General features: G+C 50.8%; 4 protein-coding genes across 4 annotated transcripts; 2 read left to right on the top strand and 2 right to left on the bottom strand.

Moving 5' to 3' along the window:
• The first annotated feature begins 71 nt into the window (after positions 1 to 71).
• Positions 72 to 2,329, top strand: LOC123127843 (probable ascorbate-specific transmembrane electron transporter 1). The gene is made up of 4 exons (XM_044547700.1): positions 72 to 361; positions 1,131 to 1,179; positions 1,255 to 1,457; positions 1,800 to 2,329. The coding sequence occupies exons 1-4, from the start codon at positions 218 to 220 to the stop codon at positions 2,106 to 2,108; spliced, it is 705 nt and encodes a 234-aa protein (XP_044403635.1). The 5' UTR covers positions 72 to 217; the 3' UTR covers positions 2,109 to 2,329.
• A 5,759-nt stretch (positions 2,330 to 8,088) lies between these two features.
• On the top strand, positions 8,089 to 10,279 carry LOC123127842 (remorin). The gene is made up of 5 exons (XM_044547699.1): positions 8,089 to 8,334; positions 8,533 to 8,589; positions 8,685 to 8,772; positions 9,078 to 9,159; positions 9,855 to 10,279. Exons 1-5 carry the CDS (start codon positions 8,181 to 8,183, stop codon positions 10,053 to 10,055), a joined length of 582 nt encoding a protein of 193 aa, XP_044403634.1. The 5' UTR covers positions 8,089 to 8,180; the 3' UTR covers positions 10,056 to 10,279.
• A 377-nt stretch (positions 10,280 to 10,656) lies between these two features.
• On the bottom strand, positions 10,657 to 13,056 carry LOC123127840 (2-methyl-6-phytyl-1,4-hydroquinone methyltransferase 1, chloroplastic). Its single transcript, XM_044547696.1, has 3 exons — positions 11,986 to 13,056; positions 11,120 to 11,426; positions 10,657 to 11,021 (listed from the first exon to the last, which is right to left on the bottom strand). The coding sequence occupies exons 1-3, from the start codon at positions 12,504 to 12,506 to the stop codon at positions 10,866 to 10,868; spliced, it is 984 nt and encodes a 327-aa protein (XP_044403631.1). The 5' UTR covers positions 12,507 to 13,056; the 3' UTR covers positions 10,657 to 10,865.
• Positions 13,057 to 13,344: 288 nt separating this feature from the next.
• Positions 13,345 to 15,778, bottom strand: LOC123127841 (phosphopantetheine adenylyltransferase 1). The gene is made up of 6 exons (XM_044547698.1): positions 15,542 to 15,778; positions 15,363 to 15,434; positions 15,194 to 15,253; positions 14,240 to 14,334; positions 13,880 to 13,949; positions 13,345 to 13,793 (listed from the first exon to the last, which is right to left on the bottom strand). Exons 1-6 carry the CDS (start codon positions 15,761 to 15,763, stop codon positions 13,665 to 13,667), a joined length of 648 nt encoding a protein of 215 aa, XP_044403633.1. The 5' UTR covers positions 15,764 to 15,778; the 3' UTR covers positions 13,345 to 13,664.
• Between the last annotated feature and the right edge of the window lie 52,698 nt (positions 15,779 to 68,476).

The following is a 68,476-nucleotide window of genomic DNA, read 5'->3' as shown; positions in this document are numbered from 1 at the left end:
CAATCGACAACTACCAGGCGTGTCGCCCTTATCGCGATTTTTATGGAGAGAAATCAACAGACAATACACGAGAAAAAAATATCATTTATAAATTATAAAGAGGCGCGGGGACGCCACGCTCCCGCATTGTCTCCACTCGCTCCGTCCGCCGGGGAAAGAAACCAGCAGCAGCGCCGGCGAGAGAGGAGCAGGGGAGAGGGGCAGAGGGCCGGAGGCGATGGGGCTGGGCGTGAGGGCGGCGCCGTTCACGTACGTGGCGCACGCGCTGGCCGTGGTGGCCGCCGCCATGGTGCTGTACTGGTGCATCCACTTCCGCGGCGGCCTCGCCTTCGAAGCCGACAACAAGAACCTCATCTTCAACGTGAGAACCACCTGTTCCTTCTTCTCTGGCTGCAGACAATTTTAGATTCCGCCTTTTTGTTTTGCTCCCTAGAGGAAAAGAAAAGGCGAAATCGCATCGAGTGGGGCTGTGGGGGATGGGTAGGTACGCTAGCATCGTGGAAGAGGAAGTGAGCGCCAAGATTTGATTTGACCGTCGTGTCCGTGCGATTTAGAAAAGCGTCTGCTTGAATTTCTGCTGCGAGCGTTGGCTTGGTGATTTTCTGTTATTGGCTCCATGGTCCATGGAGATTAGATTAGATGATGCTTGGCTCTAGCCATATGAACTTGTGATAAGAACAACTTCTGTTTGCGTTATATATGCACCGATAGTTGAGCAATTTTTTAAGTCAATCTGAACAAAATGGATACACACGTCATTGCGTCCGTGTGCTGATGCACATCAATTGTACTCCAAATCTCAACTGCACATTTCTGTTAGCGTCATTAGCTAACTGCTCTCTAACGCATCTGAAAATGTCTAGTAAGTGTTAGTGTCTGCCGTACTATATGTCCGTTTCAGTTAAAAAACATCCAGGTCTCTGAGTTAATTGCAGATGGAGATGTCTAATAAACCAATAATCGTTGTCCTTTGTTTCCCCCAATTCCTGACATGGATTTCCAAAGACTCCCTCGGTGAGAGCTGGAGCTTCAGAATTACTTGTGCTCCCTGCTGTTTGTAACAGTTTTTAGGATAATAACTTGTTTACATTTAGCAATTTCGAGAATGTTACTAATGTTAAACATTACAGGTTCATCCTGTTCTTATGTTGATTGGCTTTATTATTCTTGGCAGTGAAGGTAATGCTGAAAATTCCTCAACTTTTCTGGCTTGTGATTTTTCTTTTGTTTGTAAGACTTTGTCCATTTTGGCAGCTATAATGATATACAAGGTACTACCTACGGTGAACCATGATACAACTAAGTTGATCCATCTAGTGCTCCATGCTATTGCGCTTGTGCTCGGTGCGGTCGGGATATACTGTGCTTTTAAGAATCACAATGAAACTGGAATTGCGAACCTTTACAGTCTGCATTCTTGGCTTGGAATAGGAACAATTTCTCTATATGGTATTCAGGTATGACTTTTCGACTTCCGATATCGTGGCAATTCTCTGTTCCATTTATCAATCTGGTTCATTTGATCACATTGGTTTTACGTATTTGTAGATGACTGTAGTTTTTTAACCTTTTATGAGTCCGCTGACACAGTTCACTTACAGTAGAACAGGCAGACAATATTTAAAGCATTTACTAAAGTATGAGTACTGGATTACTCTAAAAAGAAAAATGGATTGGTTTAGAGCTGATGCATGCCACAATTGTTGAACTAGGAAGTTGCATTATAGTTGAAGTCAAAAGAATTGTAGATTTTTTTAATTGAGTTTTGACCAGTGCTCTTTAATTTGCGTTCGTGACAGTGGATATTTGGATTCTTGGCCTTCTTCTTCCCCAAGGCTGCGCCAAATGTGAGGAAGGGTGCTCTTCCTTGGCACGTACTACTTGGGATCTTCGTTTACATTTTAGCCCTGGCAACGGCAGAACTTGGGTTTCTGGAGAAGCTCACCTTCCTCCAAAGCTCGGGCATCGACAAATATGGACCAGAGTCATTTCTGGTGAACTTCACGGCATTGGTTGTTGTGCTATTTGGTGCCTCAGTTGTTGTAGCTGCTGTTGCCCCAGCTCGCCTTGAAGAGCCACAGGATTATGCTCCAATCCCAGAAAACTAGTACAGTATGTGTGAAGTGTACTACGTAAACAGAAATTCACTAAGTTTGTTGTCACCATAGTGCTGTGATACCAGTATCTCTCCGATTTGAAAAATGAATGATCTGATAAGAAATGTTGTGCATCCTCCTTGTGTATATGTAAATACATACAAGTACATATTGTTCTTCCATGTATCAATGTATAATTGAAACATCTATGTAAGCAGCTATTTTACAAATTACATATCTGTCTTGATCTGATGAGTTCTATTGTGTTCTACTATTATTTGTTTGTTGCTGCTGTTCTATAAATATAGCTGAGTTTAGTGCTTCAGAAGCAAGTACATAAACTGCTGAACAGAAAGGGCTACTTAGTTTCCTGGACAGATTGAAGTACTTGTTTTTTTCCAACCGGGCTTGCACCCCTTTCCATTAATTTTGCAATCAACGGAAATATAATGTTCCAGTAGTTTTCCAAGACAACAACCCAAAATAAGACTGAAAGGGGAGGAGCGAGCTGGAGCATCGACAGGAAACCCACCGCAAGAGGACCCTAAAACGGATCAACCGCCATGGGACGAAAACCTGACGACACTGACTAGCCACTACCCTAACCACAAAGACATAGTGCGAAACCTGAGAGGTTACATAGCCTACTCAGGGCATAAAGAGATAATCCTCCAAAAACACAGATCACTCCAGGCCGGGCATCAAACCCCAGTGGACTGGAAAACGAGCAGGTTAGCCGATCTGGATCCCATCTCCATCCTTCAAAAGCATCACACCTCGCGAGTGAGACCTGTCCGCCAGAGCTGCTGCCGCATACACCAACCTCTTCACGCCCGCCTGAAACTTCGACCTATCTTCTTCTTTCAGCAGTCCTGTCCAATACAACATAAAAGAGCATGCACTGAAAACAGCCTCCGATGGAGAACGAGCATTATATTTATCGAAAGTGACTTTATTTCGAAGACACCAGATCCCCCAACACAAAGCAACAATAATCATCATGTAGAACTTTTTTCCACCTGGGAAGAATTTATATAACCACGCCCAGCTTTGCCATAGAGACCGTGGGCAACAGGATGCTCCAGCCGTGATACCCGGGGTTCCCCAGACCATTCGAGCAACAGAACATGTAAAGAATAGATGGTTTGCGGTTTCTATGTTAGTGCAGAAAGAGCAAACAGGATTCCCGGGCCAATTCCTCTTCCGCAAATTATCCCGAGTAAGCACAACATTTGAAATAGCTGCCACAGAAATATTTTGATTTTCAATGAGATACTAGCTTTCCAGATCCACTTGTAGTTAGGACCAGCTAAATCCCTCTCCAACCATTCATACACAGATTTAGTGGTAAATCTTTTGTTCTTACTGAGACTCCAAAACACAGTATCAGGGATAGTGTTTAAAGCATATTTTTTTGCCTCGGATACCACCCACTCCCACTGATCATTAACCTCCCCAAACAGCCTGCGCCTAAAGCCCATCTTGTAATTTTTTGCCACAAAATCAGCAATGGTCCCATCCTAATCCTGACATATGCTGAACATGATAGGGAATTTTTCACACAAGGGGGCAACATCTAACCATGGGTCATGCCAAACCCTAGCCAAGTTACCACTATTAATCTTGACAGCCCTTCCTGCCATATAAGTCTCCTTAACTTTCATAATCGCTTTCCAGCAAGAGGAATCCGAAAAACGACTACGAATATTAGCCACAGTTTTGTTTTGAAATATCTGGCACGAATAATTTGCTGCCACAACCCATCGTTAGTTTCAAGCTTCCACCACCATTTAGTTAACAGACTAATGTTCTGCTTGTGGAGGTCCTTGATCCCCAGTCCACCTATTCTTTTGGACCGGCAAACCTTAGCCCATTTTACCATATGATATGCACGTTTTTTTGTAACAAATGGTAATGTTGTTCACCACATAGCTACAGATTAGGAAACAGTCCAATCAAGAAAACAGCTACACCGAGTGGTACGGGGCAAATTTCACAAAGCAAAGTCAGCAAAGGGGATCAACAACATCTCAGAAATCTCAGCATTTTACAGTGAAAACAAACCACAAGTCGCCGCAAGCACCAATTGACGGCCCTTAGTCGATGGTCACTGTTGAACCCACCGAGCCCATTGCAGATCACCACTTTTTCTAGTGCTTCAGTCTCACCCAATCAATTGAACACAAAAAACTGCAACAAATATTACTATTTTGAACTTCTGCAACAACCTATGGGCCAAAAGAATCGCAAGAAAAGCCAACAAGACAAATAAAACAACACAACCTATGGGCCAAAAGAATCGCAAGAAAAGCCCAACAAGACAAATAAAACAACAACCCACGAAGACACGAACAATCTGGCCACTCAAACGAACAACGAATATTTCTCAGGAAAAAAACATCCACAAATGATGCAGCCGGAGCTAATATTAGCAGAAAAAACAACGCTTAACTCCCTGGCTGAGATTTAACTACTTCTCAGTCGACTAAGGTTAACTAAACTATTTCTCAGTTGACTCGGAACTAGAAAATGTAGAAAATGTTTCAAAGTTTTCAAGCAACAATGAAACCTGCAGTCTTTTCGGCTTCTATTCATGGTCCCTTGTTCTTCTTTGTGACTCCCTTCGCATCCCGCCTCCAGCGGTCTGTTTGCGAACTTTCTCCCATGTACAAGCTAGCTTGGTTTTGGAGTAACTTTGTCGTAGTGAGATGATTGGTGTCTGATGGTTGTTGTTGTAGTATTCCACAAAGCAAAAGTTACAGTAGTTGTTTTGTTCGCTTTGGTTTTTTTCTCTTTGTCTAGCCATATTTTGGTCCTGTGTTAGTTTTTTTTTTCAAAAAATGTATTTGGCAACCGTGTGGCAGATTGCGAAACTGCCACACGCATCCAGCGCCGTCAGTTCCCTCCCGATCTCCTTCCTTCCCCGCATGTCCTCTTGATTTCTTTCCTTTCCCGCGCGCCTCCCGATCTCCTTCCTTTCCTGCACGCCTCCCGATATTCTTCCTTTCCCGCACGACCTCCCCTGATTTCTTTCCTTTCCCGCACGCCCTCCCCGATTGCACGACCTCCCCCGATTTCTTTCCTTTCCCGCACGCCCTCCCCGATTTTAGCGGGCACACTTGCTCGTGCCTTCCTAATTTTCGTAATCGTCAATTATGGCTCACGCGCCTTCCCGATTTTCAGCAAAAATAATGCTTGGACTAGGATTTGATCTCTGTTCTGCAGGTTATCAACAAAGGGAGCTAACCACCTCACCTATGATACTCGTTATTGAGCAAGCTAAGGGAAATACTGTTTTTGACATGTTCGTGGTAACTTTGATCATTGGGAATAAATTTGTTGAACCCGACCCCCGGTAATTTCTGTAAATAGCAGGATAACATTCACGCCATAGACCTGATATTTTAGATACAAACATCATGGTAACTTTAACCATTGGGGAAGACAAATGTGAAAAGATACCCGATAATTTATGTGTAAATAGATGGTAATATACGCAGCGCACATCTGATAACTGAGGTAGAAATACCATGGTAACTTTGACCGTAGGAATTTTTTTTGAAAAGATACTCCGGCATCTTCTGTGTAAATAGCACGATAGTATACCTCCCTCTCCTGCATTTTTATGTGTAAATAGCATGAAAATATATGCACTGCGATAACTAAACACCATCATAAGTTTTTGACCCGTGGGGGGAGGGGGATTTGCTAAAACATACCCCTGATAAATTTTGTGTAAATAGTATGATATTTTAAGCACTACAGGCTTGATAGGTTACCTAGAATCACCATGATAACTTTTTGTCTGGGGAAAAAGTTGTTCAAAACATCCTCAATATTTTTTGTGTAAATAACATGATAATATAAGCACCGCATAACCGATAACTTGCAATATAAACATGATGGTAACTTTTTTATCAAAGGAAACTAAGTTGTTAAAAACATACACTCGCCTCGCGCGTGGGCCTCTTGGATGAACAGAACGCATGGCGTGCCACGAGAAAGTCACATAATGTTTAGTGTCATGAGGGGCACACGTGCTATAGGCGTGATAAGTTACGCAAAAACTTCATGGTAATTTTTGACCTATGGAAAAAGCTACCGAAACACACCCAGGTTTTTAGGTGCAAGTACCATGATAGTATACGAACTGTAGACCCGGTAACTCATGTACAATCCCTCATGATAACTTTGACCGGGGGGAGGTTGATATACATATACTCTGATAACTTATGTGTAAGTAGCACGGTATTTTACACATCAAAGACCTTATAACTTGTGTACAAAACACAGTGGTACCTTTGAAGGGATGTAGTTGTTGAAGCATAGATACCTGGTACATTCTATGTAAATAGCACGGTAAGTTATGCAACACAGGCCTGATAACTTGCATACAAATACCATGGTAACTTTGTCCTGAGGAGAAATGATGGGGTAGACGTGAAGAAGTGACAGTTTTCTCAGGGGTGGGCGCCCGAGATGTGCGGGTGAAGCAGATTTCTCGGGCGAGCCTACAGGGTCGTTTGGGAGGAGGCGAGGTCAAAGGACGAGTAATCGTGTGGTACTTTAAAATGAAAAAAGTAGAGGTGTGACAGTTTTGCTTATATGGCACACGTGTGCCAAATATCACAATCCTTTTTTTTTCTCTCTCTCTCTCTGTCTAGCGGGGTTCGTCCAAGTTGGCAGGCCACCAAATCTTACTTGCTTTCCAGACCTACTGGCGATCCTTTTTTTTTTTGCGAATAGACCTACTGGCGATCCAAGAAAGCAGGCAGGAAGCAATAATCAAAGCGCCGGCGACAGCTCATGTCACTACATGAGCGAGCAGCCAGATGGTTTCCACATCACAACTGATGTGAAGACTGCGTCTTTATCAAAAAATGAGATATAGTAATCGAGTAGGTACGCCAAAATGCCTTGAAACGCACTCCACTAGCGCCATTGTTTCCTTGTATTTTTGCATGGCGACGGTATTTGCGTTTGCATTCTGAATATCACGGTTCTGGAAAGGTTTCTTCTTGGAAAAAGAAGAGACCAGCGGCTGCCTGAACTGAAAGTCTGAAAGTGTCGATACAGGCTGGTCCGGCACGACGCGGGACGGGAAAGAGACGAGCTGGTGAGACCGGAGACACGAAAACAGGTGGGCTCGTGGTGGGCTTTAATGCGCAAAATACAGCCCAGAGATTGGAGGATCGCGCTGTAGTAGCAGTTTAGTGTGGCTTACAACCGTCTGTTTACGTAGGGACGAAGATAATTAAAGTGGAGACATGATGCAGGAGCGAATCAGTGGGATGAGAAAAAGAAGGCGGCTTAGGAATGATCATTAGCATCGACGTCGATTGTATTGTACCAACACAAGGCAAAGGCAACAGCCCTTGCTTGTGCTGTTTTCCAGCTGTGGATCGATCGTTTTTAAGCCGCGTCCGCAGCTTGACGGCGAATATATCCCTAGGATTCGATAGTCCGGTTTGTACCGTACTGTGCTCCCACCTACTTGGACCTGTGAGAATTATACTCCCCGAACGTGCCAATTCAACGCTGCACTGTCCCTGTCCGGCTGTCCCTGCCCGCCCGGGTCCTTCCGCCTTCGGGCACAACGGCCGCGCGATGTCCGATGCGTCGGAGGAGGCGGACGCCCGGAGGCCGGACGGCACGGCCCGCGCGTGTGCGCCATGAAAACCACCGATGGACGGCCTCCGTTCCGTTGGCAGACCAAGGCCGAGGCGCGCGTCATTTCATTGAATTTTCCCGTGGGTGTGTCAACACCCACGCACACGTACACGCCCACGCACGCACCTGCTAAAAGCAGCCCCACTAAATAAGCTCCCGGATATATAGCCTACTAATTATTTATTTCCTCCTCCTTCCACCTCCCCGCTGGCCAACCTTTCCTCCAGGCCCCTGTCAAAAAAATATAGAAAAAAAACTTTTCCTCTAGGCCAGGCTAACGGCAGCGGAGCCACTTAAACCCGTTCTATATATTGCTCCGCGTCAAGCCGCGGTTGAGTATCGCTAGCGTGACAGACAGTGAAGCAGCTGCGGAAGTTTCTCGCCGCAACAAGCACCTGTGCGCGTGCGTGCGTGATGGCCGGGGAGGAAGCCAAGAAGGCGGTGCCGGCTGCTGCGGCGCCGGAGGCGGCCGCAGAGAAGGACGTGCCGGTGGTCATCCCGCCTCCCCCGGGGGCCAAGCCACCGGCCGTGGCCGATGACTCCAAGGCCCTCGTCGTCGTCGACAGCAGTGAGTATACTAACCTACTTGTTGTCCAAGGATCTATTCCGAGACATGCTAACCATTCTCAACTGTGAAGAGGGTTCATATGTGGAAGGATCAACTATTGCCTGTCCTGTTCGCCATGTTTTCTATCTGTTCCACAAGGTTCAGTCAGTCAAGTCACCGCACCTGATTTCTGACACTTTGCTCCGGTTTCTTGTGCAGAAGCTGCCGAAAAACCTCGCCCTGAGAAGAACATCCACAGGGGCTCACATGAAAGAGGTGACTGAATGATGATTCAACTCCGTTCCTTCTTCTCGTCTCTGCTGAATACAGCCGACTAAGCTGACAGCATACATAATATAACCTGCTTTCAGACGTCGCTCTTGCAAAGGTGGAGACGGAGAAGATGAGCTCTTTGATCAAAGCATGGGTGGAGAACGAGAAGGCCAAGGCTGAGAACAAGTAAGTTCTGAACAATAGATCCATTGTCACCCCTTCATTCTGCACTGGGACTGTCAGTTAGCTGGATCAAGCATCCATCCTTTTTTAGCACCCCTCCCTGTTCAGTAATCTGAATGTTTCACTGGCCAGCCCTGGAAAACTCTGTCACAGACTTAAAACCGGAAAGTTGTCACTGGAAGCTTTGCTATTCACTGCCCCCATTGCGTCACAACATCCTATATATATCGAGGAAATAAGTTGCAAATCATAACTCCAAATAAATTGAAAACAATAAATTTAATCCCTTGCTGTCTATGTCACAACAGGGCTGCTAAGAAGCTATCGTCCATTCTTTCATGGGAGAACACAAAGAAGGCAGCCATAGATGCTCAACTCAAAAGGAAGGAAGTAAGTCCTCCATTCCAATTTCATGTTTCTCAAGTTATGATTCTGGTATATTTTATTCTTACCAAGTTCGTTATTCCCTTTCTTTATTGCTGGGGATTTTGAATGACCTGCCTTTTTTTTCAAACCATGAGTGGTCTGCATATTTACCGGTACATTTACAATACTTCCATTGAACTTCATATTTTCACACTTTAGTGATATGTTCGAGTAGGATGCAAACAAGGAAGTTCTTCTTTCCTTCGAGAAAAAGAATCTATCGACTCTTGCCACATCAAGGCAATACAACCATAAGAGTTTACTCCCAGCCTATGCATAAGTAGAATCCCACAGACACAACATTACAGGCCAACAATAAAGTTCAGCCATAACATGTAACGACATAGTTTAAACACAAAAGGAAACAGCTTAAGGTCTTGGAAGACCGATCCGAAAGACTAAAACGTTGTCCATGCTGGGTAAACATCTCCTTGGCCACCTGCTCCACCTTGGCACATAATATGAACAGTGCATATATAAAAATTCACTATTTCTTTCTCTAGAAAAAAAAGAGAGAACTCGTTTATGTCTTCTGGTGACCTTGACTAGCTGAGAAGTTATTGTCTATCTATTCAATATGCTATGTAGCCACTTCTCCTAGAGGAATTTTATGTGCGTCCACTGATCGGCTAATGTTCTGGAATTTTACGAGCGTTCAGGAAGAGTTGGAAAAGAAGAAGGCCAAATACGCTGAGAAGATGAAGAACAGAAAGGCAATCGCCCACAGGGAAGCTGAAGAGAAGAGAGCAATGGTAGTGGCCCGGCGTGGTGAAGAAGTTCTCAAGGCCGAGGAGATGGCAGCAAAGTACCGTGCAACCGGGCTGGCTCCCAAGAAACTTCTCGGATGTTTCGGGGCATAAGAAGCACCTCAATCTTATGGCGTTGGAGGTGATCTGTTCTGTGTAGTTGTTTTTTTCATTATGTTCTGAAAATGTGTCCTGTTTTCTGTGAGTTAAGTTTGCGACTCTTCATGTTATCTTTTTTTTGCTGGGAGCTACTCTTCATGTTGCATACATGTAACTGCAAAGACAGATTTTTGGTGGTACATATATAGCATGCATTGTTCGCGTTGTCTGATATCAAACAATTACTTGCAGTAATATTCTCTCCATGATATCATACATGTTGAATCATATAGCTGCTCTACTTTTCTTTTGTAATGTCTGTTGGGTCTGATGTAGCGACTTCATGGCTTTCTGCATGACATGTTCAGAGCATATGATCTCTTCTTGACTCATGGTCTGATGTAGCGACTTCATGCCTGTTTCCTCTTCCAGTGTGTGGTCTTGGTAATGTGGGCATATGTAGGTATGGAATACAGGAATACAGGATATATGAAAGACAACAAGGAGACTTACCGAATTTGAACCTAACAAGTTCGCCACCGAATTTTCAGTTCAAAATTTGGTCTCAGAGCTCTTATTTATTTCGATGGCAATTTTCACCATGTTAGAGGATGCATTTTGACGCTTCATCAAGCTCCTTTGCATTTCATCCGATAAATGGGAATATTACATCCCTAGCCTCTACAATTCTGCTAGTGAACAAAGTCCCTTTGCATAAACAAGATTTTGACGGAAAGAAAAGCACAAACATACATGAGTAGGGAACTGCAAGCACTACAGGTCGCTAACATACAGAAGCCAAAATTGGATCTTCACTACCATTGCTTAAATCGGCTGGCCTTTGGGAACAACCTGATCCTTGATCCACATGTAGATAGGCACTAGCACGTAGTACGACGCGCATATCGTCCCGATGGCGAAGCGGAAGAGGAAGGCGAGAAGATTCACCTGTTCCTCAACATCCTCAGCCTTGGGACCAAGCTGCAGCAACAACATACCAATGATAAGTGATATCAACACACTTGGAACATTGAGATGGAGAAAACAAAGTCTGGCAGCTACGGATGCATGGAATGTACCTGCAAAGGGGAGTCGCCAGAAGCTCTCTTCACGCCTGTCACGGAGCATCCCATGATCAAGCCATGCCGACGAACACCACGGTACCACTTAGGCCCGATCCTTTTGAGCTTGACATCCTCGAACCCTGCCTTGGTGAACCACTCTATGTACTCTTCTTCTGTGGGGAAGAGCATCCACATGTCGGCGAAGAAGCGAGATAGCCAGAATGTTGGGTGAACTGGACCAATCAAACAGGCAAGCCCGCCAGGCTTCACGACCCTGTAAGCTTCCTTGATTCCTCGCTGCGGGTCAGGCCAATACTCAATGCTGGAGAATAACACCATCTATAAGCATGGCTGATGAAACGGAGGCATAAGAGATATGGCATTCGACTCACAATAATAAAATCTAAGCCAGGTCGCAAATATACACTCCTTTCAATGTTCAAGCAGCAGCTTAACATATAGGAAAGGATTAACCAAAGGTATCTGTACATGTCTACAGATCTGAAGATAGTTAGATCATTTCTTCCAGCAGAGTATCAGGACTTCAATAACAATTCTCGAATCATGGACAGCTGGAAACAAGAGCATTATCATTTGCTTCAAATTGCACCAGTACCAATATATCCTGGCAGGCAACTGAACCATTGTGTTTATAATGTTTATACTGCGGTCAGATGGATTTTGTCAACTAAAACTGGATTGGCTACAAATCTAGATATATTAAGACAGGAAATAACAAGGTATTGACATTAATAGTAGTAAGTAGCAGCAGGAAAGGATGAAGGTCAAGAAAATACTAGCCTACTCAAGCTGGCATAAGATCAGTATATACAAAGAGGTACTATAAGATAAGATATCCATACAATTGATAAGAGCATCACCTTCCAGCAGAGACATAGCGGTCAAATGTGTCAGTCGGAAAGGGGAGGTCCTCAGCATCACCCTCCATGATGGTCACCCCCTTCAGTGCCTCCTTCTGCCGAGCTTTCTCAATCTGGTGTGGTGACTGGTCCAGCAGAGTCACATTGTCGTTGTCCACATGCTTGACAATCCCCAATGTAGTGAACCCAGTTCCACCGCCAACATCAACAACCTTAAACTCATTGTCGTATAGTTCAGCAGGTTCCAATGCATCATCCCTCATGTCCTCAGTCCAATGCCCTGGGTTTATAACATGATCATATACTACGGAAAGAAACCTGTAGAACCAGAAGGCCTCCTTCTTGTGCTGTATGAACCTAGGCTGTGACGCTGGCCTAGCAGAGGAGACTGCACACGTTGGTACCACATACTTTGCTCCTGACCGGACACCACCTTTGTTTTTCAAAGGATTCCGACCAATCTTGGAAGGCCCCAAGAATCCTAACCCACTGGGAACTCTATATGTGGATGAACAAGCCATTTCTTGATCTCTGTATGCAATGTTAGATCAAATTGTGAACGGGTTAGTTCCTAGGGGCAAGAAAATGCTGTGGATATAATAAACAAAAACCCAGCAAAAGGGGAAATAACTATGTAACTCCTACACAAATCTTTGCGAGTTCTTCCATATACTTGTAAGGAAAATAAATAGAGGTCAAGTACCAGTGCTCCTGTGAGTTGTGAGGTGGCCATGGAGACAAGTTCTTGGCCTTTGTCAACTCATTTCTAAGTCCGGGATAACTTCAGGCCATAGAAACATGAGAACTACCAGCAGACATGTGTGCAAGATTTGTGTGTGTTGTGTGTGAGAACTTGTGTGCTGCAGCAAAAGGCTTTGACGTTTCTATTCCTTCAGAATTTTGATGGTTTTTGTCTGTTCTGCTTCTACTGATGTGGACATGGGGGTTGTAAATTTATGGTTGTGGATTTGCCACTTCATATCTTGAACTTGCTATTCAAATATTACACCTTATTTGCTGGATATATTCTATATAAGCAATTAATCTTCTGTTTTGCAAGTCTTACCAGCATTTTTTATTGCATAAATTTATACTACAACAAAAACAGCATACAAAGGCATTGTTACAATTTGCATCAGATAATTACTGGTCCTTACCCTAGAAATAATTCAATGGCCCTAAATTATAAGTGGGTACCTCTTAACTGCAATGACTCATGAGGACAATTACTCTTGTTAACTCGTAATCAACCAAAGTAAATCGTGCGTACCTGGTTTCTGCCAAGAGACCCAAGAACAACAGTTGATCGGAATGGAGCAAATGCTACAGTTATATTGCATGACTTATATGATGTACACATCACAGAAGAGGCACCGGATTCATTTAGTTGGTTACCATTATTCCAAACGACCTCAAGGTGACTTTACAACTAGATGGCAATGCCAGGACAAAATATGTGTACATTTGGTTAGTCTAGCTTACCAACATTGACTTTGTAAGTTTATACCCTTCAGAGTAGAGCAATATAGTGTTACAGGGCCATAGGTCGACGTTTGAAGACCATTCTCATTCAAATAGGAAGGCAAAATGCCATTTCTAATTACTTTTTGTTGATAACAAGCTTCAGCGGACCACTTCAAATTTATGTATGCAGCTCAAGATTCCAGTATGTTTCCTCTCTAAACACCTTTCTGATTAGCTATGGTTGCTTTCTGTTGTTGAGCTTGTGCAGCCTCAAGCTTCCTTAAAGCAGATGAACTCATTTTTTCTCCCTCGGTATCTCCAGATAAAAGATCAACAACCTCAACCTGCAATGAAGCTCATCAGTTCGGCTATGTGCTCCATACACTTGCAAGTTGCAACTTCATAGGAAATATAGAATACATGAGCACACCTTCAATAATGGCAGTTCTTTCCCTTCTCTTTTCTGATTTACAGCAAGTCCACCACTTAGTGTCTCCTTGCTAAATATAAATAACATTTTCACATCAATGAGGCACAGCAAGCAAAGCTTAAAGTAAACAAGGACATGCATGATTAGGATGGCCCATATTGGAACATCATACTTTCAAGTCCAAAATGGAACTGTAATATGCAAGTTCAACATCAATATATTTCAGATGCTTATAGTACAGAGTTGAAATTAGTGGAAGGATGACTTTTAGCTTTTGGTAAGATCGCATGCATGAAAGAACAAAATGGCATATTTATCAATAGCTAAATGCCAGAAAAGCTATAATGCAAATGTACATACCTGACAATAATGGCATCCAGCTTATCATCAATAATGGATGGGCCATATGGATCCTCAATAGGCTCCACTTGTACTATCAGTTCTGGTTTAATAGACTGCGATTTACAACAGACCAGTCATGAGCTTTTGCAATATGTTGTAATGGTCACTAGACAAACAACAAACACATGGGCATTTTTTTCTTTTTGGTAGCTCCTTCTGGTACCCCACACATAGCTAACGATTCAATACAGAACTGACAAGCACTTAAAAGTTCAGAGTCCATAAGCACTTGTTCCCAACGATAAAAAGTCGCCTGTATCTGAAATCGGAGTACAGGCTAATTTCATCTCCAGAAACTCTTTACAAATGTAGCATTGCAATGCTAAAGAAACAAAAAAAGTCAACAAGGAAGAGCTCTTTGGTACAAGGAGATTCTCTATCAAGCGTAAAAACAAAAGAACATTCACAAGTACTCCCTCCGTTCCATATTACTTGTCACTGAAACAGATGTATCTATCTAGACGTATTTCAGTGCTAGATACATCCGTTTGAGCGACAACTAATATGGAACGGAGGGAGTAGAACAGCATGCACAGATAGTAATAAGTCAGTCCTCAAATGCCACAAACTTCATTTCGAAGTCACTCACTACTGAAATTCTAAATTCTCACTGAAAGCATCAAGATGCACAAAAGCAAATACTTGTCTGCCAGAAACTAAATTCTCAACATGACTGCAGAATTTCCACCCCTCAGACCAAAACAACCAATAATTACTGGTACCTTGCACCAGTTCAGCAACCTAATCACATCCACAGCTTCGTTGCATACAGGACCACACAAACGTCAAACAAAAGCAACACGCCGATCTAGTTACCCAACCAAATCGACCTCATCACTAGCTATCCGCCCAATCATTATTAAGTCTCTGCTACCAGAAATCGCAGAAAACAAGGAGGCAAGACAGACAAACCTTGATGTAATCCTCCACGGCCTTGATGCGCTTCTCCACGGGTTCGATAAGCTCAGCGTACTAGGTATGGGAACAAGAACACGACCAAGAAGCATCATGACTCCAGGAACTGATGAACATGGGTGGAAATAAAAAGCACCTTTTGGGGGAAAAAGGCGAGATTTCTCACCTCCTTCTTGGCGAGCATGGGGCCCGTGCAGACGCCCACCACGATCCGATCCCTCACCAAATCTGCCGAGGCCTACCACCCAACACCCAAACAATACAACGAAGCAAGATTTAATCGGAAGGAAGGCAAAAAAGAAAAGAGAAACAATCCTGCTCATTTCTATGTTCTGGAGCAGTCACCTTGAGGAGGCGACGGTGGCCGTCGTGGAGGCGGTCGAAGGTGCCTCCTAGGACCACGGAGCCGTACGGCGGAGAGTCCTCCGCCGCCGGAGCTGGCGACGGCGGCGCTCCGGTCGGGATGTCGCCAGAGACGGGGGCAGCGATCATTTCTTTTCTTGTTGTTTTCCCCCTTTCCTCCTCCTCTTGTGGTTGTAGATTGAGGGCCCAGATTGACTCATACATGTGCTTAGATCTTTCTGTCTTTGTTAAAAAAAAACTTTCAATCTATTCATTATCAATCATCACAACAGTAAAACGAATAGCAGCCATAATAATAATTATATCCAGATTGGTCAACCATCTAGCGATGACTACAAGTACGGAGCGAGCCCACCGTCATCGCCCCTTCTTCATTGGAGCTCGGGGAAACTTGTTATAGTAGACAGTCGGGAAGTCCTCGTGCTAATGCCCTATAGGACCAGCGCACCAGAATAGCAACCACCGCCGTTGAAGAGAAGCGTAGATCGAAAGGATCCAACCCGACGAAACACGAACAAAGACCGGATCCATCAAAAACAAACGTCGACCGAATCCCGCAAGATCCGTCGGAGACAAACCTCCGTGCGCCCTCCAACGACGCTAGAAGCACTATCGAAAACGGGGGCTAGACGGGGAGAACTTTATTCCATCTTTAGAGAGTCGGTGCTGCCTCGTCTCTTCAAGCAAGACACAAACCCTAAGAGAAGTCGGAAAATCATCCAAAAACGAAATCCCTCTTCTGCATCTTGTCCTTTTCTCGACTTTTGGTGGGACGCAAACTGATTCTTCTTTAAAAAATTCATGTAGCAACATTAACTGCAATAAGAGCATCTCCAATAGCGATCGAATCCCACCGGCCTCACCGATGCACATGCCTGCACTGTTGGTTGTTGCAACGATAATAAGGTTCTACTTTGCAGAAGAAAGATTGAACCACTTTATGGTTTTGGTAAGTACCTTTTGATGTTTTTCATTCAGATATTGGTGGTGATTTTAGTCCACGCTATTATAGTTAATTGCATATATGGCTGTTATCACAAAGGATTTAAAGTGTTTTGCCGTATGAATAAAAACCGATATGAAGGCTTTCCCTAAAATGCATATATGTACTAAGTTCTCACAGGCAACAACTTTTGAACTATGTACAACAGATGCAGATTTATAGAATATTCAACCAAAACACTTTTCCAGCACTATTCAGAATATGAAGCTATATTATTATAATATAATATACTTTATTACATTGTTTTTATTGTCTTCATCATGTTAGGAAGAGCCCTTTTTGTTTTCAGAAGATACCTAGCTGATAGGTTTGCGATGCTAAAAAAAAGCTGATAGGGTTGCAGTTCTCTTTTGTTTTAATTAAAGCACCATGCATGTTTTTCAAGTTTTTCCTTTCAAAATAAATACTTACTCGTGTGCGTCATAAAAAATCACCGCAAACCTAACAACATACATTTTTTTGGCATTTGCAAAGATGATTTGGCTGAAAGCGCGTTTTTTCTTTATTTTCGGAATAATCAATGTGGGTCATAAATCAAATGAAGAGTAATGTTTTTTGCCACGGTTACTAGGCTAGGGGAGTGCATTGAATTTTTTGATATAAATATATATTTGGGTTATAAATGTGTTTTTTGTTGATAATCTCCAGTGTAAGCACTTTTCTTTTTTCTTGATGGCCATATTATGCACTTTTATCATTGTAATAGGAAACGAAATCCTTTTTGTTATCTTTTGATTATGATTTGGAGTATTTGCACCACTATCAGGGATCTCAAGGAGTTGGGATGTTAACTTACTTTAATTGCGTTGCTAGATATGTGCACTCGGAGAATTTTGATTTGAGCCCTGCTATACACATGACGATTTCCAGACGATTTGAAGACGATGCAGAAGATCATACCATGCAGTGCCCAGCGGCAGGATAGGTCCACCGTTCGATACAGTGTCGGCTGGATGTCGTGTATGAATTGTCGTCTACAAAGCAGTTTCGTTTTGATTTCTCATGTCAGAAAATTGGGATGATCCCGATTGGTGATATGCGTTGTTTTCTTTCGGTAGGTGTATGAATTCCTTCTCCCGTTGCAACGCACGGGCAATTTTCCTAGTCACTCCTATATTCTTAAATACAATGATCGCCTGAGCTATCTTACATGATTATGATCCATATGATGTAATTTTAGTGGTGTGTTTGTTGCGATGTCATCAATTATCACTTTTACATGTTTTATTCATGGATTCATAAGAGTTCTTTGCTCCATAATTTATAAACATATATCTCTCGGATCTACAAGTCTTGCATTGGGCATGTTTGTATGAATGATCTCCACCAAGAGGGAGTTGTATATGTTAGATGGGTTCAATCTTGCAAGTGATCTACTGTACAGATAGAATGTGGAAAGGCTTTGTATTATATTGCTACCAGTAAGGATAAAATATAGTTGAACAGTTGTCCTGCTGATGAATGATAGGTAAATAATATCTACAACATGTCATCATGCTTAATGCAATGCTTTGTTTTACTTAATACCTTTAATTCCATGATGGATAGAGGTCTTCGGGTGGAGTATTAGCTATAGATGTAGTTGGATTATGGTCTATAGATGCACAAACATGATGCATATATGCAATTATACCATGTATGATCATAGTTATAAAAACTGCAATTTAATCGACACACAATTGTAACTTCTTCATCATGCCATGTTATGTTTTATGGAGACATGTCACTAGTAAAATTATGGATCCTAGCCCATTCATTCTTATTGTTGTCCACCTCGATCTCACTACTTATTTCTCGTTTACAACCTGAACCGTTTAATTTTTCCGTTCCAATTATCACTTCCAACCACAAGTTACATTAATCCTTATAACTAGTAAGGCTAGTAGGACTGACAATCTCACTGGTTTCATTGGAACCAAACAAGTAATGTAGTTGTGTGCAGACGCTGATCATTGACTGTCGTTCAAGCGCTCATACTCCATTTGAGGAAAATTCTTACTTACTTATAAACTTTGCACTTGGGGGTCCAACAACTCCCTATATTAGAGGAAGGACCCACCTTCTTTGAGTAACATTGTAGCCTACTTACAGGTACTAGAGGGGGCTTGTGTGTAGGTCTACTTGTGTGTGAGTATAGTAATATAATTGGATGGGAATACCCTACGGACGTGCACGTATCAAGTCTATCTACGAGTATTTAGGGACCTCTCAGACTTGCACCCAGGCGTGCCTGAGTAGGCACTTGAAACGGATAATAATGTGCGCGCTAAGTCCCGAACACGTTACAAGAGATATCGTTTCTGTAACCGTGGGATCACATAATTATATCACATCTCCACGAAGATCGCCACCTAACTACCAACACTGGTCAATGTATATGTAGGGTTGACCGCCCTCCATCAAAGATGTCAAATGTCATGTTGTTCCATGAGGCATACACATGTAAATTAGCTCTCTCGTAAATTGGATCCACACCACTGCAATCCTCCCTTTGTTTAATACACGCTAGAGGCAATAACTAGGGCTAGTACCCATCCGCTGGCTAGAACTTGTGTGAAACTATTGTATCGCCATCATTGCCGATGGGATCCCTTCAGGGACTACATTTCTCTATGCTATCTTCCATGAACCCTAGTAGATCATGAGATCAACAGTGCATTGATCATCCATTATATTCGAGCATTTCTACAAAGTCTTAATTTTGTGGGGTTTTAATCATGCTAAGATGACATCAAATGATATGCATTATATCACACCATGGCCACAAAATCCTAATAACAAGATTTTACAACTTAGGGTACTACAACCATTTCCCAATGTGATGTCTTTTATAGGCTTTTGGTTCAAAGCATAGTAGTATATTGTTGGGGAACACAGTATTTCAAAAAAATTCCTATGATCACGCAAGATCTATCTAGGGATCCATAGCAACGAGAGGGGAGAGTGTCGTGGTGGGCGCATGACAGATGCCATGGGATGGCTAAAGAGAGGAGGAGGCTTGAGGGCACTGGTGGGCTCCAGAGGCGAGGTCGGCATGAGCGAGCGCGGGACGCAAGACATACCCAGGTTTGGGGCTCTCCGGAGAGATAACGCCCCTAGTCCTGTCGAGTGTGGTTTATGTGTTGCAGTACAGAGTTGCTCCTTGAGCTGTATCAGGGAGGAAGAAAGGCAGGCCGAGGCTTGGGCTGCTCTCTCCTTGTATGTGGGTGTTCTACTACTGCGTTCTTCACCCCCGTGCATGGAGGCCTCCTGGGGGGTTTTATAGGTCAACCCCTAGGGGTACAATGGTAATGTTACAGGGCCGCGGGGCCGGGTTGTCAGCGTCTGGGGACCCGATGTTGGGACCCGCCGGGTACCAGGTCTCGCCGGGTTCCCCGGGCGCGGGGCCCGCCGGGTACGGTGGCACTGTTGGTCGTCTTGTCGATCGTCAGGGCGTGGTCGAGTCGAGTTGGCTACAGTGGCGCTCCGTCAGGTCGCCGCTTGCTGGCATCATGGGTGACGACGGGTGCACTATCGCCATGCCGAGCCTGGACAGCGGGTAGGTGGGGGGCACTGTTGCCTCGTCCGGCTGACCAAAGGCATGGGCAGGACACTGTGGCTTCGGTCATCAGTTGGTGGCGACTCGTCCCATTGTACGGCTGGGATGGGACGGCCACTGACCCTTGGCCGGGTTGGAGTACACACCAAGGGGTGTTGGCTTGTTGGGTAAGTCTTGGTGCACCGGGCTCGGCCGCCCTGGGCTAGCTTGTTGGAGAAGTCTCGCGGATTAGGCCGGGTTGAGGGGGCTTGGCCTGGTCGAGCGACGTGGCCGAGCGTGAGCCGTCTTGAGGGGCGATGTCGGCTTCATTGTTTTTTTCAAAGGATCCGGGTTCCATTTCCTGCCCGGGGTCCATCCCCCCGATAGTATTCCCCGAAGATGTGAAGGTCCGCCGTCTCCGGGTGGAAGGGCCTTCACAATTTCCCACTTGATGGAGGTGAATCTTGAGGCCGCCGGGTCCGGCAACACCCACTGTGTGCCGGCTTCCGGAAGCTGGATCGCATCATCTTGATAGTGGCGGGAAACCGAAGAGTCCGCCGAATCTTGGAGGCAATCTTTCGGGCCTCGCGCGGGTGCCACATGGCATCCGGGAGCCGGAGGGGCCTGACAAGCCACACGCGCGATAGGACAGGGCGACGCACAGTGGCCCGGGGCCGCGCGCCCACGGCCCACGCGCACGGATTTATTGTGGCATCTGCGAGTTGGTTGCCATTATCGAGGCAGTTATTGCACGTGTACGTGCGCAGTTATTGCGGGGAAGTGGGGGAGGCGAGCGCAAACGATCCCACTTCCCCATGTTTTGAACCGTGGCTTATAAATTGGGGTGAGGAGGGGGCGGTGGAAACCATTCGCACCCGTGACCTCCTGCCTTCGCCTTCCTTCTTCTGTTGCTTGCGAACGTCGCGCGCTGCGACACCCGCTGCCTCGAGCAGGGCCTTGCGGTCGCCTTCTTCTTCTTCTCTTGCTTCTTCATCGATGGCGCTGCCGTCTGGCTCGTGGATGGGTTCGACCGTCACCCTTGAGGACATCGCCCAGCTCCGTGCCACCAGGTGCCTGCTGTCGGAGACGGAGGTCGCCGCGCGCCTGCCGCGGGGCGAGCGGGAGCCGCGGCCCGAGGGCATGGAGCGGGTCGTCTTCCTCCCGCACTTCGAGCGCGGGTTCGGGCTTCCTGCGAGCGGCTTCTTCCGCGACTTCCTGGAGTTCTTCGGGCTCCAGCCTCATCATCTGGGCGCCGACGCCATTGTGCAGATGTCCGGCTTCGTAACCCTCTGCGAGGGGTACCTGGGGGTCGAACCTTCGATCGACCTCTGGGTACGCTTCTTCTCCTTGAAGCAACAGGGGCCGAGGGCCGGGGAGATGTCGGAGTGCGGGGCTGCCGTCATCTCAAAACGGTCGGGCCCTGACTTCCCGAAGATGCCGCTGGAGGATTCTACCAAGAAATGGCAGAACTCTTTCTTCTACGTCCGCAACCTTGGCGCGGACCGCATCAACCTGCCTCCCTTCGTCAACTTGTCGCCGAAGGAGAAGCAGAACTGGGGGTACTACCCCAAACGCCCATCGCTGGAGGTGCTCAACCTGTGCGATGGGTATCGGTGATGAAGGAGCGAGAGGGGCTCACCGGCACCGACCTCATCACTGCCTTCATCGTTCGCCGGGTGTCACCGCTGCAGCAGCGCAGCCATCTCATCGGGGAGATGACCGGCCTCCAGGATCCCAACCGCATGGCGAACACGCGGCTGGGCGCGGACCTAGTCGTGCGCCGGGTCAACGACATCTCCAAGGCCAATCTCTAAGGCGACTGTGTTACGCCCTCGATGCGGCTATATCTCCCACGTGTCGAAGCACGACTTAGAGGCATAACCGCATTGAAAGCAATGTCGCAAGTGAGGTAATCTTCACACAACCCATGTAATACATAAGAGAAAGAGATACATAGTTGGCTTACAATCGCCACTTCACACAATACATGAATATAACATTACAACATCCATATACAATCAAGGTCCGACTACGGAACCAAAATAAAAGAAGACTACCCCAAATGCTACACAGATCCCCGATCGTCCCAACTGGGCTCCACTACACCAACTGGAAACGGAACAACATAACGAACACGATCTTCATCGAGCTCCTCCTTGAGCTCGGTTGCGTCACCTGCACGGTTTCATCGGCACCTACAAACTGGTTTTGGAAGGAATCTGTGAGTCACGGGGACTCAGCAATCTCACACCTCGCGATCAAGACTATTTAAGCTTATAGGTACGGTAAAAGGTATGAGGTGGAGCTGCAGCAAGCGACTAGCATATATGGTGGCTAACATACGCAAAAGAGAGCGAGAAGAGAAGGCAAAGCGCGGTCGAGAAACTATGATCAAGAAGTGATCCTAGAACAACCTACGTCAAACATAACTCCAACACCGTGTTCACTTCCTGGACTCCGCCGAGAAGAGACCATCACGGTTACACACGCGGTTGATGCATTTTAATTAAGATAAGTTTCAGGTTCTCTACAACCGGACATTAACAAATTCAAATCTTCCCATAACCGCGGGCACGGCTTTCAAAAGTTCAAAACCCTGCAGGGGAGTCCCAACTTAGCCCATCACAAGCTCTCACGGTCAACAAAGGATATTCCTTCTCCCAAGACAATCCGATCAGACTCGGCATCCCGGTTACAAGACATCCTCGACAATGGTAAAACAAGTCCAGCAAAGCCGCCCGAATGTGCCGACAAATCCCGATAGGAGCTGCACATATCTCGTTCTCAGGGCACACTCAGATGAGACATCCTACGAGTAAAACCAACCCTCAAGTTGCCCCGAGGTGGCCCCGCAGTCTACTCAGTTCGGACCAACACTTAGAGAAGCACTGGCCCAGGGGGGGGGGTTAAAATAAAGATGACCCTTGAGTCCGCGAAACCCAAGGGAAAAGGCTAGGTTGTTAGTGCAAATGGTAAAACCAAGGTTGGGCCTTGCTGGAGGAGTTTTATTCAAAGCAAACTGTCAAGGGGTTCCCATTATAACCCAACCGTGTAAGGAACGCAAAATCCGGGAACATAACACCGATATGACGGAAACTAGGGTGGCAAGAGTGGAACAAAGCACTAGGCATAAGGCCGAGCCTTCCACCCTTTACCAAGTATATAGATGCATTAATTAAATAAGAGATATTGTGATATCCCAACAAAATATCCATGTTCCAACAAGGAACAAACTCCAATCTTCACCTGCAACTAACAACGCTATAAGAAGGGCTGAGCAAAGCGGTAACATAGCCAAACAACGGTTTGCTAGGACAAGGTGGGTTAGAGGCTTGGCTCAACAATATGGGAGACATGATAAGCAAGTGGTAGGTATTGCGGCATAGACATAGCAAAAGAGCGAGCAACTAGCAAGCAAAGATAGAAGTGATTTCGAGGGTATGGTCATCTTGCCTGAAATCCCGCAAGGAAGAAGAACGAGTCCATGAAGAAGGCAAACGGACGTAGTCCAATGGATCCTCACAAACGTAACATTATCGGAACCAACCCGAAGAAGCAACACCAAAAAGAAGCACACAACATAGTAAACAACCAACACATAACCAAGGCATGATGCACAATCAAGTATGATGCATGTCCGGTTTAATGAGGCATGGCATGGCAAAGTGCACAAGCAATCCTACAAATTAAGTGGAGCTCAATATGCAACGAGTTGCATATTGACGAAACACCACATGACTTATTTAGTTCTCTCTTGGTTATGTACCCAACAATATTAAATGTTGTTAAACATGGCAAGAGGTGAGGCATAACAAAACTACACCATCTAAAACAATTTAAATGGGGCCGGATATAACAAATAACGAATCCGGTAAATCCCCATATGCCTTAGTAATTTAATGCAACAACAATTTTAAACATTTTAATTGTTGTTATCATGATGCGGATGACATGAGCAAGTTTTATGCAATATTTATAAAAAAGTTGGCATGATAAGATATGAGGCATTTGTCATCGTGGCGGAAACGAAAGGGGTGCGACGACAACAACAACGGAAATGGTGCCACGACAACATTCCGGTTCTGGTAACTCGATCGAGATACCGATGCAAACGAGAAGTGTGCGGATGCGTGCAAAAGATGGTGGGGCACTCCCGGATACCGGGTGTCCCATGAGTCAATGATGGTGACAAGGCAAAAGAGGGGCAACGTGCACCGACAATTCGAGCACGGAGCAAGCACGAGCATCTCATACAAGATGCATTCATTCGTTCACGGGCGTCGTTCTCGGTGGTTATACCTTTGAAGCATGCGTTCGGGACGGTTCGGGTTCGACGAGGGAAGTAGAGGAAGTAGTCGTTCCGCGACGGTAGTCGAAGTAGTGGTTCTATCGGTCTTCGGCAGTAGTGGTAACCGTTCGTTTTTAAAGAGGTACTTGACGCATTCGAGGTTTCCGGAGGCGGCGGTAGTCGAACTTGCTGATCCGAGGGGGGGGGGGGTATTTGGCTGTCTTGTTCTTGCGACAGTAGTCGTTCACGTTCGTTCGGAGAGGTACTTGATGACTCCAACATCTTCGGGGCGACGGTAGTTGTACACGGTCCACGAGACTTCGATCATTCGGGGTCCGACTTGCGGGTCTTGCCGACATGAGGCATTTTTGTGTAGACGAACTTGGCGCATCCGAAGGGTCACACTTGTCGTCGTGGGAACTTGGTGAATCCAAGGTCTTCGAGGTCGACGGTAGTTGTTCTCGTATCATCGTGGTACTTGGCGATTTCGGAGACGGGGGAGGACGAACTTGGCGGTCCTCGTAAAACTAGTACTTGGCGTATCCTTGGTCCTTCGGGTTCGGTCTTGACGATTTCGTAGATGGTAGAAGGGGTACTGGATAGTTCGGGCACTTGGCAAAATCCTGTGATGGTGTAACATGATCTAGGTTTGGGATTTGGCGTCGTTCAACAGGGTACTTCTCGGGACAACCGACAAAAACAGAGAAGCACGAGGGGCACCGGTCAGGATGGAGCTCAGATCCTTAGCAAAGAAGAGACGCAGGGGTTCGAACGGAGCCGAGGCTAGGCCTGTCGAAGTAGGGAATGATGAGTGAGAAACCGACAGAGGAGCTGCAAGAGTGGCGCTCATGGGAGAAGGCAAGGCGGTGCGGCGCTGGACGAACAGGAGCGTCGAGGAGGGCAGGGTGGCACAGGTGCAAAGGAGGGAGGCAGCCATGGCGCATAGGGGCCCGGCTTCCTGGTGATACCCCAGCGAAAACGACCGGAGCGGGGGTGGACGACGTGCGCGACGACGCTGGAGGGCGCCACGGAGCACGCGGGAACGGGGTAGCCGAGGACGCGGGCGAGGCAGAGGAAGGTGGGTGCCGGTGCTCCTGCTCTGCTGTTGCGGGCATGGGGACGAGGAGGTGGAGCTCGGGCGGTGAGGTCGCTAGGTGGAAGGAGGGGAAGGGAGACGAGCGAGAGGAGGAGGATCAAGCGCTTCCCCTGTGAGTGATGTGGGAGAAGGGATCGAGCGAGGCAGGCGCTCTGCCTCCTGGCGGCGCGAGGGGAAGATGAGAGAGAGCGTGGCGCGGCGTGCGAGAGAGATAGGATCGAGGGAAGGGAGTGGCTGCGAGGGAGAGATGGGATCGAGGCCCCTGGCGGCGCGAGGGGAGAGGAACGAAGGAAGAGGGATCAGGCCAGGGGTTCTAGGGTTAGGTTAGGTGGGCCTGGAGGCCGGCCCAGTGGGGAGGGCACCGGCTGGGCCTTAGAAGGCTGTGGGTTTGCTGGGCTGCGCGCTGCTGGGCCTGCTCTCTGCTGCGCTGAGCTGCTGCTCTCTTTTTTCTGAATTCCTTCAGACAGGAAAAAGATACAGAAAAGCACAGAGAGCATGGAGAAGGTAGAAGCAAGGATGAGAATTAAAATGAGCTCCTGGAGATATGCACTATTTGAATAAATTGCTTTGGCCATTTTTAGAGGTAGAAAAATAAACCAAGTTTGAATTAACTTCAAACTTGAGTCATTTTTGAACCGAACAAAATCATCTTCAAAAGAGCTGAAACTTGACAGAAAGGTTAAATGAAACGTGTTGGATTTACAGGGAAAGAGTGAACATTATTTGAGGCAGGAAAAATGTCACTCGAGTAAATGGCTAGAATTTAGAAGAAAGGAAGAAGGAGATGGGGTTTGCTTGGAGATGGACTAACTTGAAGGGGTGAAGATGCCAAAAGCAATGGAGAAGAAGAGAAAGAGATCACACCGAGACATACACAAATAAAATGCACATGCAACAACAAGCAAGAAGATCATGATACAATGCAAAATATGACAAAGGCATTCGACATGATCATGGCAAGACATACAAGAATGAAATATGCAAAAATAAATATGATAATGCAACAAACATAAACAAACACACATCAACAACTAAAATAAAAGGAAGGGCAACTGAGTGTCGGTCTTGGGGTGTCACAGACAGGGAGTTCGGGAAGGCCCCGTATAGTCGCGTGAACCCAGCACCCACGGTGAGTCCTTGGTCTCCATTCTTTGTTGGCGCTTATCTTCTTGTTCGTCCCGACGCAACGCGAGAAGTGCTTCTGAATGCCATCCGGCATCCTTATGACCGGGCCCGGGCGCAGGTGGTGCGCGCTGCCTTGGAGGAGCCCGAGGCCCCCGGCGGAGAGGAGGAGGCGGCATCCGACGCGGGCGCGGGGCGCCAAGCTGGTAAGCCTTGAGCGTTCTTGTGTTTTCTTTTCGAATCACCGGGTTGCCGGGTCGAGGTGCTGACATGAGCCGTTGATGCAGCGGCGCCGAGTGGAGGAGGTGGCGGCGTGGTTGGGGCCGGGTTGCCTCGGGGAGCGTCGGCGGCGAGGCGGCCGCATGGGAAGGACAATGTTGCGCCGTGAGCCCCTGTCGGGGTGGCGAAGCCGGTCGCCAAGAGGAGGCGCGCCGCACCGCAGGAGAGGGCGGCGAGACCCGCCGTCCTGGTGGTGCCGGGGTAAGCTTTTCTTCTAGCTCAGACCGAGTCGTCGAGCAGCTTTGCTTGTCTTGTATTTACTTCATCTTGCGTTTTAGGTCGCCGAACTCGCTGGCGGCGGCGGCGGCGGACGCGGCGTCTGCCGAGGGCGCCGCGTTCCGGAGGAGCCGGTCCGGCACCGTCGACCGGGACGAGGAGGAGGAGGTGTGGGCGGATCCGGACCTTGGTATGGACCCGTCCGACGCCGAAGGCGTGGCCTGGCGGGACCGGTAACGGGCCGAGGCGGAGCTAGAGGCGGCGGCGACCCAGGCCTGGGTTAGCACGGCGGCGGCGTGGGCGGGAGCCGGCGAGGAACCGGCATGGCCGGAGATGTCGGCAGGAACGGTGGTGGTTGACACGACCTTTGTGTCATCGTCGGAGGGGAAGCGCGGCTACGGTGGCCGCGTTGACGTAATGGACCTCGACCGGGAGGTCCTGGTCGTTGGGGACGGCGTCCCGCCACGGACCGACATGGTCGAGCTGGCGGGAGCCGACGGAGGCGCGGAGGCACCGTCTTGGGGGAGGCGTCGCGGATGGCGCCGACGAGTGAGACACCGCTGGTGGTGGAGCCGCGGGCCAGTTGGCCCACGGAGCCGACATCGGAACATGCCCTGGTGCTCAAGCCCAGGGGCTGCCGGGCTGCCGAGTCACAGCCGACGCGGAGCGGGACCGGCGAGGTCTTCTTCGGGCCCCCGACCCAGGAGGAGGAGGCAATGAACACCGTGACTCAGCGCCTACGAGGGCGGGCAGACCGGATCCAGGCCTTCGCCCAGGCTGAGGTTGAGGCGACGCAGGAGCTGGAGCGCGCTGTGCTTGTAAGTTCCTTTTGCGTTCTTCTTTTCCTTTTATTGACTTTACTTCATGGGGGCGCGCCAGCGCACCCATTGGGTGTAGCCCCCAAGATTCAGGCCAACTGCACAACAGTTGGGTCGAATCGTATCTTGATGTCTTGTATTTATCACTTCTTTTTGCAGCAACTGGACGCCTACCGTGTTAGCGTCTTCAACCGGCTCCTTGAGACGCATCGTCGTCTCAAGGAGCGGCTTGCCGCCAAGGAGGAGGAGCTCTGTGCCGCGACAGGTACTTGTTTTGCATGCTCTTTTCTAGTGGGGGCGCGCTAGCGCACCCATTGGGTGTAGCCCCCGATATTCGGGACAACTACATAGCAGTTGGGTCGAATCTTAAGTAGTACTCTGTTTCTGAGATTCTTTTCTGTAGCCGAGGTGCTGTCTTGGAGGATGCGGCTAGTCTGGGTCGGCTTCCACTATGACCGGCTCGTTGCTGATGCTGGTCGGCTTGGAGCCGAGGTGGAGTGGACGAGGGCGGAGGCGACAGGAGCCCGGCGGGCGCTTGACGGAGCCAGCCGACTGTAGGAGCGGTTGGAGGGCAACAAGGGCCGCCTCGAGGCCGAGGTGGAGTGCCTCAAGGCGGAGGCCGCCAAGGTCATGGAGGCACAGCAGGCCCTTGCGAAGGCCGACCAGCAACGTTGGCCAGCTGGCTGATGACAAGGGGCAGCTCCAGGCCGAGGTGGAGCGCCTGAAGGCGCTGGTGGCCGCGGCGGAGGAGACTTGGCAGGCGGAGGCCCGGCGTCGCGAGGAGGCCGGGAAGGCGGCCGAGGACAAGGACGCCGAGCTTAAGGCGACCCTTGCCAAGGTCGCTGAGCTGGAGAAGGTGCTCCAGGAGCGTGACCGCACCATCGCCCGAGAGCGGCGCGGTACGTTGCTCGAAGCGCAGCACCTGGAAGAGTCCTTCTCTAGTAAGTGCTTTCCTTCGATTTTGTCGTTACCGGGTTGGGACTGCGGCTTTTCTTCCTTAGTGGCTTTCTTTTGACTTGCTTTTCTCTTCGACAGGGGCCTTCCCGGAGACGCGTCAGCTGGCAGAGGAGACGGTCCGCTTTCAGCGCGACCCGGAAGGAGTCGTCGGCTCCAGGACTGACCCGTAGGTGGTCTGGACCTTCTCGGAGATCGTGGCTGCCGCCGAGGCCCGTCCGCGAGTCCTGGGTGAGCAGATGGGGCGGCTTTCTAAGGCCGGTGCGGCAATGATGGCGACCCTCTGGCCGGGCGCCATCACGCCGAGCAGCTTCACGCGGCTGGCGAGGTGGTTGGTGGCGGGCCCGAACCGTCTTCATGAGTGGCGGGTTTCTGCCACCTGAGCTGGTGTTGAGATGGCCCTTCGGTTCGCGCTGTCCTGGCACTCGGACCTGGCGTGGACGTGTTGATGGGCCAGTGGGCCGGCTCGGAGAGCCAGCTGCAGGCGGAGGCTGGACGGATCGCCGCCTGGGCCAGCTACATCGCCGGGTTCACCTTCCACGACGAGTTCCAGCCGGAGCGGGCGGAGGATGGCGGAGTCGTGCCCGCTGAGGACTACGGCCTTCTTCTGGATGACCCGGAGGGCAACTCTAAGGAGATGGGCATCTATCGCGACACGGACGCCGGAGAGGACGATGCCGGCACCTCGGCGGATTCGAGGGCTGTGCGATCCGGCGACGGAGATGCCTGATTTTAACTTTGTAAAAAAATTGTTAGGTAGCAGGTCCACCCACCCACTGGGGGTTGACTTGGGAGTAATGATCTCTGGCCTTGGGCCTGTTTCTTAATTTATGATGTATGAGCCTTGTGAATATTTGTGCCTTTGCTTTTTCATTTTTTCGAGCCGTTTTCCTGCATTTTTCCCTCTTAGGCTTCTCCCCCGCGAGTCTGACGGCCGAGGCTCCGGTCCGTGACAAAGGGTTCGGCCTTTTGAGGGGAGCGTGTAGTACTTAGGATTTCGTAACGTTGAGCGCGAGCGAAAACACCCACTAGGCCGGCCGGCGGCAACCCGGCAAGGGCGGCCGGTCGCTTGGCGGCTTGGAGTGGCGGGGGCCGGGTCAAGCGACCCGGTAGTATGCGAAAAAACTCATGGATGGCAGCGCTCTTGCTCTTTGTCTTTGAAACTTTTTTCTCGCGATTTCTCCTCCTTTGGGTTCCCCTCCCCCCCCCCCCGCGAGTTTGACGGCCGAGGCTCCGGTCCGTGACAAGGGGTTCGGCCTTTGGGAGGAACACGCGATATTTAGCCTTTCGGAACGTTGAGCGTAAGCGAAACACCCACTGGGCCGGCTGGCGGCAATCCGGCGGGGCCGGGTTGGCGAGCAGCCGGTCGTGTGTCGACTTTTAAAGTGGCGGGGCCGGGTTGGACGACCCGGCGGTTCTTGACTTAGTGCTCGAGGCGCGCCGGTGCTCTAGTCTCATGTGCTTGTCAGCCAACAGCCGAAGCCGGTTCTGCGGCTTAGGGCGAAGTGAGAGGCCGCGGCGGTCCGACGCGTCAGGAGTTGCTAAGGGAAGTGGCGGGTGGCCAAGTCGGCCAGCCCCCGAGCCCCCGGGTCAAGCAAGTCGATCCGGCGGCCGGGTTGGCTTACAAGGAAAGTAATGCATGAAATGTAGGGGACACAATAGCTTGGTCACGAAAAAGGGCAGCCCCGAGCGTTGTTCGAGGGTCCCATAGTTTCCAGATGGTTACAAAAGGCAGTGATACATACGTGCATATGGCTAACTGTAAAACGGGCGGAGGAGGTCCGCATTTCATGGCCGGGTTGTTTCTTCGCCGGCGGTGTCCCTCTTGCGCTTGTTTGACTTGGGGCGTCGATGAGGTAGTACGCGTCGCGATCGCACACGGCCTTGCTGACGATGAAGGGACCCTCCCATGGGGAGGACAGCTTGTGCTGGCCGACCTGCTGCTGGACAAGGCGAAGGACGAGGTCTCCCTCATGAATGGCGAGGGGCTTGATTTTCTTGCTGTGGTAGTGCCTCAGGCCTTGCTGGTAGATGGCCGAGCGACTGAGCGCTAGGAGGTATGCTTCTTCGAGCAGGTCGACGCCGTCTTCGCAAGCTTCTTTGGCTTCGGCTTCCATGTACATCGTGACACATGGTGAGTCGAACTCGACGTCGGTCAGAATAACGACTTCTGCTCCGTAGACAAGGAAGAACGGGGTGAACCCGATCGACCGGTTTGGCATGGTGCGGAGACTCTAGAGGACGACCGACAACTCGTCGAGCCAGCTGCCGGGGGAACGGACGAGTGGCTCGATGAGCCGCGGCTTGATGCCGGATAGGATGAGGCCGTTGGCCCGCTCGACTTGGCCGTTGGACTGCGGATGTGCAACGGAAGCCAGGTCGAGGCGGATGCCGGAGAAGGAGCAGTACTGCGCGAGCGCGCCCTTGGCGAAGTTGGTGCCGTTGTCCGTGATGTTGTTCTTCGGCATGCCGTAGCGCACCGCAATGTCCTTGATGAACCGAACGGCCGTCGGGCCCTCCAGCTTCTTGATTGGCCTTGCTTCGATCCATTTGGTGAACTTGTCCACCGCCACAAGCAAATGTATCATGCTGCCTCGGGTGGTCTTGAAGGGCCCCACCATGTCGAGTCCCCAGACCGCGAAGGTCCAGGCGATCAGGATGGTCCGGAGTGCTGACGCCGGCTGGTGGATATGCTTGCTGAAGCGCTGGCATCCCTCGCACTTGTTGACGAGTGACTCTGCATCTTCGAGGGTCATGGGCCAGTCGAAACCATGGCGGAAGGCCTTGGCCACTAGGGACCGCGAGGCGGTGTGGTGCCCACACTCGCCCTGGTGTATGTCGAGGAGGATCTCAATACCCTTGTCCTGCTCGATGCAGCGTTGGAACACGCCGGTGGAGCTGTGCTTGATGAGCTCGTTGTCGATGATGTTGTAGGCGGACGCTCGACGCTGCACTTGCCGAGCTTCTATCTCGTCCATGGGGAGGACCCCATTCTCCAGGAACTCCGAGATGGGTAGGGTCCAGGATGGCACCGTCACCACGGTGAAGACGGCCACTATTTCGGGCTCTGGGTTGGCGACCTCCGAGCCGGGTTCGGCAGCCCCCGGGCCGGGTTGAGGCGCGGCCGGGTTGGATGGAGCAGTCCCCGGGCTGGGTTGAGGCGCGGCCGGGTCGGTTGGAGCAGTCCCCGGGCCGGGTTGAGGCGCGGCCGGGTCGGTTGGAGCAGTCACCGGGCCGGGTTGAGGCACGGCCGGGTCGGTTGGCACTTGGATGGACTCGGAGTCCGGAGATGTCTTGACGGACGGCTTGTGCAGATGCTCGAGGCAGACACCGGATGGGATGGACTGCCGAGACAAGGCGATCTTGGCGAGCATGTCGGCCGCTTCATTCTCCGCGTGCGGGACGTGGAGGAACTCGCAGCCCTCGAAGAATCCGGACAGCTTCTGGACGAGGAAGCGGTAGCTCGCCATGTTGGAGTCATGCGCGTCCCACTCGCCTGAACACTGCTACACCACCAGGTCCGAGTCGTCGAAGCGCAGGATGCGCCGGATGCTGAGTTCCTTGGCAAGCCGGAGGCCGTGCACAAGGGCTTCGTACTCGGCGATGTTGTTGGAGGCGGCGAAGTGGATCTGTAGTGCGTACTTGAGCCGGTCTCCCCTGGGGGAGGACAGCACTATGCCGACTCCCAGGCCGAGTCGCATCTTCGAGCCATCGAAGTGCATGCGCCAGTGCGTCGAGTCTGGAGGCGGCGTCAGGTACTGGGCCTCGGTCCAGTCGACGAGGAAGTCAGCCAAAGCTTGGGACTTGATTGTGGTGTGGGGCTCGTAGAGGATGGTATGGCTGGCTAGCTCGAGCGCCCACTTGGCGACCCGGCCAGAGGCATCCCGACACCTAATGATGTCATCGAGAGGGGCCGTGCTGACCACGGTGATGACATGCTCTTGGAAGTACTGGTTCAGTTTCTTGGCGGTGAAGTACACGCCATAACACATCTTCTGATAGTGCGGGTAGTGCTGCTTCGAGGCGGAGAGCACCTCGCTCAAGTAGTAGACGGGACACTGGACGGCTTGGACCCTATCCCTCTCTGGTCTCTCGACCATCATCACTGTGCTGACCAACCGCGAGGTCGCGGCGATATAGAGCAATAACGGCTCCATCTCGGCCGCTGCGGCCAGGACTGGTGCAGTGGAGAGCATGCGCTTGAGGTCCCGGAAGGCTTCGTCCGCCTGGTCGTTCCACTCGAATGGCGCCATGTTCTTCATCAGCAGATACAGGGGCAGGGCCCTCTCGCCCAGCCGGCTGAGAAACCGGCTGACCGAGGCCAAGCAGCCGGTGAACTTCTGGACATCGCGCAGCCGAGCCGGCTTGCGCATGCACTCAATGGCCTTGATTTTCTCCGGGTTCGCCTCAATGCCGCGCTCCGAGATGAGGAAACCGAGTAGCTTTCCGGCCGGGACGCTGAAAACGCATTCCTCCGGGTTGAGCTTGACCTTGTACTCGCGCAGGTTGGTGAAGATCTCCTTTAGATCATCGAGGAGCGTGAGGTGCTTCTTGGTCTTCACCACGATATTGCGGCCGAGTTGCAACTGCAAGCACTTCTGCATGCAGCGCTGGTGTCGGTGTTCTGGGAACGGGGGTCCCCAGACTTGCCTACCTGCGGCCCACGGCGTGGCCCTGCGAGCGGGCCCATATGGCCCATCTTCACCAGCGAGGACTCAAGACCCTCATGAGGCAGATGACACAAGACCTCCTCAGGAGCGGCCTCACCAGGCTGGCTCGCGAGGGGTGGAGAGATCAAGGCCAGGCAAACCTCGCGAGGTTCCGATGACGTGAGCCATGCCGATCGAGATCAGGCGGGCGCCAGCGTGCACAATGTCCTTATTTCCTCTTTGGTGCTAAGGAAGCAAGCGCAGGCGTGGAGTACCGAGGTGTCAAGCAAAGGTTTCCATATTGGTGCAACGAGACCAAGACCAGCAGGACGGCAAGACGGAGGTCACCGTGGAGCCCAAGACGGCGTCACCACCAGAGCCTTTTGCAGGCGAAGACTGCTTTTGTCAGGATAAGCTGTACTAGCTGTCCCCTTTCGAATTGGCCGTAGTTGGCTCCCTTCCCGCTCAATATTTGGGGAGAGGACCAGGGCCTCTACAAATAGGACTAGACACCACCATAGCTAAGGGGAAAAGGGGAGAGGTCAGATCGAGAGAGACCAGGACAACCGCAAGTTCACCAAGCACAAGAACACCTCTCCTCAGGAGGCTGTTCTTCCCCTTGTACTATTCATCCTCAGACCGAGAGGTAATCCACCGCACCACATTGGAGTAGGGTATTACACCACAAAGGTGGCCCGAACCAGTATAAATCTTGTGTCCTTTGTGTTGTGAGTTCGTCGAGTTAGCCCGTAAGATCTTAGCCAAGCTAGGGCGTGGATCGGTTGGGGGAGATCTTCGCGCGCACCCCAGTGTTCAAACCTTGAGGGTTTCGCCGGAACCCGTGATCCGACATTTGGCGTCCCAGGTAGGGGTGCATCGGAATTTTTCTTCTGTCGATTCGTGCTCCACCATCTTCGCGCCCATTCTCCATGGCTGGCGCCGCTCCGTCGGCTAGATCTACGGATGCCCACAGTGGCGCTCGAGGGCTCCGAGCCCTTGCTCCCGCCCTGCGGCAGGTGAAGTGGCCACCCAAGTTCAAGCCGGAGATGCCGCCGCGCTACGACGGTGCGGCGGACCCATCGGATTTCCTGTTGGCGTATGAGGAAGCCGTCCTTAAGGTCAGGGCGACGACAAGGTCATGGCCAACTGGCTTCCCATGGCCCTCACTGGCGCACCGCGCACCGGGCTGCTCAACCTCCCCGGATCCACAATGGCATCCTGGGAGGAGTTGCGCGGCCTCTTCGTTGCGCGCTACGGGGCACCGGTGCACCACGCGGTTGCGGCCCTCCTCGGCAGCTCGCAAGCACCACCCTCAAATCGTCACGTCAAGCCGTTCTTTCACCAGATCGGCGCCGTTTCCAAGCGTCCGGGGGCTCCGCCGGGCTGGGCCGCGCCCGAGGCCGACCTCACCTTCGACTCAGGGGATCATCCCGCCTCCACCGTCGGCTCGGGTGCGCTCCCAATGCTTTGCACGCCCACCATCTGCCACATATCCATCACCAAGACGCTCATCGACGACGGTGCCGGCCTCAACGTGCTCTCTGTCGAGGCCTTCAGCCTTCTTCACGTACCGATCAAGCGGTTCCGCCATAGCAAGCCTTTCTCGAGGGTCGGTGGAGGCTCCGCCCGCTCCCTGGGGAAGATCCGCCTCCCCATGACCTTCGGCAAGCGTGACAACTACCGCACCGAGCTCATCGACTTTGACATCGCCCACATCGGCCTCCCGTACAACGCCATCCTCGGGTACCCAGCTCTAGCCCAGTTCATGGCAGCAACCCATCCGGCTTACAACCTCATGAAGATGCCGGGGAGCGAGGGTGTCCTCACCATCATGGGGTACGCCAAGGAAGCCTTGATGACGCTCAAGCTCACCCTCAAGACCGCCGCAGCAGTGCAGCCCCCCGACTCAGACACCTCCAAGGCCAAGGGAGCCGCACCAACCAAGAAGAAGCAGTTTTTCACTCAGGACAAATCAAAAACCAAGCGAGTGCGAGTCGAGGAGGATGGGTCCTCAGGGGCGACCTTTACCATAGGCGCCAACCTCGAACCTGATCAGGAGGAGGCGTTGGTGAAGTTCTTGCGCGCAAACAAGGAAGTGTTCGCTTGGGAGCCCGATCAGCTGGCGGGGGTCCCAAGAGAGGTGATAGAGCACCACCTTAAGGTGTGCCCCAACATATGCCCCGTGAAGGAGAAGGTGAGGCGGCAGTCCACAGAGAAGCAAGCTTTCATCGTCCAAGAAACCCGCAAGCTAGAGGCTGCGGGTGTCATTTGCGAGGTTTGGTACCCAGAGTGGCTGGCGAACCCCGTCTTCGTTCCCAAGAAAGGCGGGAAGGAGCGGATATTCGTCAACTTCACCAACCTCAACAAGGCCTGCCCCCAAGATCTGTTCCCGCTTTCGCGCATCGACCAGATCGTCGACTCCACTGCCGAGTGCGACTTTCTGTGCTTCCTGGATGCGTTCTCAGGATATCACCAGATCAAGATGGCGGTAGAAGATGCGGAGATGACGGCCTTCCTAACCCCGTGTGGGGTGTACTGCTACACTTGCATGCCTTTCGGACTATGCAACGCAGGCGCAACCTTCCAGCGGCTCATGCACGTCGCCTTGGGTCGGTAGCTCGGGAGGAACGCTGAAGCCTACATCAACGACATCATGGTGAAGTCTCGGGAGGCGAGGACCTTGATCCGAGACCTGGAGGAGACCTTTGAAAGCCTCCGCCTGGTGGACTTGTGGCTCAACCCGGAGAAGTGCGTGTTTGGCGTCCGTTCTAACAAGCTGCTGGGCTTCCTTGTGTCCCACATGGGGATCGGGGCCAACCCAGAGAAGGTCAAGGCCATTGAAGACATGAGTCCACCGCAAACCCTCAAGGAAATGCAGAAGCTTGCTAGACGGGTGACTGCGTTGGGACGCTTTATTTCCAAGCTGGGAGAGCGAGCCCTACCCTTCTTCAAGCTGATGAAGAAGAAGGGCCCATTTGAGTGGACCCCGGAGGCGGACCGAGCATTTCAAGACCTCAAGAGATACCTAACTAGCCCCAAGTGATGGTGGCGCCACAGCCTCTCGAGCCCCTAGTGCTCTATCTTGCCGCCACTCCCTACTCCGCCAGCGCGGCCCTAGTAGCGGTTCGGGAAGAACACCAAGCCAAGGGCGCGTAGCGCCGAGCTACACCCCCAGCAGAGACAACGTGAGACCAGGAGGGCGCCACAAGGGCCGCCGCAACAACAGCAGAAGAGCAAGCTCAGCAGGACGACGCTCTCGAACCCCCAAAGGCCTCGACAAGCGATCAAGCGTCGGGGGCTCCACCACCTCAGGAGGCATCCAAACTTCCGGAAGATGCAAGCCTCATCAGCACGCCTACCCTCGTCGAGCACCCGGTATACTTCGTCAGCACGGTGTTACGGGACGCAAGAGCATGATACCCCATGCCTCAGAAGCTCCTGCTCGCGCTCCTGGTGGCCTCACGAAAGCTGCGGCACTACTTTCAAGGCCACCCCATCAAGGTCGTCTCAGCCTACCCATTGGAGAGAGTGCTCAGGAGCCCCAACTCTGCTGGAAGGGTCGCTGAGTGGAACATCGAGCTGCAAGCATTCCGGTTGGAGTTCAGCACTACCAGGGTCATCAAGGGAGCCGCGCTCTCTGATTTCGTGGCAGAATGGACAGACGCCCCGGCCCTTGAAGTAGGCGAAGACCGGTCCCTCTCGTCGGGAAGCGAGGCGCCCGACGGCTGGGTCATGTATTTCGATGGTGCTTTCGCGCGCCAGGGCGCGGGGGCTCGAGTGATGACCCATAAGTGTAGGAGATCTATCGTAGCTTTTCGATAAGTAAGAGAGTCGAACCCAACGAGGAGCAGAAGGAAATGATAAGCAGTTTTCAGTAAGGTATTCTCTGCAAGCACTGAAATTATCGGTAACACATAGTTTTGTGATAAGGTAATTTGTAACGAGTAGCAAGTAATAAAAGTAAATAAGGTGCAGCAGGATGGCCCAATCCTTTTTGTAGCAAAGGACAAGCCTGGACAAACTCTTATATGAAGGAAAGCGCTCCCGAGGACACATGGGAATTATCGTCAAGCTAGTTTTCATCACGTTCATACGATTCACGTTCGGTACTTTGATAATTTGATATGTGGGTGGACCGGTGCTTGGGTACTGTCCTTACTTGGACAAGCATCCCACTTATGATTAACCCCCATTGCAAGCATCCACAACTACAACAGAAGTATTAAGGTAAACCTAACCATAGCATGAAACATATGGATCCAAATCAGCCCCTTACGAAGCAATGCATAAACTAGGGTTTAAGCTTCTTTCACTCTAGCAACCCATCATCTACTTATTACTTCCCAATGCCTCCCTCTAGGCCCAAACAATGGTGAAGTGTCATGTAGTCTACGTTCACATGACACCACTAGAGGGATGACAACATACATCTCATCAAAATATCGAACGAATACCAAATTCACATGACTACTTATAGCAAGACTTCTCCCATGTCCTCAGGAACAAATGTAACTACTCACAAAGCATATTCATGTTCATAAATAGAGGGGTATTAATATGCATAATGGATATGAACATATGATCTTCCACCAAGTAAACCAACTAGCATCAACTACAAGGAGTAATCAACACTACTAGCAACCCATAGGTACCAATCTGAGGTTTGGATACAAAGATTGGATACAAGAGATGAACTAGGGTTTGAGATGAGATGGTGCTGGTGAAGATGTTGATGGAGATCGACCCCCTCCCGGTGAGAGGATCGTTAGTGATGACGATGGCGATGATTTCTCCTCCCGGAGGGAAGTTTCCCTGGCAGAACAGCTCCACCGGAGCCCTAGATTGGTTCCGCCAAGGTTCCGCCTCGTGGCGGCGGAGTTTCTTCCCGAAAGATTGCTTACGATTTTTTCTCGGACAAAAGACCTCATATAGCAGAAGATGGGCATCGGAAGGCCACCAGGGGGCCGACGAGGCAGGGGGCGTGCCCAGGGGGTAGGGTGCGCCCCCCACCCTCGTGGCCAGGGTGTGGGGCCCCTCTGAAACTTCTTTTGCCCAATATTTTTTATATATTATGAAACGTGCTCCCATGAAGTTTCAGGACTTTTGGAGATGTGCATAATAGGTCTCTAATATTCGCTCCTTTTCCAGCCCAGAATTCCAGCTGCCGGCATTCCCCGTCTTCATGCAAACCTTGTAAAATAAGAGAGAATAGGCATAAGTATTGTGACATAATATGTAATAACAACCCATAATGCAATAAATATCGATATAAAAGCATGATGCAAAATGGACGTATCATGGAGCAGTGCTCATCTCGCCCACTCAGGACAAGCTCTACTACGCCGTGCAACTCTGCTTCCAGCAGGGCGAGAAGGTCTCCAACAACATTGCAGAATACGAAGGCCTCATAGCCGGCCTAAAGGCTGCAACGGCTCTGGGGGTAAAGCTCCTCATCGTCAGGGGCGACTCGCAGCTCCTTGTCAACTTCTCCAACAAGGTATACGAGCCAAGGGACGAACACATGGAAGCATACCTCGCGGAGGTGCGTAAGATGGAGAAACAATTCCTGGGCCTAGAGTTGCAGCACGTGCCCCATGGAACCAACAAGGAAGCTGATGACATCGCCAGAAGAGCATCCAAGCGACAGCCCCAGGAGCCCGGCATCTTCAAGGAGCGGCTCTTCAAGCCATCAGCAATGCCACTGCTTTCAAGAATAGCTCAGCCTTGGGAGGAACTCCCGCAGCCGCCTGCCACAGGAGCCTCGACCTGTGGCCCAACCTCGGGAGCGCGCCTACTCTTGGCGCTCGAGCCCCAGGAGGGATGCTAGACCAAGGAGTTCAAGGAATACCTGATGCAAGGGACGTTGCCGGAGAAGGAGGAGGACGCGGAGCGCGTGGCCCGGCAGGCCACAACATACTGCATCCGGGACGGTGAGTTATACAGGAAGCGGCCAAATGACGTTTCACTGCGTTGTATCTCCAGGGAGCAGGGGAAAGAGCTGATAGCCGACATACACGGTGGGGAATGTAGGCACCATTCGTCATCGCGAACCCTCGTCGGCAAGGCATTCCGCAACGGATTCTACTGGCCTACGACACTCTAATGACGCAACTGAGCTGGTGAAGTCCTGTGAGGCCTGCCAATTCCAGGCCAAGCAGATCCATCAGCCAGCTCAGGGCCTCCAGACCATTCCACTCTCATGGCCGTTTGTAGTGTGGGGGCTAGATATCCTGGGCCCGTTCCCTCGGGCGCCTGGGGGCTATCGATACCTCTATGTCGCCATCGACAAGTTCACTAAGTGGGCGGAGGTTGAAGCCGTCCGCACCATCCCAGCTGGCTCTGCGGTCAAGTTCATCAAGGGCCTCGTGAGCCGTTTTGGGGTCCCCAACCGCATCATCACCGATAATGGCTCGCAATTCACTAGTAATCTCTTCAAGTCATATTGTGCTAACCTTGGAACGCAGATCTGCTACGCTTCGGTAGCGCACCCCAGGAGCAATGGCCAGGCCGAACGCGCCAATGCGGAGGTCCTGAGGGGCCTCAAGACCAGGACCTTCAAGAAGAAGCTCGAGGCCTGCGCCAGGGGCTGGCACGATGAGCTCCAGTCCGTGATGTGGTCCATCCGCACCACCGCCACCAAGCCGACGGGCGAGACCCTGTTCTTCCTCGTCTACGGAGCAGAAGCAGTCCTCCCTCACAAGGTCAGGCATCGCTCCACACGGGTCCTGGCGTTTGATAAAACGCAGCAGGACACTAGGCGGGTGATGGACCTCGTGCTGGGGGAGGAACGTCGCCGCGAAGTAGCACTACGGGCGGCAAGATACCAGCGGGCGCTGCGGCGGTACCACTGTCGCAGCGTCCTCTCCAGGACGCTCGAGGTGGGTGACCTCGTTCTGAGGCGGGTCCTCTCCAGGGAAGGGCTGCATAAGCTCTAACCCATGTGGGAGGGCCCGTTCAAGGTCGTCCATGTCTCCAGGCCTGGCGCCGCGCGCTTGGAGACACAGGACGGGGTACCCATCCAGCACCTCCAGAAGTTCTACCCCTAAAGAAAGGCCCGGCGCCTATGAAGAAAGGCCCAGCGCCTGTGAAGAAGGACCAGCGCCTGTGAAGATCGGCGCCTGTGACACTCTCACGTAATAACGAGTGGGGCTGTACACACCCCGGAGTCTCAGGAGTGCCGCCCTTGGGCCTCGGGGGCTCCCTCCCACGTCTTAGTGGCAGCACTTAGCTCCGCGCTGGTGAGAAGACGTCGAAGACTAGACTAGGTGCCAGACGTGGCTTTTCATTTACTTTCGGAAGTTGGCTTGCCCCTCTTTAATTGAAATTTTCTTTCTGGTGTCTCTTGCCGGTCTTGCCCTTTCGTTTTTCCGCCTTCATTTCTTTGGTCGGCTTGTACTCTCTCTCGCATTCCTCGCGAGGGGGATGAACAGGTACCCTCGTGAGCTTCCTTCTTCTGTTTTTCGCGAGGTACCCTCGTTCGAGCCCACAAGTTGGCGCACCTCTCTCTCTCTCTCAATCCGTGCCCCTCGGGTACCGCGATACGAAGCGCTGGGTCAAGGCCAGCGGCGCCCACGACCAAGCCTCGGGAGAACGATAAACCTCTTGAATTTTTTTTGCAGTTCCTAAGCGCCTATCAGGTCAAGGAAGCCTCGGCAGGCACCGGGAAGCAAGCAAGTGCCTCGTGAGGAGGAGGCTACTTCGAACAAGTCAAGCTAAGTTATCCCTACGCGAAACGACGAAGTTGCGACACAGCACAGGAACAACAAACATAGCATAGTGATTGACATCATAGTTCGATACACGCCCCTCTGGGGCCCATTCTGGTTTCTTTTTGATGCAGGAAGGAAAGGAAGAACAAAATAAAAGCGGCATCTGCCCCTACAGCGGTTCATGGGGGTAGGCTCCCGACGTCGTCTTGAGCTCAGCCGGACCCCTCCTCGCGCTTCACGGAGGCGCGGCGATGAGGCGACCCACTACCGCACTCAAAGCAGGCGCGGCGGCATGGCGGCTGGTTGTAACCACCACTGCTGGGGCTGTCGCTGGAGGAAGAGCCGTCCTAACTAGACGAGACATGGTCGGCCCCAAGGGCGGGTTCGCCCTCGTCCTCATCACGACCATCGCCAAGGTCGAGAACCTCCTTTCCATCGTTGACCTCGGGGCAGCACCCGACGCGACGACCATCTTCCCCAAACACCCTCACGTAGAGGGTCGCGTCACCGTCATACTTGAAGTGGAGGGTGCACCGCCTGCTCAGGCTGTGCGCACGGACAAATGTCTGCCAGCCACGGGCAAGGGCTATGTTGCCCGCAACCGAGACCTCGACCACGACCCAGGAAGCCCTACTGCAGCAGCCGTCCACCTGCAGCCAGAGCCCGCCTGGACCAGAGGTTGGCAGCTCATCGGCGAAGAAACGCAGGAGCTGAAGCCAGTTGCCAGCCGGGTTCTCCGACCAGATGATGAACTCTGGCAGCACCTCCGCTGAGTGGAGGCGCGGCCGAGGAGGCCGCGCGACCACGGCACGTCTCCCTTCATTGACAGGACCGCCACGACCGGAGCGGCACCGCCATGGCTACACGGGGCCGCGGCGAGGGTCGTAGAGTGCTTGCGGGGACGGCCGCGTCCACGCTTGGGCGCTGGAGAGCCGGGCCCCTCACGAGGGCCTTCCCTTTCTCCGTGGCCGAGAACCTCTTCGACAACACCATTGGTGTTGCAACTGGCGATGGAGCAAAGCGCAAGAAGCAAGCGGAATGGGAAGAGATGGGCGACAGGGGCTCCACCCCCCCATTTATAGCCAAGGGGAGGCCAACCGCCGGCCTCCACAATCTAAGGTAATAATGATGGTTTTTCCTTGCATGCAGCAGGGACTTGTCAAGTCGGGCAGTTGCCGAGGCAGCGTGGGGAAGCGGAGACGCCCACGTCCAATCAAACACCACACGTCGACCAAGGACACAGGCTATTGGGGCCCGTGGCGCTCCGCATTTGTCCTTTGGCTTCGCCTCGAAGCCAAGCCCGAGAGCGCCTTGGGCCTGGGGGCTACTGTCGGTGTTCTGGGAACGGGGGTCCCCAGACTTGCCTACCTGCGGCCCACGGCGTGGCCCTACGAGCGGGCCCGTATGACCCATCTTCACCAGCGAGGACTCAAGACCCTCGCAAGGGGCCAAGCCTCGCGAGGCGTACGACACAAGACCTCCTCAGGAGCGGCCTCACCAGGCTGGCTCGCGAGGGGTGGAGAGGTCAAGGCCAGGCAAACCTCGCAAGGTTCCGATGACGTGAGCCATGATGATCGAGATCAGGCGGACGCCAGGCAGGTGCCAGCATGCACAGTGTCCTTATTTCCTCTTTGGTGCTAAGGAAGCAAGCGCAGGCGTGGAGTACCAATGCGTCACGCAAAGGTTTCCATATCGGTGCAACAAGACCAAGACTAGCAGGACGGCAAGACGAAGGTCACCGTGGAGCCCAAGACGGTGTCACCACCAGAGCCTTTTGCAGGCGAAGACTACTTTTGTCAGGATAAGCTGTACTAGTTGTCCCCTTTCGAATTGGCCGTTGTTGGCTCCCTTCCCGCTCAATATTTGGGGAGAGGACCATGGTCTCTACAAATAGGACTAGCCACCACCGTAGCTAAGGGAAAAAAGGGGAGAGGTCAGATCGAGAAAGACCAGGACAACCACAAGTTCACCAAGCACAAGAACACCTCTCCTCAGGAGGTTGTTCTTCCCCTTGTACTATTCATCCTCAGCCTGAGAGGCAATCCACCGCACCACACTGGAGTAGGGTATTACACCACAACGGTAGCCCGAACCAGTATAAATCTTGTGTCCTTTGTGTTGTGAGTTCGTCGAGTTAGCTCGTAAGATCTTAGCAAAGCTAGAGCATGGATCGGTAGGGGGAGATCTTCGCGCGCACCACAGTGTTTGAACCTTGAGGGTTTTGCCGGAACCTATGATCCAACAGCTGGAAAGTGGCGCCGGCGTTCTTCAAGCCGAACGACATGGTGATTTAGCAATACGCCCCAAAGGGCGTGATGAAGGACGTCTTCAGGCTGTCGGCCGGGTCCAGCTTGATCTGGTGATAGCCCGAGTAAGCGTCCAGAAAGGACAGGAGCTCACACCCGGCGGTGGAGTCGGTGACTTGGTCGATCCGCGGGAGGGCGAATGGATCTTTGGGGCAGGCCTTGTTCAGGCTGGTGTAGTTGATACACATGCGCCAGGTGTTGTTCTTCTTCAAAACGAGTACCGGATTGGCTAGCCACTCGGGGTGAAATACTTCCATGATGAAGCTGGCCGCCAAAAGCTTGGCGACCTCTTCACCAATGGTCCTTCTCTTCTCTTTGGAAAAACATCGCAGGGGTTGACGGACGGGCTTGGCATCCTTGCGGACGTGAAGTTTGTGCTCGACATACTTCCTCGGGATACCCGGCATGTCCTTTGGGTCCATGCAAAGATATCCCGATTCTCACGGAGGAAGTCGACGAGCTCGCCTTCCTATTTGTTGTCAAGGTGGGTGCCTACGACAACGTACTTGCTGCAGCCGGGGTCTTCTGGGTTCAACTTCACCTTCTTGGTCTCCTTGGAGGGCTTGAACGAGGCCTCGTCGGCCGGGTCCTCGGCCGGGATGGGTGCGGCCAATGTCTCTTGGGCCAGGGGGACGATCCGGTCAAGCCGGCGCCGCTCCTCGGCTACGACCAGCGACTCGGCCAGCTTGGCGCCGTCTGGGGCGCACTCCATGAACTTGCGGTAGTCGCCAGTGATGGTGATGAGGCCCTTCGGACCTGGCATCTTTATCTTCAGATAGGCGTAGTGGGGGACCGCCATGAACTTGGCGAGTGCGGGCCGGCCCAGCAACGCATGATACGCGCTGGACAGGTCCACCACCTCGAACCAGATCGGCTCGCGTCGAAAGTGGCTGTTGTCGCCGAACAGGACGTCAAGCCGAACCCGGCCGATCAGGGAGCAGGAGAGGCTGGGAACGATGTTGTGGAAAACCATCCGGGTCGGCTCCAAGTCCTTGGCCTCGAGGCCGAGCTTGGTCATGGTGTCGTGGTAGAGGATGTTGATGCTGCTGCCGCCGTCGATGAGCACCCGGGAGAACTTGCACATGCACTGAGGTGCGACGATCATGGGGTCGAGGACGAGGGCGTAACCACCCGGGTTCGGCATGACGGCTGGGTGGTCCTGCCGAGTCCAGGTGACCGGGCGCTCCGACCAATTCATGTACTCCGTTTTGGCCGGGATGACGGTGTTCACCTCCTACTGAAGGAGGCGCTCACTGTGCTTGTCGTCACCAAGGCTGGTGAAGACAATGTAGGTTGTGTTCTGGGCTGGGTAGGCGTCGTTGCGCATCGCACCACCAGCCGGGGGCGGTGGTGGAGGCAGAGGCGGCTGCCCCGCTCCCGGAGCCGGGGCCGGAGGAGGCGGGACGTCGCCCCTCATGATGCGCTTGGTGATGGCGCACTGCCGAAGCATGTGTGTGGACGGCCTTGCGCCGCTGTGGTGCTTGCAGGGAGCGTCGAGCATCTCCTCGAAACTCATGGCGGGTTGCCATGTCGTCTTGCCGGTCTGCCGGCACTTGGTGGCCGGGTCGTTCGTGGGCGCCTGCTCGTCCGCCGCGATGAGCCGGTTGTCATAGTGCTGAGCCAGCTGATCGGCCTTGTTCTTGTTGTTCTGCTGGTTGTGCTGCTGCCGGCTTCCTTCGCTAGCCAGCTTCGGAGGGTGTTGAGGATATAACCATTAAGGGTAAACCGCCTAGGAGGGGCCGGTTCACCCTCACCTATGCTGAAGCCTAAGGAAACCCAAAAGATGGCGCTTTACGGATAAGGCTCAGAGGCCCAGAGCCCGCAGGCGATTTAGGGCCCGTGGTAGTAAACCGCCATGATTGTATAAACTAATATTATAAGATAGGAAAGAGGAGACCGAGGCATACACTTGTATGAGCCAGCCTCGGGACTCTGTAGATCGGCCGCGGTCCTCCTGAGTATATAAAGGGGTGACCCGGCGGCGGTTCAAGGGAGAACAACAACTCGAGAGCCAGACAAAGCGGATTCACTCCCTGGCCTTCGAAACCATAGCAATACCAATCACAACTAGACGTAGGCTTTTACCTTCATCGAAGGGGCCGGACTAGTATAAACTCCCGTGTCCCCTTGTCCGGTTTAACCCCTTCAAGCTAACCCGTAGCGTTGGCTCCGCGACTAAGTCCTTTCACGAGGACATCTGCCATGACAATTCCACGACAGTTGGCGCCCACTGTCGGGCTATTGCATGGTGGTTTTGAGTTCTTGAAGGGCAGCTTCGATGGACTCAAGGGATACGCCGTGGGCCGGTTGACGAAGAGTCGCCGTGGGAAGCTCTACATTGACAACGCAGGATGGGGTCCCGAGGCCGATTCAATCGAATACGGGTACCGGGTCCCCTTTCGTGGGATTCACGTCTTCATCGGCAAGATCGGCGAACCGGCCCCCGAGCCGAACATCTGCATCGACATTATCGAAACGGCTCGGCGTGCAAGTTCTTCACCGGTTTAGCCTGAGGCAAGGCATGTTTTCATAGGTGTTGTCCATGGATCGGGGTACGAGGAGGGACCGGTCTCCAATGGAGAAACCGTAGTCTGCAGTGGTGACGAGTCTTCTGGAGAAACCGAATCGCTTTACCAGTTACAGGATGGCCGGATTGAGGGAGGATCCGAGGGCAAAAGTATTCTGGATTCCTCCGGTCTGCCAAACCGGGCCGCCATCTTTATGGCCGGCACATGATCGGCGCCTCATTCATCTACCGCCGCAGCAGTGCTCTCCGGTTCAATGACGGCCACACCAGCAGGGGCAGGAAGCTCGGCGCTGCCTCCGGCCCAAGTCTTGTCTGATTTGTTCGACGCTCTAGTGGCACTGATGTCCGCGGAGGTAGATGCAGCAGCCAGGGATCAACACGATGCGGAGATTCTAAAATTGAAAGATTAGATAGCCCAGGCTAAAGCGGACCTGGCAGCAGAGAACGCCAGGATGGCTACAGAGCGGGCCGAGTTGGAAGCACAGGCTTATCGGATTAGACTGGATCAGAATGCTTTGGAAGAGGTCATGAGAAGAAGGTACCGATCACGTCCCCCGTCAGTTTATGAGCCATAGAATCTTTTCAACACGCCAGGTGCAGGAGCTGGTAACCAACCCACGCTAAACCGGGCGGGGGCGCCGGGAGCAGGAGCGCCGGTTCAGCCGCGCGCAACAAACCTGCCTCGCCAGAACAACGTTATACCATCAATGCCGCCCGGGCATTATTCCAACCCGTTGGATAATATTGTGGCCGCCGCTTCGCGTCTGGCGGCCCTCCCAACCGACGGCGAGTCGCCAGTTGCAGTGGAAGCGCGTCGGGCCAGGGATCTCCTTCAGACAACACTAAATCAACAGCAAGCGTATTCACACAGCCGTGAGAGGATTCATTCCACTCCCCGTCCAAGCCAGAGTTATAGCAGACACATGGAAGACGAACCGGCCGTGTCCGGTAGCGCACGCCACTGAAATTCGCCACGGGGGAACAACCCGGCTAGGGGAGGTGCTAATGCGCAAGATGTTGTGGACCACGGCTGCACACGACGAGAGGCCGAGTTGACAGCTCGACACGAAGCACGACAACATACTCCGGTTCACCCCACTGCCTCCGTGGAACTAGGGGTGATGTTCAGTTCCCTAGGGGTACCATGTTTAACTCCCGCATTGCGTAATGTGCGATTGCCCAAGGATTTCAAGGGACCTCGTAAGGTACCAAATTACACCACCGATTTGCAGCCAGAGGCGTGGGTGGAGAGCTATGAGATGGCAATGGAGATGTTAGATGTGGATGAGGCGGTATGTGCTAAATATTTCACCATGTTGTTGGAAGGAACAGCTCGCACTTGGTTGAAGAGCTTGCCGACCAACTCTATTGGTTCATGGGCCGAATTAAAGCGCCGGTTTATCCAGAACTTTAAGGATACGTGTAAGCAGCCGATGTCAATTGTAGATCTGGCCGCTTGTGTCCAAGAGGAAGGAGAGTCCACGACCCATTGGGTCAAACGGGTCTCGGCGATTTTGCATTCATCAGATCGTATCAATGCAGACACCGCAAGTGTTAACGTTAGAGGGCAATTGCCGTTTCAAGCCGTTGAAACAGAAGTTGGGGAGGCTCAAACGTCACTGCAATGACATGTCAACACTCATGGCCGCTTTGGTTAAGTATGCCGATTCAGATAATACCAAGGATCCGGATTCAGAGGAGGACAAACCGGAGAAGGGAAAGAAGAACGGCGGTGCAAAAGGGCAGCACCACAACCAAGGAGGCCATGGGAATAATGGTAAGCGTAAAGCGGATAGTTCAGATTTGGTGGCTAACACAAATATGCAGCATTGCAAAGGTAAACCGCCCCAGCGCGGTGGAGGGATGAATCTGGAGCGTTTGTTAAACCAACCCTGCCCGAAGCATGGAACCAATGAGGCCCCTTCCACGCATCTTTGGAAGGATTGTCATATAATGAGGGAGTTCAAAAATTGTGATCTATACCGGTATGATCAGGATCCGCCGGGCGGTTCGGGCCCAGGTTTCCATGGGGGCGGCGGTTCAAGCTCTGGATTTCAGAACAACCAGGGCCATCAGAACAACCATGGTAATGACCAGCAGAATAACCAAGGGAATCAGCAACAGTCAGGTTACCAGAGTCACCCCAAGTAGTTGAACAGCGGACAATATCATGTGTTCACTACTAGCCTGTGCAAGCGGGATCAGAAACTTCACAAGAGGGCAGTCAATACTGTTGAACCGGCCGTACCACGTTATCTACGATGGTCGGAGCAGCCCATTGTGTGGAGCAGAGAGGATCACCCGCCCCGGGTTGACAATCCGGGTCAACTAGCCATGGTGGTAGCACCTCAGGTGGGGGGCTATAAGTTTACCAAGGTTCTTATGGATGGAGGGAGCAGTATCAACATCCTGTACTATGAGACTTTCCATCGCATGGGATTGACAGATAAGAATCTTAAACCGTCAAACACTATTTTTCATGGTGTAGTACCAGGTAAATCGGCATACCCTGTTGGAAAGATTGTTTTGGAAGTCGTGTTTGGAGATGAGCATGATTCCAGGTCTGAGACTTTGACCTTTGAGGTGGTGAAAATCCAGAGTCCATATCACGCGCTATTTGGACGGCCGGCTTACGCGAAATTCATGGCGAGACCCTGTTATGTCTATTTACAGCTCAAAATGCCGGGTTATAAGGGGACGATCATAGTACATGGGAGTCGAAAGATTGCTTTGGATTGCGAGGAAGGTGAAGCGGCCTATGCTAAATCGGTTTGTGCTACAGAGGAGCTGAAATTCTATAAGGACAATGTTGATCCGGCGGACATGACCCCTCTGAAGAAACCTACGACTGAGCATGACCCGGCCCTGACGTTCAAACCGGCTAATGAGACTAAACTCGTTGACTTCGTCCCTGGTGATTCATCCAAGCAGTTTAGTATCAGTGCCAATCTGGATCCGAAATAGGAAAGCGCGCTCATCGAGTTCATCCGTGAGAACCGGGACATCTTTGCATGGAAACCTTCTGACATGCCAGGTGTACCGAGGGAACTCGCTGAGCACACTCTCAATATTGATCCTAAGTTTAAACCGGTCAAGCAGTACCTTCGCCGTTTTAACGAAGAAAGACGCAAGGCCATCGGCGAAGAGGTAGCCCGGCTACTGGCAGCTGGGTTTATTGTCGAAGTGTTTCATCCCGAATGGTTGGCTAATCCGGTGCTTGTTCTTAAGAAAAATGGCACTTGGCGTATGTGTGTGGACTACACTGATTTGAATAAAGCTTGCCCGGCAGATCCTTTCGCTCTCCCGCGTATTGATCAGATCATTGATGCAACGGCGGGTTGTGAGCGCCTGAGTTTCCTGGATGCTTATTCAGGTTATCATCAGATTAAAATGGCAGTTAAGGACCAGGAGAAGACAGCCTTCATCACTCCCTTTGGAGCCTTCTGCTATGTTTCTATGCCCTTTGGGCTCAAGAGTGCCCAAGCAACCTACCAGCGTTGTGTGCAAAATTGTCTTCACAAGCAGATCGGGCGTAATGTTCATGCCTATGTGGATGATATTGTGGTGAAATCCAGGAAGCAGGAAACCTTGATAAATGATCTCAAGGAGACGTTCGACAATCTTCGGGTTTACAAAATGATGCTCAACCCGGACAAATGCGTTTTTGGTGTTCCGGCAGGCAAACTCTTGGGCTTTCTTGTGTCCAACAGAGGTATTGAGGCAAATCCGGAAAAAATCAAAGCAATCACATCCTTGGCTAAACCGGCGTGTATCAATGATGTTCAGCGTCTGGCGGGCCGGATTGCAGCCCTCAGCCGGTTTATCAGCCGTTTGGGAGAGAAGGCAATTCCCCTGTATCAGATGTTGAAGAAGACAGATAAATTCGTCTGGAGTGACGCCGCCAATGCGGCATTTGAGGAATTGAAGCGGCAGCTGGCTGAACCGCCAGTCCTCGCTGCTCCAGTTGATAATGAGCCTCTATTGTTGTACGTGGCTGCCAATGCCCGAGCGGTCAGTGTGGCGATTGTGGTTGAGCGTAAGGAGGCTGGAAAAGAATATCCGGTTCAACGACCAGTTTATTATATCAGTGAGGTACTGATCGAATCAAAGCAAAGATATCCGCATTGGCAGAAGCTAGTGTATGGAGTTTTTATGGCAAGTAGGAAACTCAAGCAATACTTTCAAGGCCATCCTATCACAGTGGTTAGTTCTGCTCCCTTGGGCGATATAATCCAGAATAGAGAAGCAACTGGCCGGGTTGCGAAGTGGGCGATTGAGCTTGGTCCCCATGGTTTGAAGTATACGCCCCGAACAGCCATCAAATCTCAGGCGCTTGTTGACTTCATCAATGATTGGACCGAGTTACAGGCACCAGAGGACAAACCGGATAATACATACTGGACCATTCACTTTGATGGATCCAGGCAGTTGGAAGGCTCGGGGGCTGGGGTTGTCCTCACTTCCCCTCGAGGAGATAAGATTTGTTATGTTCTCCGCTTAATGTTTCCTTGTACTAACAATGCAGCGGAGTACGAGGCCTTACTCCACGGCCTTCGTGTAGCTAAGGAAATGAACTTAAGCCGGGTTCGATGCTTTGGAGATTCTGATCTGGTGGCTCAGCAAGTTTCTGGTACTTGGGATTCTAAGGACCCACTCATGGCGGCTTATAGGCGCGAGGTGGATATTGTAGCAGGTCACTTTAAGGGTTATCAGGTGGAACACATCGACCGGCGCAAGAATGAGGCAGCAGATGCTCTAAGCCGGCTGGGATCTCAGCGTAAGCCGGTACCACCCAATACCTTTCTAGATATCTTGCATAACCCATCTGTAAAGTTGCCTACAGAGGAGGATTTAGCTGTTCCTGATCCGGAGGCCCAGTTGGTAGCCGTTTTACATGCCACTCCGGATTGGACGGTTCCATATTTGGCGTATCTGAACCGGGGCGAATTACCAGAAGACGAACTTTTCGCCAGACAGATAGTCCGGCGGTCCAAGTCTATGGTTGTTCACAATGGCGAGTTGCACCGTTCTAGCGTTTCAGGCGTATTCCAACGTTGTGTTTCTCCTGAAGAAGGACAAGAGATTCTACGTGAAATCCATGAAGGGGATTGCGGTCACCATGCCGGTTCAAAGTCCTTGGTTGCTAAAGCTTTCCGACACGGGTTCTACTGGTTGACAGCTCATTCTGATGCGGAAGACTTGGTAAAGCGGTGTGACGCTTGTCAGAAATTTTCACGTCGAGCTCATGTTCCGGCTCAAGAGTTACGCATGATTCCCATCACTTGGCCGTTTGCTACTTGGGGGCTTGATATGGTTGGACCCTTTAAGCGCTCCAAGGACAAGAAGACCCACCTGTTGGTGGCGGTTGACAAGTTCACCAAATGGGTTGAAGCGGAGCCCATCAGTAAATGTGATGCAGCCACGGCGGTTCAATTTCTCAAAAAGATTATTTTCCGTTTCGGCTTTCCACATAGCATCATCACAGATAATGGTACGAACCTTTCTAAAGGTGAGATGGAGGAGTTTTGCCAACGAGAGCACATCCGGCTTGATGTAGCGTCTGTGGCTCACCCCCAGTCTAATGGTCAAGCTGAGAGGGCGAATCAAGAAATCCTGAAGGGTATCAAGCCTCGGCTTATGGTCCCTTTGAAGCGGACGCCGGGTTGTTGGGTGGAAGAATTACCATCTGTGTTATGGAGTATAAATACCACCCCAAACCGATCTACGGGATATACACCTTTTTTCCTGGTCTATGGGGCTGAGGCTGTCCTCCCAAGTGATATTCGTCACGACTCGCCCCGGGTTGCGAATTATGTTGAAGCGGACAACGAGCAAGCACGCCAAGAGGCGCTGGACCTGTTAGATGAGAGACGAGATATGGCTTTGGCTCGGTCGGCGATTTATCAACAAGACTTGCGGTGTTATCACAGCCGCCGGGTTAAGACAAGAACCTTTCAAGAAGGCGATTTGGTACTTCGGCTCATTCAAGACCAGACTGATATGCACAAATTATCCCCACCTTGGGAAGGGCCCTTTGTGGTCAGCAAAAATCTGCACAACGGATCATACTACCTCATTGACGTTCGAGAAGACTCACGTAGCTCTGAGGAGGAGACCCGGCGGCCATGGAACATAGCTCTCCTGCGACCTTATTACACTTGAAGCCACAGGCTTTTCGTATGTACATATTTCAACAATGTATATATTATGATCAATATAATAAACCGGCATCCTTGCTATCAAGCAGGGTCTCCGCCGTTTTTTCTTTAAATATCTGTTAACTTGGGGGCTTCAGCTAATAAAGCGAAGTACTACCTGTTAGCCCGGCTACCATGCCACCATCTAGCTTGGGAGCTTCACACCCAAGGGGCCAAAGAGAGTTTGATTGCGTAAAGCACGACTCAAACATAGGCACCCATTGAGCATAGCTCACAAAGTTACTTGGGGGCTCTTTGTGTCAAATACCAAAGAGTTTGAAAGGACCCTTGTAGCTGGGTATCGACCCACGGCTTGGAAGCCTGGTGTATTCACCTAAAACCCCGGGTTAACCTGCCTTCATCAAGTAAGCCACTCCTATCCAGGTAATCCTAGCACGACCCGTCAAACGTCTGACAGTTACTCTCATTGAGACCTTGAACTTGTCAAAGTAAAACGATGATTGGTTAGTTGGAGGGCCATCTTAAAAGGTTTCGTCGAAATGGTTTAACTCAGTGGCCTGGCAGCCCATGAAAAGCCTCAATCTGGGCCTGGCAGCCCTTGAAAAGCCTTGACCATGGTTTTTGTTTGCTTCTTGCCAAGTTTTGTTTTTGGTAAGGTTTATGTTAAACCGGTGTTTTTTAACCCGGTATGGCTTACGGATCTTCTGTTAAAGCATACAATTAAAGGTAACCCGGCATCCTTCAAAACCGGTCTGGCTTTGACACCTTGTCTCCAGCAATCGGCCGATGTTCATCACAACCCGGTTCTATATCATATATATACCAGCATGGCATGGTGGAAGTTGGGTTTTCACCCTTCTTCAAATCACAATTGGTAAACCAACAACAATGTTTTGTATCACAGGTATGATTTATTATTGCTGCAACCATAGTTGCTTACCAAGTTGTGTTGGGTATTTTGACCCGTCCGGTGGTAAACCGCCTGGACAGATTTTCCTTATGCAGACACAGGGATTGCATAATATTGTAAAAATACATAAGCCAGTATCGAAATTATCATGACGAATCAACGCAAAGTGTATCCCAATGCACGATGGCAACGGATTAAAGTATTTTCACTAGCCTATTACAAGGCGCTTGAAGGCCCAAAGTATGGTGTTTCCAGCAGAACAAGGTTTATGAAGCATCACTCTAATTGCCGGATCAAGTCTGACTACCATGTTGATGTGAAGTTGATGGGTCATGTGGCGTCGGATCAGCCTCCTCCTCCCCACCTAGCGGCTGGAAGTTTGTGGTGGTCCAGTCAATCCGGGTTAAGGCCTGAAAGATAGGTTCTTCACTGATAAGTTCTGACGGATCAATGTCAGGGGCATAAGTGTTAACCCGTTTGTTGGTGGCATCATAATAAGACCGGTGAACAGTCAAGTTAGCATCTTCTGCCAGCTGACTCGCCAGAGGACGCATTTCCCTTGTCACTCTTTTAAGGGCTTCATCATCAAAATCTGCCCTGTTTTCTTGTGTGCTTGGAAAGCCTTTGGCAAGGTCAACCGGATCCAAGTCAGCTATCCACGCTTTGGCTCGGGTAAGTGCCAACAAAGTGCCAGCCCTGGCAGCAGATCGCTTTACCTCTTCTATCTGTGCTGGTGCCATGGATAGCCTTGCCAGAGTGTCCTTGATTAGTGTTGGGGCCGGATTGTCATAGGATGCTGCGCAGATAACCCGTTGAGCACCGGTGTATAGTTGTTCAAGCAAAGTATATGCTGCTTTCAGCTTCATCCGTACATCTGAGCCCAGATGAGTAATGCGGCTACCTGCAACGGTTTAAGAATTTCATATTTCAACCGGCACCTTACAAGATGGATATTTCAGATGCCTTGCTAGGAGTAGTTACCAAATACTGCGGAGGTCATGGCGTTCACTTGACGCTTCAACCCAGAAAGCTCTTCTGCCACCGGTTTAAGAGCAGATTCGGCGTCTTCAGCCCGTTTCAGCAATGTACCCTTCTCAGTGTCCCAATTGGCACGTTCAGTCTTGAATTCTTCCTTCAGTCATTCTATGGAAGTTAAAGCGGCTCGAAGTTCATCTTTGGCTTTAGAAGATTCTTCTTGATGAGATTTGATACTCTCTTGAAGATCAGCAATCTGCGTCCGTTGATGGTTTATGTCAGCCTGCCACAATCAGAGGAGCATATCAATATTTTATCAAAAGTCCCAAGCATACAACTGGTTCTACACTTGGCACTTTGGGGCTAATGCGGATTGCTTCTTTCTTACTCATTACTCAAAGTCCCGAGGATTCGTACAAGTTTCAATCCTGGCACTTGGGGGCTAATGCGGATTGCTTCTTTCTTACTGCTTACTCAAAGTCCCGAGGATTCATACAAGTTTCAATCCTGGCACTTGGGGGCTAATGTGTATTTGTTCAAAAAACTTAAAAGTCAACAATGTGCAGTTTGGAAATTCAAAAGTCCCGGTTTGTCTTTACAAGCTAAACCGGCCCTTGGGGGCTACAGGATACAAGGCAGTGAAAATACAAAGATAAGGATGAAAATGTTTACCTCATAGCGTTCCTTCATCAGATTTACCAAGTCAGCCTCATTATCTCGGCTTGTATAAAGCCGGTTCAAGAATCCGGAATGAAGATCCTGGGCAGAAAGATTAGCATATTTTGACAAGTCAGCTTCCATCTTCCTCTTGCCCATAGAAGTAAACTCATCCTTGGCGGTATGTTTTGCCAAGATAACTGGATCGCCCGGAGCGGTATAAGCAGTGCCAGTAACAATAACGTCATCATCTTTGGCTGGGCTTGGCGGATTAGCAGTTGACCTCAGTGGATCAGCAACCGGACTTGCAGGTATAGCGTGTGGACTTGAGGTGTCCTCATGTGTGGCCGGATCAGCTTCCGGCGGATCAGCGTTGTTAGTTGGCTCTGGCGGGACAGAATCATCCATGAGATTATCAAGATTTTTATCAGGATTTTCAGGAGCTTTCTCCGGTTCAACTTCGCCGGTAGGGGCACTGGTCTTGGCCTTCTTACTCAGACGAGCTTTAGCACTAATATTAAAACAAGGATTAGCATGATTAACTGAATTATGAAGGAGAAGGGAGGACTGCATGCTTACCCAGGGACGGTTTTCAGTGGAGGCAGCTGAGTGGTTGATGAACCGCCAGACGAATTAGAAGATGCCTGATAGTTTGAATCAGATGGATTGAGAGGGCATCGGAAGAAACCTTTCAAAAGATAACGTTTTTCAGGAGAACAAGCAACCTCTGGACGACGTTTCCGGTTTGGTGTATGAGGTAAACCGGAAGAAGTGACCTGTTGACCACTGTGCCGGGTTGTGCGACGCCCTTCGGTTTGCTGTGTCTTCAAAGAAAGTTTTTGATCCAAATGAGCAACAGGGTGAGAGCATTTCACTTTCCGAACTGCACGGCGAAATCGTTGAACCGGCACAAGTTCTGAGTCAGAAAGACAAATTACCTCAACATGATCTGCATGGCTGGCCTCCGCATCATCCTGGGAGTAATCATTATCAGTAAAATATATGAATAGAAGTCAAGGGAGTCAAACTTTACCTCTTCAGCCGAGTCACCGACATCCTCTGGCGGTTTCGAAGACTCAGCAGTTTTCTTTTTGGCAGCTCTCTTGATGACCTTGGTCTTAACACGAGGAGCCTTAGCCGCTTTGTCTTGAGATTTCCTTTTCCAGAAGGAGCTACTGGCCTATGAGATTGCACAAAGGGTTATTATAGCAGTGTCAAAGCGGAGAAGGATCAGGAAAAGTACAAGGTTAAAGTCTTTACCGCTGGCGGTTTGTTGGAGGCATAAAAAGGACGCAGACCAATTTGAGTACATACGGTGAGCGGTTCGTCAAGTATTTTCTTTACACCTTCAATGACTTCATCGTCAGTCAGTTCTATTTCATTAAAACATTGTGGATCATTGGTATTGCCGGTATATTCAAACATCAATCTGGGCCGGCGGCTTAAAGGTAGAATGCACCATGAAATCCAACAGCGGACGAGATCAACACTAGTTAAACCGTTGGCAAGGAAAGCCCGGAGTTTGGCGAGTTGAGGTGCATAGGCTTGTCGGTCTTTGGCAGACAATCTCTGAGGTAAAGGGTGATTATTGCTGAGCCGGTGCGAACGGTAGCCCGGTAAAGGATTCTCTTCAGCAGGGCAGTATTCTCACAGTAGAACCAGGTTTGGTTCCAGTCTTTTGGATGGCTGTGAAGTTTGGCGTGAGGAAATTCAACCTCTTTCCTCTTTTGGATCGACACACCACCAAGTTCAGTATTGGGTCCATCAGAAAATTCAGTCCGGCGGTTTAAGTGAAAGAGATCTTGAAAGAGGTCGACAGTTGGTTCTTCTTGCAGGTAAACCTCGCAGAATACTTGGAAATCGCATATGTTGGACACGGAATTTGGTCCAATATCTTGAGGATGAAGTTGGAACCTGGCAAGAACATCCCGGAAATTTTTTGATCCGGGAGGACTGAAACCTCGAGCTAAATGTTGCATGAACACAATCACTTCTCCATCTTGAGGCTCAGGAGGGCACTCAGGGCCAGGAACTCGCCAATGGAGGACATTTTTTGAAGCTAAAGCGCCTATGGTTACATATTCATTGATTTGTGTTTCTGTGATCCGAGATGGAACCCAGTTGCAAGCAGCAAATTGCTTCGTCATTTTACAAAGTCTGTAAAAGTAAAATGGACGGTTTATGATTGGCGGTTCATATGTGTTTGTCAAATATTAAACTGGCAATTCAAGGTATATGTATGAAGTGAACCAGGCATTGCTGTTCAAAGTCTAGATGGCGGTTTAAGAGAGGGCTAATGACATACGACGGATTATCAATACTAAAGGATAAACCGCCCATTGGAGGCAGAACCCAATCTGAAGATTTGTTAAGTGTTGCGGAAACAAGTTTCATAAGATGGTGATATAATTTTGGATCTACCATTGTTCAAAAGACAAATTTATCTGAGCTTTACAATGGTGTTAAACAGAACAGAGAAGGTTCAGATAAGGATTTATACAGGAACAGTAAGATGCTGTAGTACAACAGATTAAAGCTACAGATCCAGCCGCAAGGGGAAACTATCATGCCTAGCTAGATTCAGTACGATGCTAAAGGAAAAGCAGAGGAAGTGCTGATGAACACTGACGAACACCGAAGAAACTTCGAAACCCTAATGCAGATTTAACAAGTAAAGGGAAGGAGTATTTACCAGAGACATGCAGTGGCAGAGTATCTTAAGAGATCTGGTACAAACAGGGTGATGCAGCGGCCTTGTTGGTGCAGACTGGAAGGTCGACGACGACGACGGCGGCGATGCTTGAGGTCTTCGGGTCGCGAGGAGGAAGATGATGTGAATAGGAAAGGGGGGAAATGGAAGGCGCCCCGGTCTTATTTATAAGGGAAGTGGAATAAAATAGCAGGCGCAAAAATCGAGGAGCCGAGAGTGGCAAAAAAGGATGTAGCTGTCGCCTCGATCTTCGGGAATTAATTAAAGAGAAAGGAATCTTCATAAATCTTTTTATACAGGGATGACGTCACAATGATTTACTGCGGTGTCAGAAGATGACATCATGGCGGTTCACCAAAGTTCACAGGGAGAAGACAATATGGCGGTTTACGAGAATTGTCAGAAAGTCAAGTAGTTTTTTTTCTAAAGATTGAAGATTGACATGAACAGGTTCAAATCAATCTGGGGCCTAATGTTGAGGATATAACCATTAAGGGTAAACCGCCCAGGAGGGGCCGGTTCACCCTCACCTATGCTGAAGCCCAAGGAAACCCAGAAGATGGCGCTTTACGGATAAGGCTTAGAGGCCTAGAGCCCGCAGGCGATTTAGGGCCCGTGGTAGTAAACCGCCATGATTGTATAAACTAATATTATAAGATAGGAAAGAGGAGACCGAGGCGGGCACTTGTATGAGCCAGCCTCGAGACTCTGTAGAACGGCATGGGTCCTCCTGAGTATATAAAGGGGTGACCCGGCGGCGGTTCAAGGGAGAACAACAACTCGAGAGCCAGATAAAGCGGATTCACTCCCTGGCCTTCGAAACCATAGCAATACCAATCACAACTAGACGTAGGCTTTTACCTTCATCGAAGGGGCCGAACTAGTATAAACTCCCGTGTCCCCTTGTCCGGTTTAACCCCTTCAAGCTAACCCATAGCGATGGCTCCGCGACTAAGTCCTTTCACGAGGACATCTGCCGTGACAATTCCACGACGGAGGGTGTCGTGGAATTGTCACGTCAGATGTCCTTAGTGACAGGACTTAGTCGCGAGGCCAACGCATCTATGTGGTAGCTTGAGAGGGGTTGAGTGGGACGAGAGACGCATGGCGGATCAACACACAAGACAAGGATTTAGACAGCTTCGGGCCCCGGGAAACATCATCCGGTAATAGCCCTACATGCTGTTTGAGGCTAGGTCTCATTATCATCACGAGGGAGTCGCCGTAAACCGGCTCTCCTCTAATTGTGTCTAGCCCTAAGTTTGTTTCTTCTTGTTTGTAGCTTGTCCCTTCTAACTCGTCCCTCTTTGGGGAGCCCTGCCCCTCCTTATATATGTTGAAGGGGCGGGTTACATGTGGAGTCCTATTAGGATAAGGACTAATCTATCTCTAATGCAAACCGGATACAAGTCCTGGTCTTAACTCTTTGTAAGGTAAATATTCCTTTCCTCTTAAACCGGCCCACCATAGCGTGATCCGGCCTTCCATAAACCGCCCGTTGGGTCACTGGGTCTTGTCGCTCCTCTGACCTGCCTGCCGGATTACCAATGAATCGTAAACCGCCATGTCCAAGTAGGTCACCAGTGAATCGCCAAACTCTAGCCAGGTCATACATCCGGCGGTTTATACCGCGGGGTATATCCCCGACATTAGCCCCCAGTTTAATTTGGATTCATCCATGTTAAACTGATCTGCAACAAGAACAAATTTGTCGGGTTGTGCTCCGGTTTAAATATACTTGTAAGCCGACACTTGATCATCCTTAAATCCTTGTCATTTCTTCCTTCCAAGTTAATAACCATCTTCATAATCAATTTGCTTGCAGAAGATATTTGTAAATAAAGAATCCATTTGAATCGGCCTTCAATGCTTTGACTTGACAAAAATATTAGTCTCTGAAATATTCAACTGATATCCAGCCGGCTTGAAGATGTAAAACTTGCCGGTTTATGATTACCACCATTGTCTGGTTATAAAAACTGATAATTCCGGGTCATGATTGTTGCCAACACCGGTTCATGATTGTTGCTAATGCCGGTTCATGATTATTGATGACGCCGGGTTATAGACACAGGGTCATAATGATTGGTGACGCCGGGTTAATCCAGTTTGCTCAAAACAGAGAATTTGATAATAGTTCTTCGATAATAATATAATACCTGCAGCCCCCAAGTCTTGAACAGAACAAAGTGATGGCTTAAGACTTGCTTCAATATAAATACTGCCACTTAAGAAGAGATCCATGTTGTTCATCCCAGTGACTAGTAAAAACTGAATACTCCATACTATGTAGCCCCCAAGTGCCGGGTTGTCATGCTTGCAGCAACCTGGGACTTGTAATTGTCTTATACTCATAAAAACTTCAACCAGTGTAGCCCCCAAGAGCCGGGTCATTATGCAATAATGAGCAGGGACTTTGTAGGTATAATCATGTAGATTTGAGCAATGATGTGTAGCCCCCAAGGGCCGGCTCAGTAAGATAATATTGAGCTGGGACTTGATATATACTTCAATAAAAATAACACCATATGATGTAACCCTCATCATGGGACTTGAATCTACGTCCACAAGGTTAAGAGTCTTGTGCTTTACCAACTGAGCAGTGGACCTTGCAATATAATGGATAAAAAGCTTTGTACCTTGAACTGTTGATAGGAGCAATTGGTAGCCCCCAAGGGCCGGCTCATTATAATGTGATGAGTCGGGTCTTCAATAAGATGAACAAAGAATGACTTTGCATTAGCCCCCAAGTGTCATGGTGCATGCTTGCAGCGACATGAGACTTGCATGTAATCTCAATTTGAATAATGTAGCCCCAAGTGTTGGGTCGTAAGCCCGCAGCGACTCGGGACTATTCCTTCCATTGCAGAATAAATCATATTCATCGATAAAATAATAACTGTTGTACTAAAGCGACTTTGAAAACTCAATAATACCGGTTACTAATAACCATAAAAATCCAGCCATGTTGGCTATTCAAGATAATATAATCCGGTATGAAAAATTCATCCAATATCATAATGAAAATTCAGCCAAATTTGGCTATTTGAATAATATAACCCAATCATTTATAAGCGCATGATTCCAATGGCGCAATCCAAATATATACTGGCGACGTATAGTCCAAAGCCAGGCCGGTTTAATAAACTCCGGATAATTTCCTATCATATACTGGCGACTTATCGTCTTAAAGCCAGGCCGGTTTAATAAACACCGGATAATTTATCATCATGCTTTATTCAACCTGTCTCTGCATACAACAAGTTTAAAGTGTCCTGGCGGTTTACCACCGGACGGGTCATAATGCCCAACATATAACCCAGGTTTATAACCAAAGCTGCACTTAAGAATAATCAATGAAATATATCATACCTGTGATATTGAATCACATCATTGGTTTACCAATTTTTTGTAGTAAGAGTGATAACCCCAATCTTGAATAATGATAACTCCTTTCATACTGTGCCGGTTGATGATAAACCGTATTGGGTTGTGATAAACACCGGTTTAACCATATATAATACTGGCGACTCGTAGTCAAACCAGACCACGCTGATAGTCTCCGGATTATAACTTGATCCTGTATTAACAACTTGTAATTGAAAGTCAAGCCGGGTTGATAAACACCGGTTTACTCCATAATAGGATGGTACCAGAAAATCAAACCGGGCAGATGGCCTCCAGATTAAAACTTGACCGTGTTCCGTCAATTTGTAATTGATAGTTGAACCAGAAAAAATATGCTTGTTGACATAAGAGAAATCCAACAAAAGCAAAGAAACGAACAAACCATGAAAACAACATGGAAGCAAAAGTAATGATAAAAACCATTTGCAAAAATATGCTATACTGAGCTGTTCAGATGGTATTACCATGGTCGGACAGGATCAAGGCCCCCAATAGGAGTGACAATGATTCAAGTCAGCCAGGTCCCCAAATGACTCGTGGCATATATGCCAGATCAAGAGGCGTGGCAATGGTTCGGGCCCGACCATGCCCCCAAGTGATTTTGTGGCCTTAGGCCGACCAAGAGGCGTGACTGGTTCAGACTTGACCAAGTCCCCAAATGATCTGGTGGCTGTCGCCTATCAAAGGGTGTTCGTTGGTTCGGACACGACCAAGGCCCCCAGTGATATATAAAAAACAAATGTCAAGGGGTAAACCGGAGGCCGCTTTAAACAGAACCACTCCGTGTAACCTCGCATGATGAGAAAGACAGAGACCCCGCTTTATGAAGCAGAAGCCCCCATGTGATCAATAATATGTTAGGCCAATAAGGCAGGATACCCATGTTTGAACCGCGCATCATGGCAGCAGGTCCTCTTTGGTAATTTTTAACCTTTTTGCAAGAGATAAATTCTTCTTGAACCGGACTTTTGAACCGGGTATTGAGAGCTTCAAAGCTTTGTGGGAAAACAAGTTTTCCTTAAACCAGATTGCAAACCGGAATCTTCGTTTTCAGCCGGAAATTTTCTGATGGCCTTTCAAACTCGAACTTGCGAGAAGTTAATTCCTTTTTGAACCGGACATTTTCAAACCAGATTTGAGAGCTTCAGAGCTTTGTGGGAGAACAGATTTCCCTTGAACCGGATCGTAAACCGGATATTTGAGAGCTTCAGTGAGACTGACTTCCCTTGAACCGGATTTTAAACCGGAATCCTTTCTGATGACCCGGAACTTCTTCATTGAGTCGGGATTTTGTAACTGTCATATACTTTCTAAGCTGGAAATTTTCTGACGGCCTTCAAATAACAGTAGCCTCCAGGACCGGGTTATCTTTCCCTCCATCGTCCTGGGGTTCTTAAATTTGCTGAAACTGGCAAGATTTGCTGAGTCATGTCATCGTAGCCCCCGAGTCTCAAGGTGACTCGAGGAGTTGGCTTGAAACTCTCCATATTTGACCGTCATATAAACCGGCATAACTTGTATATCATTGGTGTTGATAGCATGATGTGAATCCACAGAAGGTTGAGGTGACTGCGGCAGGTTATAAATGATCCCGTATGAGCCGTGTCAGCAACTCGGCCAATAGTTCCTTCCAACTAGCTATTTGAATTTAACCAAAACTGTAGTGGCGGTGACTTGTGCGCCTGCCCATTGAGCCACCCAGTGCAGACGGCGGTTGATAGTATATGATAATTTGCCTCCAATTTGAAAGAAAACCGGGCTACCCAAGCTGTGACTTGCTCATGCAGACATGTGCGGCCTGGTATGTTGATGTAGACCAGGCCGTGAGAGACGGACGGTAAAGACGACCGTAACATCAGAGGCGGCATAGACAGATGAACCGGCCGTGGTGTTGTAAGCCGGTGCGGACGGGCAAGTTATCCTCCGCGTTGTAAGCCAGGGCGAACGCGTGAACCGGCCGCGAGAGTGGACGGGCGAGTCGTCTGTGACGTTATAAGCCGGTGCGGTCGCGAGAGACGGCCACGGCGTTGTAAGCCGGTGTGGGAGTTTGTTGAATAACAACAACCACCTGTGCCGAACGATGTCGGCGTGCCTCCATCTCCATAGTATAATACCACTTTGTAATAAATAATTCTCCTGCATATAAAAAATACCATAGAGCAGAGTAGTTGTGCTCAGAGTAATTAAAGTATACTAAGAAAATGTATAAGGAAAATAACACCTGATTTATTTTTTGGACGCATGTGGGCGTAGCCATTAGCGCGTAGCTGGTCTCCACATATGTGTATTCCATCCAATTTACGCAAATTGATCTCTGAAGAAAACCAGCCCAATACGGAGTACCAGCACTAGTCATGTTGGTTTATTCCTTAGATCTCTGCGGCCGGATTAGACAATAATCAGCACCAGCCTTCGTCTGCAATTAACACTTTGTTTCTTTGGATTTAATTAGCCCCCACTGTAGGAAACAGTAGCAGCGGCACTGATTCCCTCAGGACTTGAAGCTGGCGTTCCCCTGACACCAGCGGTTTAAACGCGACGGTTCCAGCGTAGCGGAGTAGAACCCGCGAACGAGCGGATCTGGTGATAGCAGCCGGTGGTTTTAGTGTTGTAGGGCCAGCAAAGCGGCGACTCGGAAGATCGTTGGAAACAACGCAATAAAAAACGCCAGCAAAAACTCTTAAGCTGAATATATCTGCGAGCATAAAATAGCACGAGCAGACCACATATGTTTTCTATAATGCAAATTTAATATGTAGAGCAATTTAACGGAGACGAGTGCACCTGATTACGTCCGTAGGCAGTAACTTTGAGTACTCCGATTGCTTCTTCACGGTTTTCTTTTCTTTTTTCCTTGGGGGATGAGACGTGTGCCTTGGTTGAGGTAGTAATGGTAGTACAACAGACATGCACACGCGATCCTAGTGCTACTGGCTTCTGGCCGGTTCACCGGTGACCACTGACCTCGTACACCAAGGGTACATGTACTGACGCGGGCCACTTCTAGCTCTTGAAGGGCCGGGTCAACCGCGGCGGATGCGAGCTGGGCCTAGGGACTCCGCGAGGGCAAGGCGAAGCCAGCCACGGAGGCGGCGACTCAAGACTGCGTGCGGCAGAGGTGGAAACGAGGCCGGTGCGGTGGCTATCGAGGCGAAACCGATTCCAGGTCCTACGTTAAGCCAGCGAGGCCAAACTGAGTCCGTGCCCCACGTCCCTCTTCGGGTCGTGGATTTCCTTCCCCTTTTTTTTCTCGGGCGCAGCAATCTTGGTCCGTGATTGCATCGTTCCTGATGATGATCCGGTGGCCGCTCTTGGAATCTTCTGCCTCGGATGGAGGTAGTAATCTGATCTATTAGCACTCGAATAGAAGTAGTACTAGTCTTGAACTTGTGACGTGGAGTAGTACTAGTCTTGGATTTTGTGGACGTGGAGCAGTACTATTCTTGGACTTCTGACTTGGCTGCCGCTCTTGTAACATGTACTAGTGCAAGTACTAGTTGATTTTCCAGATTTAACTATTCTTCACATCGGAAAAAAGGTAGCAATGGACGGTTGATTTTTCACAGCCTGGAACTTGTGGACGCGGAGTAGCAGTGGAAACTGGGCGGATTAAGAGGTAGTCTCGGATCAATCTCTAGTGCTGCATATAGGACGCGAAGGCAGCGGCCAGCCGATCGATCGGCTCCAAAATTTCTCGATTACTTGCAACGCCGTAGGTAAATCACCTGTGCTGCAGTTGATAGAATCCCTTCTACCCTTGGCTTCTTACGATGGTGCAGCGGAAAGTGATCCGGCCATGACGGATTCGCTTGGTGGTATGTTACGATGCACATAGACACAATCCGGCTCTGCTTCATCTGACAATCACGAACTTTTTGAAACCCTAGGAAGAATCCCTCCAAGAACTCAACACCACCGTGCACAGGCCCCACGGTGGGCGCCAACTGTCGTGGAATTGTCACGTCAGATGTCCTTAGTGACAGGACTTAGTCGCGAGGCCAACGCATCTATGTGGTAGCTTGAGTGGGGTTGAGTGGGACGAGAGACGCAGGGCGGATCAACACACAAGACAAGGATTTAGACAGCTTCGGGCCCCGGGAAACATCATCCGGTAATAGCCCTACATGCTGTTTGAGGCTAGGTCTCATTATCATCACGAGGGAGTCGCCATAAACCGGCTCTCCTCTAATTGTGTCTAGCCCTAAGATTGTTTCTTCTTGTTTGTAGCTTGTCCCTTCTAACTCGTCCCTCTTTGGGGAGCCCTGCCCCTCCTTATATATGTTGAAGGGGCGGGTTACATGTGGAGTCCTATTAGGATAAGGACTAATCTATCTCTAATGCAAACCGGATACAAGTCCTGGTCTTAACTCTTTGTAAGGTAAATATTCCTTTCCTCTTAAACCGGCCCACCATAGCGTGATCCGGCCTTCCATAAACCGCCCGTTGGGTCACTGGGTCTTGTCGCTCCTCTGACCTGCCAGCCGGATTACCAATGAATCGTAAACCGCCATGTCCAAGTAGGTCGCCAGTGAATCGCCAAACTCTAGCCGGGTCATACATTCGACGGTTTATACCGCGGGGTATATCCCCGACAGAGGGGGAACTGTCTTTGCTTCGCCGGCCTCATCCAGCGCCACCTGGATCTTCATGGCGGAGTCGGCGGTGGCGTACTTGTCCGTCATCACCATGAGCGCGGCCATGGTGGCCGGCTCGGAGTGCAAGAATTTGTGCTTGAGGAGGGTACCGTCCCGGCACCCGTTGACGAAGTATTGGATTGCTTGGACTTCGTGGACGCCCTTGCAGCTGTTCCAGAGCTCGGTCCAGCGTGCGAGGTACTCGCGGCCGGTCTCCATCGGTCCCTGCATGCACATGGCGAGCTGACTGGGGCGGCCGGGTCGCTTGTACGTGCCGATGAAGTTGCGCACGATGGCTTGCTCGAAATCGACCCCCGCGTTGATGCTGCCCTCCGGCAGGCTGTTCAACCAGGTGTGAGCCGACCCTTGGAGCATGAGGGGCGCGTAGCGCACGGTGAGGCGGCGGTTGCCGCCGGCGATGCCGATGGCGGTGGTGTAGTCGGTGAGCCAGTCCTCCGGCTTCACGGTGCCATTGTACTTGGGGGTGTCGCGGGGGAGCATGAAACCTTTGGTAAAGGGCTCACCTCGGATGCGTGGTACGAAGCATGCCGGCCCGACGGGGCTGGTTTCCTCCAGCTCTTGGGAAAGGGCGAGTCAGTCGAGGCGATGGTGGGCGTTGGGGTCGTCGATGGCACGTAGGCCCAGCCGGTCAGTGACCACGCCACGGAGGGCCGGGTCTCCTCCCGTCGGATGTTGGCCGGGTTGGAGCAGGGGGTCAAGCCGGCGTCGGGCCTCCGAGGTCGGCTCGTCGCCCAAACTGCCGGCGGTCGTTAGGGCGGGGTTGCGCCAGGTCCGGGTGCAGCCGGAATGCGCTTCGCTGGGCGGGGAGGACGCCGTGTGCTGGAAATCGCCGGGTCCAGCGACACGTGCGGAGCCGGATCCGGCCGGCTTGGCGAGTTGGTTGAGGCGTTCCTGCTGTGCGTTAGCCACAACGAGGAGGTCGCTCACCCTCTTGAGGCGGTCCTGCAGCTCTTCGCCCGCGAGCTGGTCCCGGCCAACCGCGGCCGCCTGGGCAGTGCGCATGTTCTTCACGAGGGCCTTGTAGACGGGAGGGATGGCGCCGAAGGCGCGCCCGATCGCGCCGCCCCGGGCCCGCACGTTGGTGACCCGGCTTGGCTCAGGCGCGTCCAGCGTAAAGCCGTAGGCTGCGTTGCGCTCCAGCTCAGCGGAGTCGAGGTGGCGCTATGTGGCAGCGAGCGTCTCGGTGAGGTCCAGCAGACGCTGGCGATCCTCGTCGAGGCGGGTCCGGGCCTCGGCGACGTCAGAGGCGTCGATGTCGGTGCCGATGGGGACGCGCAGGCTCTACATCATGGCCCGCAGGGGGTCAGGAGGGCTGGCCCAACCCGCTGCGGTCCTAGCTTTGGTGGCCTTCCTCGCCGCACTTGACGAAGAAGCAGCACCGGTGTCAGTGACGAAAACCTCTACGCAGAGGTCCATTGCCTCGGCGAGAACGCCCGCCGCCGAGGGAAAGGGGGGAGTCGGAGAAGTCGAGCACCTCCCTGGGGTACTCGTCGGCCGCAGGCGCGTCATAGATGCGCAGCGCGGCAAAGGAGACGGCGAGCGCGTCTATGACATCGTCCGCCAGCGTGACGGGCTCGTCAGAGTCGGAGTAGAGCCCCGTCTGAAGCATGCTTCCGGCTAGGACCTCGAGCTGCCCCACAGTGGGCCCCAACTGTCGTGGTGGGCGCACGGCAGATGCCATGGGATGGCTAAAGAGAGATGGAGGCTCGAGGGCACTGGTGGGCTCCATAGGCGAGGTCGGCATGAGCGAGCGCGGGACACAAAACATACCTAGGTTTGGGGCTCTCTAGAGAGATAACACCCCTAGTCCTGCCGAGTGTGGTTTATGTGTTACAGTACATAGTTGCTCCTTGAGCTGTATCAGGGAGGAAGAAAGGCAGGCGGAGGCTTGGGCTGCTCTCTCCCTGTATGTGGGTGTTCTACTACTACATTCTTCACCCCCGTGCATGGAGGCCTCCTGGGGGGTTTTATAGGTCAACCCCCCAGGGGTACAATGGTAATGTTATAGGGCCACGGGGCCGGGTTGTCAGCGTCTGGGGACCCGATGCTGGGACCCGCCGGGTACCAGGTCTCGCCGGGTTCCCCGGGCGCGGGGCCCGCCGGGTACGGTGGAACTGTTGGCCGTCTTGTCGATCGTCAGGGCATGGCCGAGCCGAGCCGAGGGTGAGTTCCGTCAGCACGACGGCGTGTTGACGGTGATGATGAAGTTACCGATGCAGGGCTTCGCCTAAGCACTACGACAATATGACCGAGGTGGAAATCTGTGGAGGGGGGCACCACACACGGCTAAGAGATCAACTTGTGTGTCTATGGGGTGCCCCCTCCCCCGTATATAAAGGAGTGGAGGAGGGGAGGGCCGGCCTCCTATGGCGCGCCCCAAGGGGGGATTCCTACTCCTAGTAGGAGTAGGTTTCCCCCTTCCCTAGTTGGAGTAGGAGAAGAAGGAAGAGGGAGATGGAGAAAAGGAAAGGGGGGGCGCCCCCCTCCCAATTCCGATTTGGCTTGGGGGGCGCACGCCTCCCACTTGGTTGCCTCCTCCTCTGACCCACCATGGCCCATTAAGGCCCATTAACTGCCCCGGGGGTTCCGATAACCCCCCGGTACTCCAGAAAATGCCCAAACCTATCCGGAACCTTTCCGGTGTCCAAACATAGCCTTACAATATATCAATCTTTATGTCTCGACCATTTCGAGACTCCTCGTCATGTTCGTGGTCATATTCGGGAATCCGAACTATCTTCGGTACATCAAATCACATAACTCATAATACATATCATCATCGAACGTTAAGCGTGCGGACCCTACGGGTTCGAGAACTATGTAGACATGAACGAGACTAATCTCCGGTCAATAACCAATAGCGGAACCTGGATGCCCATATTGGTTCCTACATATTCTATGAAGATCTTTATCAGTCAAACCGCATAACAACATATGTTTGTTCCCTTTGTCATCGGTAT

This window comes from Triticum aestivum, chromosome 6A (genome assembly GCF_018294505.1).
Source record: "Triticum aestivum cultivar Chinese Spring chromosome 6A, IWGSC CS RefSeq v2.1, whole genome shotgun sequence".
Lineage (NCBI taxonomy): Eukaryota > Viridiplantae > Streptophyta > Magnoliopsida > Poales > Poaceae > Triticum > Triticum aestivum.
The sequence above is the reverse complement of the archived record's forward strand: the minus strand, read 5'-3'. Positions and strand labels throughout refer to the sequence as shown.

What these genes read in the sequence shown, in the direction of transcription:
- LOC123127843 (XM_044547700.1), top strand. Translation starts at nt 218, where the DNA reads ATGGGGCTGGGCGTGAGGGCGGCGCCGTTCACGTACGTGGCGCACGCG. An exon ending in TATTATTCTTGGCAGTGAAG is followed by an intron (nt 1,180 to 1,254) that starts GTAATGCTGAAA and finishes CCATTTTGGCAG; the next exon opens with CTATAATGATATACAAGGTA. An exon ending in TTTCTCTATATGGTATTCAG is followed by an intron (nt 1,458 to 1,799) that starts GTATGACTTTTC and finishes CGTTCGTGACAG; the next exon opens with TGGATATTTGGATTCTTGGC.
- LOC123127842 (XM_044547699.1), top strand. Translation starts at nt 8,181, where the DNA reads ATGGCCGGGGAGGAAGCCAAGAAGGCGGTGCCGGCTGCTGCGGCGCCG. An exon ending in CCTCGTCGTCGTCGACAGCA is followed by an intron (nt 8,335 to 8,532) that starts GTGAGTATACTA and finishes TTTCTTGTGCAG; the next exon opens with AAGCTGCCGAAAAACCTCGC. An exon ending in CTCAACTCAAAAGGAAGGAA is followed by an intron (nt 9,160 to 9,854) that starts GTAAGTCCTCCA and finishes ACGAGCGTTCAG; the next exon opens with GAAGAGTTGGAAAAGAAGAA.
- LOC123127840 (XM_044547696.1), bottom strand. Translation starts at nt 12,506, where the DNA reads ATGGCTTGTTCATCCACATATAGAGTTCCCAGTGGGTTAGGATTCTTG. An exon ending in CGCTATGTCTCTGCTGGAAG is followed by an intron (nt 11,427 to 11,985) that starts GTGATGCTCTTA and finishes GTTATTCTCCAG; the next exon opens with CATTGAGTATTGGCCTGACC. An exon ending in CTGGCGACTCCCCTTTGCAG is followed by an intron (nt 11,022 to 11,119) that starts GTACATTCCATG and finishes TTGTTGCTGCAG; the next exon opens with CTTGGTCCCAAGGCTGAGGA.
- LOC123127841 (XM_044547698.1), bottom strand. Translation starts at nt 15,763, where the DNA reads ATGTATGAGTCAATCTGGGCCCTCAATCTACAACCACAAGAGGAGGAG. An exon ending in GCCACCGTCGCCTCCTCAAG is followed by an intron (nt 15,435 to 15,541) that starts GTGACTGCTCCA and finishes GTTGGGTGGTAG; the next exon opens with GCCTCGGCAGATTTGGTGAG. An exon ending in CCATGCTCGCCAAGAAGGAG is followed by an intron (nt 15,254 to 15,362) that starts GTGAGAAATCTC and finishes TCCCATACCTAG; the next exon opens with TACGCTGAGCTTATCGAACC.